The sequence below is a fragment of the Hemitrygon akajei genome, chromosome 15 (genome assembly GCF_048418815.1).
Source record: "Hemitrygon akajei chromosome 15, sHemAka1.3, whole genome shotgun sequence".
Taxonomy (NCBI): Eukaryota; Metazoa; Chordata; class Chondrichthyes; order Myliobatiformes; family Dasyatidae; genus Hemitrygon; species Hemitrygon akajei.
The window spans coordinates 89,902,313-89,974,401 of NC_133138.1; positions in this window are offsets into that span (position 1 = coordinate 89,902,313).

Consider the following 72,089-nt stretch of genomic DNA (forward strand, 5'->3'; position numbering starts at 1 on the left):
CTACAGGGATCTAGCAGGGATGTCGCAGTACTCTACAGGAATCTAGCAGTGATGTCGCAGTGGTCTACAGCGATGTCAAAGTGGTCTTCAATGATCTAGCAGGGATGTCACAGTGGTCTACAGGAATCTAGCATGGATGTCACAGAGGTCCACAGGAATCTAGCAGGGATGTCGCAGTGGTCTACAGGGATCTAGCAGGGATGTCGCAGTGGTCAACAGGGATCTAGCAGGGATGTAGCAGTAGTCTACAGGAATCTAGCAGAGATGTCGCAGTGGTCTACAGGGATCTAGCAGGGATGTCACAGTGGTCTACAGGAATCTAGCAGGGATGTCACAGAGGTCTACAAGAATCTGGCATGGATGTGTCAGTAGTCTACAGGGATCTAGCAGGTATCTCACAGTTGTCTACAGGGATCTAGCAGGGATGTCACAGTGGTTTACAGGGAAATAGCAGGGATGTCGCAGAGGTCTACAGAGATGTCACAGTGGTCTACAGCAATATAGCAGGGATGTCACAGTGGTCTACAGGGATCTAGCAGGGATGTCACAGTGGTCTACAGTGATCTAGCAGGGATGTCGCAGTGGTCTACAGGGATCTAGCAGGGATGTCGCAGACGTCTACAGGGATGTTGCAGTGGTCTACAGGGATCTAGCAGGGATGTCGCAGTGGTCTACAGGGATGTCACAGTGGTCTGCAGCGATCTAGCAGGGATGTCACAGTGGTCTGCAGGGATTTAGCAGGGTCTACAGGGATCTAGCAAGGATGTCGCAGTGGTTTACAGGGATCTAGCAGGGTCTACAGGGATCTAGCAGGGATGTCGCAGTGGTCTACTGGGATGTCAAAGTGGTCTTCAATGAACTAGCAGGGATGTCACAGTGGTCTACAGGAATCTAGCAGGGATGTCACAGAGGTCCACAGGAATCTAGCAGGGATGTCGCAGTGGTCTACAGGGATCTAGCAGGGATGTCGCAGTGGTCAACAGGGATCTAGCAGGGATGTAGCAGTAGTCTACAGGAATCTAGCAGAGATGTCGCAGTGGTCTACAGGGATCTAGCAGGGATGTCACAGTGGTCTACAGGAATCTAGCAGGGATGTCACAGAGGTCTACAGGAATCTGGCATGGATGTGTCAGTAGTCTACAGGGATCTAGCAGGGACCTCACAGTGGTCTACAGGGATCTAGAAGGGATGTCACAGTGGTTTACAGGGATCTAGCAGGGATGTCGCAGAGGTCTACAGAGATGTCACAGTGGTCTACAGCGATATAGCAATGATGTCACAGTGGTCTACAGGGATCTAGCAGGGATGTCACAGAGGTCTACAGCAATATAGCAGGGATGTCACAGTGGTCTACAGGGATCTAGCAGGGATGTCACAGTGGTCTACAGTGATCTAGCAGGGATGTCGCAGTGGTCTACAGGGATCTAGCAGGGATGTCGCAGTGGTCTACAGGGATCTAGCAGGGATGTCGCAGACGTCTACAGGGATGTTGCAGTGGTCTACAGGGATCTAGCAGGGATGTCGCAGTGGTCTACAGGGATGTCGCAGTGGTCTGCAGCGATCTAGCAGGGATGTCGCAGTGGTCTACAGGGATCTAGCAGGGATGTCACAGTGGTCTACAGGGATTTAGCAGGGTCTACAGGGATCTAGCAGGGATGTCGCAGTGGTTTACAGGGATCTAGCAGGGTCTACAGGGATCTAGCAGGGATGTCGCAGTACTCTACAGGAATCTAGCAGGGATGTCGCAGTGGTCTACAGGGATGTCAAAGTGGTCTTCAATGATCTAGCAGGGATGTCACAGTGGTCTACAGGAATCTAGCAGGGATGTCACAGTGGTTTACAGGGATCTAGCAGGGATGTCGCAGAGGTCTACAGAGATGTCACCGTGGTCTACAGCGATATAGCAGGGATGTCACAGTGGTATACAGGGATCTAGCAGAGATGTTGCTGTGGTCTACAGGGATCTAGCAGGGATGTCACAATGGTCTACAGGGATCCAGCAGGGATGTCGCAGACGTCTACAGGGATGTTGCAGTGGTCTACAGGGATCTAGCAGGGATGTCGCAGTGGTCTACAGGGATGTCGCAGGGATGTCACAGTGGTCTACAGGAATCTAGCAGGGATGTCACAGAGGTCTACAGGAATCTGGCATGGATGTGTCAGTAGTCTACAGGGATCTAGCAGGTATCTCACAGTGGTCTACAGGGATCTAGCAGGGATGTCGCAGACGTCTACAGGGATGTTGCAGTGGTCTACAGGGATCTAGCAGGGATGTCGCAGTGGTCTACAGGGATGTCGCAGTGGTCTGCAGCGAACTAGCAGGGATGTCGCAGTGGTCTACAGGGATCTAGCAGGGATGTCACAGTGGTTTACAGGGATATAGCAGGGATGTCGCAGAGGTCTACAGAGATGTCACAGTGGTCTACAGCAATATAGCAGGGATGTCACAGTGGTCTACAGGGATCTAGCAGGGATGTCACAGTGGTCTACAGTGATCTAGCAGGGATGTCGCAGTGGTCTACAGGGATCTAGCAGGGATGTCACAGTGGTCTACAGGGATCTAGCAGGGATGTCGCAGACGTCTACAGGGATGTTGCAGTGGTCTACAGGGATCTAGCAGGGATGTCGCAGTGGTCTACAGGGATGTCGCAGTGGTCTGCAGCGAACTAGCAGGGATGTCGCAGTGGTCTACAGGGATCTAGCAGGGATGTCACAGTGGTCTACAGGGATTTAGCAGGGTCTACAGGGATCTAGCAGGGATGTCGCAGTGGTTTACAGGGATCTAGCAGGGTCTACAGGGATCTAGCAGGGATGTCGCAGTACTCTACAGGAATCTAGCAGGGATGTCGCAGTGGCCTACAGGGATGTCAAAGTGGTCTTCAATGATCTAGCAGGGATGTCACAGTGGTCTACAGGAATCTAGCAGGGATGTCACAGTGGTTTACAGGGATCTAGCAGGGATGTCGCAGAGGTCTACAGAGATGTCACAGTGGTCTACAGCGATATAGCAGGGATGTCACAGTGGTCTACAGGGATCTAGCAGGGATGTCGCAGCGGTCTACAGGGATCTAGCAGGGATGTCGCAGACGTCTACAGGGATGTAGCAGTAGTCTACAGGAATCTAGCAGAGATGTCGCAGTGGTCTACAGGGATCTAGCAGGGATGTCACAGTGGTCTACAGGAATCTAGCAGGGATGTCACAGAGGTCTACAGGAATCTGGCATGGATGTGTCAGTAGTCTACAGGGATCTAGCAGGTATCTCACAGTGGTCTACAGGGATCTAGCAGGGATGTCACAGTGGTTTACAGGGATATAGCAGGGATGTTGCAGAGGTCTACAGAGATGTCACAGTGGTCTACAGCAATATAGCAGGGATGTCACAGTGGTCTACAGGGATCTAGCAGGGATGTCACAGTGGTCTACAGTGATCTAGCAGGGATGTCGCAGTGGTCAACAGGGATCTAGCAGGGATATCACAGTGGTCTACAGGGATCTAGCAGGGATGTCGCAGACGTCTACAGGGATGTTGCAGTGGTCTACAGGGATCTAGCAGCGATGTCGCAGTGGTCTACAGGGATGTCGCAGTGGTCTGCAGCGATCTAGCAGGGATGTCGCAGTGGTCTACAGGGATCTAGCAGGGATGTCACAGTGGTCTACAGGGATTTAGCAGGGATGTCGCAGTGGTTTACAGGGATCTAGCAGGGTCTACAGGGATCTAGCAGGGATGTCGCAGTACTCTACAGGAATCTAGCAGGGATGTCGCAGTGGTCTACAGGGATGTCAAAGTGGTCTTCAATGATCTAGCAGGGATGTCACAGTGGTCTACAGGAATCTAGCAGGGATGTCACAGTGGTTTACAGGGATCTAGCAGGGATGTCGCAGAGGTCTACAGAGATGTCACAGTGGTCTACAGCGATATAGCAGGGATGTCACAGTGGTCTACAGGGATCTAGCAGAGATGTTGCTGTGGTCTACAGGGATCTAGCAGGGATGTCGCAGAGGTCTACAGGGATCTAGCAGGGATGTCGCAATGGTCTACAGGGATCTAGCAGGGATGTCGCAGACGTCTACAGGGATGTTGCAGTGGTCTACAGGAATCTAGCATGGATGTGTCAGTAGTCTTCAGGGATCTAGCAGGGATCTCACAGTGGTCTACAGGGATCTAGCAGGGATGTCACAGTGGTTTACAGGGATCTAGCAGGGATGTTGCAGAGGTCTACAGAGATGTCACAGTGGTCTACAGCGATATAGCAGGGATGTCACAGTGGTCTTCAGGGATCTAGCAGAGATGTCGCAGTGGTCTACAGTGATCTAGCAGGGATGTCGCAGCGGTCTACAGGGATCTAGCAGGGATGTCGCAGTGGTCTACAGGGATCTAGCAGGGATGTCGCAGACGTCTACAGGGATGTTGCAGTGGTCTACAGGGATCTAGCAGGGATGTCGCAGTGGTCTACAGGGATGTCGCAGTGGTCTGCAGCGATCTAGCAGGGATGTCGCAGTGGTCTACAGGGATCTAGCAGGGATGTCACAGTGGTCTACAGGGATTTAGCAGGGTCTACAGGGATCTAGCAGGGATGTCGCAGTACTCAACAGGAATCTAGTAGGGATGTCGCAGTGGTCTACAGCGATGTCAAAGTGGTCTTCAATGATCTAGCAGGGATGTCACAGTAGTCTACAGGAATCTAGCAGGGATGTCACAGAGGTCCACAGGAATCTAGCAGGGATGTCGCAGTGGTCTACAGGGATCTAGCAGGGATGTCACAGTGGTCAACAGGGATCTAGCAGGGATGTAGCAGTAGTCTACAGGAATCTAGCAGAGATGTCGCAGTGGTCTACAGGGATCTAGCAGGGATGTCACAGTGGTCTACAGGAATCTAGCAGGGATGTCACAGAGGTCTACAGGAATCTGGCATGGATGTGTCAGTAGTCTACAGGGATCTAGCAGGTATCTCACAGTGGTCTACAGGGATATAGCAGGGATGTCGCAGAGGTCTACAGAGATGTCACAGTGGTCTACAGCAATATAGCAGGGATGTCACAGTGGTCTACAGGGATGTAGCAGGGATGTCACAGTGGTGTACAGTGATCTAGCAGGGATGTCGCAGTGGTCTACAGGGATCTAGCAGGGATGTTACAGTGGTCTACAGGGATCCAGCAGGGATGTCGCAGATGTCTACAGGGATGTTGCAGTGGTCTACAGGGATCTAGCAGGGATGTCGCAGTGGTCTACAGGGATGTCACAGTGGTCTGCAGCGATCTAGCAGGGATGTCGCAGTGGTCTACAGGGATCTAGCAGGGATGTCACAGTGGTCTACAGGGATATAGCAGGGTCTACAGGGATCTAGCAAGGATGTCGCAGTTATTTACAGGGATCTAGCAGGGTCTACAGGGATCTAGCAGGGATGCCGCAGTACTCTACAGGAATCTAGCAGGGATGTCGCAGTGGTCTACTGGGATGTCAAAGTGGGCTTCAATGATCTAGCAGGGATGTCACAGTGGTCTACAGGAATCTAGCAGGGATGTCACAGAGGTCCACAGGAATCTAGCAGGGATGTCGCAGTGGTCTACAGGGATCTATCAGGGATGTCGCAGTGGTCAACAGGGATCTAGCAGGGATGTAGCAGTAGTCTACAGGAATCTAGCAGAGATGTCGCAGTGGTCTACAGGGATCTAGCAGGGATGTCACAGTGGTCTACAGGAATCTAGCAGGGATGTCACAGAGGTATACAGGAATCTGGCATGGATGTGTCAGTAGTCTACAGGGATCTAGCAGGGACATCACAGTGGTCTACAGGGATCTAGAAGGGATGTCACAGTGGTTTACAGGGATCTAGCAGGGATGTCGCAGAGGTCTACAGAGATGTCACAGTGGTCTACCGCGATATAGCAATGATGTCACAGTGGTCTACAGGGATCTAGCAGGGATGTCACAGAGGTCTACAGGAATCTAGCAGGGATGTCACAGAGGTCTAAAGGAATCTGGCATGGATGTGTCAGTAGTCTACAGGGATCTAGCAGGGATCTCACAGTGGTCTACAGGGATCTAGCAGGGATGTCACAGTGGTTTACAGGGATCTAGCAGGGATGTTGCAGTGGTCTACAGAGATGTCACAGTGGTCTACAGCAATATAGCAGGGATTTCACAGTGGTCTACAGGGATCTAGCAGGGATGTCACAGTGGTCTACAGTGATCTAGCAGGGACGTCGCAGTGTTCTACAGGGATCTAGCAGGGATGTCGCAGTGGTCTACAGGGATCTAGCAGGGATGTCGCAGACGTCTACAGGGATGTTGCAGTGGTCTACAGGGATCTCGCAGGGATGTCGCAGTGGTCTACAGGGATGTCGCAGTGGTCTGCAGCGATCTAGCAGGGATGTCGCAGTGGTCTACAGGGATCTAGCAGGGATGTCACAGTGGTCTACAGGGATTTAGCAGGGTCTACAGGGATCTAGCAGGGATGTCGCAGTGGTTTACAGGGATCTAGCAGGGTCTACAGGGATCCAGCAGGGATGTCGCAGTACTCTACAGGTATCTAGCAGGGATGTCGCAGTGGTCTACAGGGATGTCAAAGTGGTCTTCAATGATCTAGCAGGGATGTCACAGTGGTCTACAGGAATCTAGCAGGGATGTCACAGTGGTTTACAGGGATCTAGCAGGGATGTCACAGTGGACTACAGCGATATAGCAGGGATGTCACAGTGGTCTACAGGGATCTAGCAGAGATGTTGCTGTGGTCAACAGGGATCTAGCAGGGATGTCGCAGCGGTCTACAGGGATCTAGCAGGGATGTCGCAGACGTCTACAGGGATGTTGCAGTGGTCTACAGGGATGTCGCAGTGGTCTGCAGCGATCTAGAAGGGATGTCGCAGTGGTCTACAGGGATCTAGCAGGGATGTCACAGAGGTCTACAGGGATTTAGCAGGGTCTACAGGGATCTAGCAGGGATGTCACAGTGCTCTACAGGAATCTAGCAGGGATGTCAGAGAGGTCTACAGGAATCTAGCATGTATGTGTCAGGAGTCTACAGGGATCTAGCAGGGATCTCACAGTGGTCTACAGGGATCTAGCAGGGATGTCACAGTTGTTTACAGGGATCTAGCAGGGATGTCGCACAGGTCTACAGAGATGTCACAGTGGTCTACAGCGATATAGCAGGGATGTCACAGTGGTCTACAGGGATCTAGCAGGGATGTTGCTGCGGTCTACAGGGATCTAGCAGGGATGTCACAGTGGTCTACAGTGATCTAGCAGGGATGTCGCAGTGGTCTACAGGGATCTAGTAGGGATGACGCAGTGGTCTACAGGGATCTAGCAGGGATGTTGCAGTAGTCTACAGGAATTTAGCAGAGATGTCGCAGTGGTCTACAGGGATCTAGCAGGAATGTCACAGTGGTCTACAGGAATCTAGCAGGAATGTCACAGTGGTCTACAGGAATCTAGCATGGATGTGTCAGTAGTCTTCAGGGATCTAGCAGGGATCTCACAGTGGTCTACAGGGATCTAGCAGGGATGTCATAGTGGTTTACAGGGATCTAGCAGGGATGTCACAGTGGTCTACAGGGATCTAGCAGAGATGTTGCTGTGGTCTACAGGGATCTAGCAGGGATGTCGCAGCGGTCTACAGGGATCTAGCAGGGATGTCGCAATGGTCTACAGGGATCTAGCAGGGATGTCGCAGACGTCTACAGGGATGTTGCAGTGGTCTACAGGAATCTAGCATGGATGTGTCAGTAGTCTTCAGGGATCTAGCAGGGATCTCACAGTGGTCTACAGGGATCTAGCAGGGATGTCACAGTGGTTTACAGGGATCTAGCAGGGATGTTGCAGAGGTCTACAGAGATGTCACAGTGGTCTACAGCGATATAGCAGGGATGTCACAGTGGTCTACAGGGATCTAGCAGAGATGTTGCTGTGGTCTACAGGGATCTAGCAGTGATGTCGCAGTGGTCTACAGTGATCTAGCAGGGATGTCGCAGCGGTCTACAGGGATCTAGCAGGGATGTCGCAGTGGTCTACAGGGATCTAGCAGGGATGTCGCAGACGTCTACAGGGATGTTGCAGTGGACTACAGGGATCTAGCAGGGATGTCGCAGTGGTCTACAGGGATGTCACAGTGGTCTGCAGCGATCTAGCAGGGATGTCGCAGTGGTCTACAGGGATCTAGCAGGGATGTCACAGTGGTCTACAGGGATTTAGCAGGGTCTACAGGGATCTAGCAGGGATGTCGCAGTACTCTACAGGAATCTAGCAGGGATGTCGCAGTGGTCTACAGCGATGTCAAAGTGGTCTTCAATGATCTAGCAGGGATGTCACAGTGGTCTACAGGAATCTAGCAGGGATGTCACAGAGGTCCACAGGAATCTAGCAGGGATGTCGCAGTGGTCTACAGGGATCTAGCAGGGATGTCGCAGTGGTCAACAGGGATCTAGCAGGGATGTAGCAGTAGTCTACAGGAATCTAGCAGAGAAGTTGCAGTGGTCTACAGGGATCTAGCAGGGATGTCACAGTGGTCTACAGGAATCTAGCAGGGATGTCACAGAGGTCTACAGGAATCTGGCATGGATGTGTCAGTAGTCTACAGGGATCTAGCAGGTATCTCACAGTGGTCTACAGGGATCTAGCAGGGATGTCACAGTGGTTTACATGGATATAGCAGGGATGTCGCAGAGGTCTACAGAGATGTCACAGTGGTCTACAGCAATATAGCAAGGATGTCACAGTGGTCTACAGGGATCTAGCAGGGATGTCACAGAGGTCTACAGTGATCTAGCAGGGATGTCGCAGTGGTCTACAGGGATCTAGCAGGGATGTCACAGTGGTCTACAGGGATCTAGCAGGGATGTCGCAGACGTCTACAGGGATGTTGCAGTGGTCTACAGGGATCTAGCAGGGATGTCGCAGTGGTCTACAGGGATGTCACAGTGGTCTGCAGCGATCTAGCAGGGATGTCACAGTGGTCTGCAGCGATCTAGCAGGGATGTCACAGTGGTCTACAGGGATTTAGCAGGGTCTACAGGGATCTAGCAAGGATGTCGCAGTGGTTTACAGGGATCTAGCAGGGTCTACAGGGATCTAGCAGGGATGTCGCAGTACTCTACAGGAATCTAGCAGGGATGTCGCAGTGGTCTACTGGGATGTCAAAGTGGTCTTCAATGATCTAGCAGGGATGTCACAGTGGTCTACAGGAATCTAGCAGGGATGTCACAGAGGTCCACAGGAATCTAGCAGGGATGTCGCAGTGGTCTACAGGGATCTAGCAGGGATGTCGCAGTGGTCAACAGGGATCTAGCAGGGATGTAGCAGTAGTCTACAGGAATCTAGCAGAGATGTCGCAGTGGTCTACAGGGATCTAGCAGGGATGTCACAGTGGTCTACAGGAATCTAGCAGGGATGTCACAGAGGTCTACAGGAATCTGGCATGGATGTGTCAGTAGTCTACAGGGATCTAGCAGGGACCTCACAGTGGTCTACAGGGATCTAGAAGGGATGTCACAGTGGTTTACAGGGATCTAGCAGGGATGTCGCAGAGGTCTACAGAGATGTCACAGTGGTCTACTGCGATATAGCAATGATGTCACAGTGGTCTACAGGGATCTAGCAGGGATGTCACAGAGGTCTACAGGAATCTAGCAGGGATGTCACAGAGGTCTAAAGGAATCTGGCATGGATGTGTCAGTAGTCTACAGGGATCTAGCAGGGATCTCACAGTGGTCTACAGGGATCTAGCAGGGATGTCACAGTGGTTTACAGGGATCTAGCAGGGATGTCGCAGTGGTCTACAGAGATGTCACAGTGGTCTACAGCAATATAGCAGGGATGTCACAGTGGTCTACAGGGATCTAGAAGGGATGTCACAGTGGTCTACAGTGATCTAGCAGGGATGTCGCAGTGGTCTACAGGGATCTAGCAGGGATGTCGCAGTGGTCTACAGGGATCTAGCAGGGATGTCGCAGACGTCTACAGGGATGTTGCAGTGGTCTACAGGGATCTAGCAGGGATGTCGCAGTGGTCTACAGGGATGTCGCAGTGGTCTGCAGCGATCTAGCAGGGATGTCGCAGTGGTCTACAGGGATCTAGCAGGGATGTCGCAGTACTCTACAGGAATCTAGCAGGGATGTCGCAGTGGTCTACATGGATGTCAAAGTGGTCTTCAATGATCTAGCAGGGATGTCACAGTGGTCTACAGGAATCTAGCAGGGATGTCACAGAGGTCTACAGGAATCTGGCATGGATGTGTCAGTAGTCTACAGGGATCTAGCAGGGTCTACAGGCATCTAGCAGGGATGTCACAGTGGTCTACAGGGATCTAGCAGGGATATCACAGTGGTCTACAGGGATCAAGCAGGGATGTCACAGTGGACTACAGGATTCCAGCAGGGATGTTGCAGTGGTCTACAGGGATCTAGTAGGGCTGTCGCAGTGGTCTACAGGGATCTAGCTGGGATGTCACAGTGGTCTACAGGGATCTAGCAGGGATGTCACAGTGGTCTACAGGGATCTAGCAGGGATGTCGCTGTGGTTTACAGGGATCTAGCAGGGTCTACAGGGATCTAGCAGGGATGTCGCAGTACTCTACAGGAATCTAGCAGGGATGTCGCAGTGGTCTACAGGGATGTCAAAGTGGTCTTCAATGATCTAGCAGGGATGTCACAGTGGTCTACAGGAATCTAGCATGGATGTCACAGTGGTTTACAGGGATCTAGAAGGGATGTCGCAGAGGTCTACAGAGATGTCACAGTGGTCTACAGCGATATAGCAGGGATGTCACAGTGGTCTACAGGGATCTAGCAGAGATGTTGCTGTGGTCTACAGGGATCTAGCAGGGATGTCGCAGCGGTCTACAGGGATCTAGCAGGGATGTCGCAATGGTCTACAGGGATCTAGCAGGGATGTCGCAGTACTCTACAGGAATCTAGCAGGGATGTCGCAGTGGTCTACTGGGATGTCAAAGTGGTCTTCAATGATCTAGCAGGGATGTCACAGTGGTCTACAGGAATCTAGCAGGGATGTCACAGAGGTCCACAGGAATCTAGCAGGGATGTCGCAGTGGTCTACAGGGATCTAGCAGGGATGTCGCAGTGGTCAACAGGGATCTAGCAGGGATGTAGCAGTAGTCTACAGGAATCTAGCAGAGATGTCGCAGTGGTCTACAGGGATCTAGCAGGGATGTCACAGTGGTCTACAGGAATCTAGCAGGGATGTCACAGAGGTCTACAGGAATCTGGCATGGATGTGTCAGTAGTCTACAGGGATCTAGCAGGGACCTCACAGTGGTCTACAGGGATCTAGAAGGGATGTCACAGTGGTTTACAGGGATCTAGCAGGGATGTCGCAGAGGTCTACAGAGATGTCACAGTGGTCTACTGCGATATAGCAATGATGTCACAGTGGTCTACAGGGATCTAGCAGGGATGTCACAGAGGTCTACAGGAATCTAGCAGGGATGTCACAGAGGTCTAAAGGAATCTGGCATGGATGTGTCAGTAGTCTACAGGGATCTAGCAGGGATCTCACAGTGGTCTACAGGGATCTAGCAGGGATGTCACAGTGGTTTACAGGGATCTAGCAGGGATGTCGCAGTGGTCTACAGAGATGTCACAGTGGTCTACAGCAATATAGCAGGGATGTCACAGTGGTCTACAGGGATCTAGAAGGGATGTCACAGTGGTCTACAGTGATCTAGCAGGGATGTCGCAGTGGTCTACAGGGATCTAGCAGGGATGTCGCAGTGGTCTACAGGGATCTAGCAGGGATGTCGCAGACGTCTACAGGGATGTTGCAGTGGTCTACAGGGATCTAGCAGGGATGTCGCAGTGGTCTACAGGGATGTCGCAGTGGTCTGCAGCGATCTAGCAGGGATGTCGCAGTGGTCTACAGGGATCTAGCAGGGATGTCGCAGTACTCTACAGGAATCTAGCAGGGATGTCGCAGTGGTCTACATGGATGTCAAAGTGGTCTTCAATGATCTAGCAGGGATGTCACAGTGGTCTACAGGAATCTAGCAGGGATGTCACAGAGGTCTACAGGAATCTGGCATGGATGTGTCAGTAGTCTACAGGGATCTAGCAGGGTCTACAGGCATCTAGCAGGGATGTCACAGTGGTCTACAGGGATCTAGCAGGGATATCACAGTGGTCTACAGGGATCAAGCAGGGATGTCACAGTGGACTACAGGATTCCAGCAGGGATGTTGCAGTGGTCTACAGGGATCTAGTAGGGCTGTCGCAGTGGTCTACAGGGATCTAGCTGGGATGTCACAGTGGTCTACAGGGATCTAGCAGGGATGTCACAGTGGTCTACAGGGATCTAGCAGGGATGTCGCTGTGGTTTACAGGGATCTAGCAGGGTCTACAGGGATCTAGCAGGGATGTCGCAGTACTCTACAGGAATCTAGCAGGGATGTCGCAGTGGTCTACAGGGATGTCAAAGTGGTCTTCAATGATCTAGCAGGGATGTCACAGTGGTCTACAGGAATCTAGCATGGATGTCACAGTGGTTTACAGGGATCTAGAAGGGATGTCGCAGAGGTCTACAGAGATGTCACAGTGGTCTACAGCGATATAGCAGGGATGTCACAGTGGTCTACAGGGATCTAGCAGAGATGTTGCTGTGGTCTACAGGGATCTAGCAGGGATGTCGCAGCGGTCTACAGGGATCTAGCAGGGATGTCGCAATGGTCTACAGGGATCTAGCAGGGATGTCGCAGACGTCTACAGGGATGTTGCAGTGGTCTATAGGAATCTAGCATGGATGTGTCAGTAGTCTTCAGGGATCTAGCAGGGATCTCACAGTGGTCTACAGGGATCTAGCAGGGATGTCACAGTGGTTTACAGGGATCTAGCAGGGATGTTGCAGAGGTCTACAGAGATGTCACAGTGGTCTACAGCAATATAGCAGGGATGTCACAGTGGTCTACAGGGATCTAGCAGAGATGTTGCTGTGGTCTACAGGGATCTAGCAGGGATCTCACAGTGGTCTACAGGGATCTAGCAGGGATGTCACAGTGGTTTACAGGGATCTAGCAGGGATGTTGCAGAGGTCTACAGAGATGTCACAGTGGTCTACAGCAATATAGCAGGGATGTCACAGTGGTCTACAGGGATCTAGCAGAGATGTTGCTGTGGTCTACAGGGATCTAGCAGGGATGTCGCAGTGGTCTACAGTGATCTAGCAGGGATGTCGCAGCGGTCTACAGGGATCTAGAAGGGATGTCGCAGTGGTCTACAGGGATCTAGCAGGGATGTCGCAGACGTCTACAGGGATGTTGCAGTGGTCTACAGGGATCTAGCAGGGATGTCGCAGTGGTCTACAGGGATGTCGCAGTGGTCTGCAGCGATCTAGCAGGGATGTCGCAGTGGTCTACAGGGATCTAGCAGGGATGTCACAGTGGTCTACAGCGATGTCAAAGTGGTCTTCAATGATCTAGCAGGGATGTCACAGTGGTCTACAGGAATCTAGCAGGGATGTCACAGAGGTCCACAGGAATCTAGCAGGGATGTCGCAGTGGTCTACAGGGATCTAGCAGGGATGTCGCAGTGGTCAAGAGGGATCTAGCAGGGATGTAGCAGTAGTCTACAGGAATCTAGCAGAGATGTCGCAGTGTTCTACAGGGATCTAGCAGGGATGTCACAGTGGTCTACAGGAATCTAGCAGGGATGTCACAGAGGTCTACAGGAATCTGGCATGGATGTGTCAGTAGTCTACAGGGATCTAGCAGGTATCTCACAGTGGTCTACAGGGATCTAGCAGGGATGTCACAGTGGTTTACAGGGATATAGCAGGGATGTCGCAGAGGTCTACAGAGATGTCACAGTGGTCTACAGCAATATAGCAGGGATGTCACAGTGGTCTACAGGGATCTAGCAGGGATGTCACAGTGGTCTACAGTGATCTAGCAGGGATGTCGCAGTGGTCTACAGGGATCTAGCAGGGATGTCACAGTGGTCTACAGGGATCTAGCAGGGATGTCGCAGACGTCTACAGGGATGTTGCAGTGGTCTACAGGGATCTAGCAGGGATGTCGCAGTGGTCTACAGGGATGTCACAGTGGTCTGCAGCGATCTAGCAGGGATGTCGCAGTGGTCTACAAGGATCTAGCAGGGATGTCACAGTGGTCTACAGGGATTTAGCAGGGTCTACAGGGATCTAGCAAGGATGTCGCAGTGGTTTACAGGGATCTAGCAGGGTCTACAGGGATCTAGCAGGGATGTCGCAGTACTCTACAGGAATCTAGCAGGGATGTCGCAGTGGTCTACTGGGATGTCAAAGTGGTCTTCAATGATCTAGCAGGGATGTCACAGTGGTCTACAGGAATCTAGCAGGGATGTCACAGAGGTCCACAGGAATCTAGCAGGGATGTCGCAGTGGTCTACAGGGATCTAGCAGGGTTGTCGCAGTGCTCAACAGGGATCTAGCAGGGATGTAGCAGTAGTCTACAGGAATCTAGCAGAGATGTCGCAGTGGTCTACAGGGATCTAGCAGGGATGTCACAGTGGTCTACAGGAATCTAGCAGGGATGTCACAGAGGTCTACAGAGATGTCACAGTGGTCTACAGCGATATAGCAGGGATGTCACAGTGGTCTACAGGGATCTAGCAGGGATGTCGCAGCGGTCTACAGGGATCTAGCAGGGATGTCGCAGACGTCTACAGGGATGTAGCAGTAGTCTACAGGAATCTAGCAGAGATGTCGCAGTGGTCTACAGGGATCTAGCAGGGATGTCACAGTGGTCTACAGGAATCTAGCAGGGATGTCACAGAGGTCTACAGGAATCTGGCATGGATGTGTCAGTAGTCTACAGGGATCTAGCAGGTATCTCACAGTGGTCTACAGGGATCTAGCAGGGATGTCACAGTGGTTTACAGGGATATAGCAGGGATGTTGCAGAGGTCTACAGAGATGTCACAGTGGTCTACAGCAATATAGCAGGGATGTCACAGTGGTCTACAGGGATCTAGCAGGGATGTCACAGTGGTCTACAGTGATCTAGCAGGGATGTCGCAGTGGTCAACAGGGATCTAGCAGGGATATCACAGTGGTCTACAGGGATCTAGCAGGGATGTCGCAGACGTCTACAGGGATGTTGCAGTGGTCTACAGGGATCTAGCAGCGATGTCGCAGTGGTCTACAGGGATGTCGCAGTGGTCTGCAGCGATCTAGCAGGGATGTCGCAGTGGTCTACAGGGATCTAGCAGGGATGTCACAGTGGTCTACAGGGATTTAGCAGGGATGTCGCAGTGGTTTACAGGGATCTAGCAGGGTCTACAGGGATCTAGCAGGGATGTCGCAGTACTCTACAGGAATCTAGCAGGGATGTCGCAGTGGTCTACAGGGATGTCAAAGTGGTCTTCAATGATCTAGCAGGGATGTCACAGTGGTCTACAGGAATCTAGCAGGGATGTCACAGTGGTTTACAGGGATCTAGCAGGGATGTCGCAGAGGTCTACAGAGATGTCACAGTGGTCTACAGCGATATAGCAGGGATGTCACAGTGGTCTACAGGGATCTAGCAGAGATGTTGCTGTGGTCTACAGGGATCTAGCAGGGATGTCGCAGAGGTCTACAGGGATCTAGCAGGGATGTCGCAATGGTCTACAGGGATCTAGCAGGGATGTCGCAGACGTCTACAGGGATGTTGCAGTGGTCTACAGGAATCTAGCATGGATGTGTCAGTAGTCTTCAGGGATCTAGCAGGGATCTCACAGTGGTCTACAGGGATCTAGCAGGGATGTCACAGTGGTTTACAGGGATCTAGCAGGGATGTTGCAGAGGTCTACAGAGATGTCACAGTGGTCTACAGCGATATAGCAGGGATGTCACAGTGGTCTTCAGGGATCTAGCAGAGATGTCGCAGTGGTCTACAGTGATCTAGCAGGGATGTCGCAGCGGTCTACAGGGATCTAGCAGGGATGTCGCAGTGGTCTACAGGGATCTAGCAGGGATGTCGCAGACGTCTACAGGGATGTTGCAGTGGTCTACAGGGATCTAGCAGGGATGTCGCAGTGGTCTACAGGGATGTCGCAGTGGTCTGCAGCGATCTAGCAGGGATGTCGCAGTGGTCTACAGGGATCTAGCAGGGATGTCACAGTGGTCTACAGGGATTTAGCAGGGTCTACAGGGATCTAGCAGGGATGTCGCAGTACTCAACAGGAATCTAGTAGGGATGTCGCAGTGGTCTACAGCGATGTCAAAGTGGTCTTCAATGATCTAGCAGGGATGTCACAGTAGTCTACAGGAATCTAGCAGGGATGTCACAGAGGTCCACAGGAATCTAGCAGGGATGTCGCAGTGGTCTACAGGGATCTAGCAGGGATGTCACAGTGGTCAACAGGGATCTAGCAGGGATGTAGCAGTAGTCTACAGGAATCTAGCAGAGATGTCGCAGTGGTCTACAGGGATCTAGCAGGGATGTCACAGTGGTCTACAGGAATCTAGCAGGGATGTCACAGAGGTCTACAGGAATCTGGCATGGATGTGTCAGTAGTCTACAGGGATCTAGCAGGTATCTCACAGTGGTCTACAGGGATATAGCAGGGATGTCGCAGAGGTCTACAGAGATGTCACAGTGGTCTACAGCAATATAGCAGGGATGTCACAGTGGTCTACAGGGATGTAGCAGGGATGTCACAGTGGTGTACAGTGATCTAGCAGGGATGTCGCAGTGGTCTACAGGGATCTAGCAGGGATGTTACAGTGGTCTACAGGGATCTAGCAGGGATGTCGCAGACGTCTACAGGGATGTTGCAGTGGTCTACAGGGATCTAGCAGGGATGTCGCAGTGGTCTACAGGGATGTCACAGTGGTCTGCAGCGATCTAGCAGGGATGTCGCAGTGGTCTACAGGGATCTAGCAGGGATGTCACAGTGGTCTACAGGGATTTAGCAGGGTCTACAGGGATCTAGCAAGGATGTCGCAGTTATTTACAGGGATCTAGCAGGGTCTACAGGGATCTAGCAGGGATGCCGCAGTACTCTACAGGAATCTAGCAGGGATGTCGCAGTGGTCTACTGGGATGTCAAAGTGGGCTTCAATGATCTAGCAGGGATGTCACAGTGGTCTACAGGAATCTAGCAGGGATGTCACAGAGGTCCACAGGAATCTAGCAGGGATGTCGCAGTGGTCTACAGGGATCTATCAGGGATGTCGCAGTGGTCAACAGGGATCTAGCAGGGATGTAGCAGTAGTCTACAGGAATCTAGCAGAGATGTCGCAGTGGTCTACAGGGATCTAGCAGGGATGTCACAGTGGTCTACAGGAATCTAGCAGGGATGTCACAGAGGTATACAGGAATCTGGCATGGATGTGTCAGTAGTCTACAGGGATCTAGCAGGGACCTCACAGTGGTCTACAGGGATCTAGAAGGGATGTCACAGTGGTTTACAGGGATCTAGCAGGGATGTCGCAGAGGTCTACAGAGATGTCACAGTGGTCTACCGCGATATAGCAATGATGTCACAGTGGTCTACAGGGATCTAGCAGGGATGTCACAGAGGTCTACAGGAATCTAGCAGGGATGTCACAGAGGTCTAAAGGAATCTGGCATGGATGTGTCAGTAGTCTACAGGGATCTAGCAGGGATCTCACAGTGGTCTACAGGGATCTAGCAGGGATGTCACAGTGGTTTACAGGGATCTAGCAGGGATGTTGCAGTGGTCTACAGAGATGTCACAGTGGTCTACAGCAATATAGCAGGGATTTCACAGTGGTCTACAGGGATCTAGCAGGGATGTCACAGTGGTCTACAGTGATCTAGCAGGGACGTCGCAGTGTTCTACAGGGATCTAGCAGGGATGTCGCAGTGGTCTACAGGGATCTAGCAGGGTTGTCGCAGTGCTCAACAGGGATCTAGCAGGGATGTAGCAGTAGTCTACAGGAATCTAGCAGAGATGTCGCAGTGGTCTACAGGGATCTAGCAGGGATGTCACAGTGGTCTACAGGAATCTAGCAGGGATGTCACAGAGGTCTACAGGAATCTGGCATGGATGTGTCAGTAGTCTACAGGGATCTAGCAGGGACCTCACAGTGGTCTACAGGGATCTAGAAGGGATGTCACAGTGGTTTACAGGGATCTAGCAGGGATGTCGCAGAGGTCTACAGAGATGTCACAGTGGTCTACAGCGATATAGCAATGATGTCACAGTGGTCTACAGGGATCTAGCAGGGATGTCACAGAGGTCTACAGGAATCTAGCAGGGATGTCACAGAGGTCTACAGGAATCTGGCATGGATGTGTCAGTAGTCTACAGGGATCTAGCAGGGATCTCACAGTGGTCTACAGGGATCTAGCAGGGATGTCACAGTGGTTTACAGGGATCTAGCAGGGATGTCGCAGTGGTCTACAAAGATGTCACAGTGGTCTACAGCAATATAGCAGGGATGTCACAGTGGTCTACAGGGATCTAGCAGGGCTGTCACAGTGGTCTACAGTGATCTAGCAGGGATGTCGCAGTGGTCTACAGGGATCTAGCAGGGATGTCGCAGTGGTCTACAGGGATCTAGCAGGGATGTCGCAGTGGTCTACAGGAATCTGGCAGGGATGTCACAGAGGTCCACAGGAATCTAGCAGGGATGTCGCAGTGGTCTACAGGGATCTAGCAGGGTTGTCGCAGTGGTCAACAGGGATCTAGCAGGGATGTAGCAGTAGTCTTCAGGAATCTAGCAGAGATGTCGCAGTGGTCTACAGGGATCTAGCAGGGATGTCACAGTGGTCTACAGGAATCTAGCAGGGATGTCACAGAGGTCTACAGGAATCTGGCATGGATGTGTCAGTAGTCTACAGGGATCTAGCAGGGACCTCACAGTGGTCCACAGGGATCTAGAAGGGATGTCACAGTGGTTTACAGGGATCTAGTAGGGATGTCGCAGAGGTCAAGAGGGATCTAGCAGGGATGTAGCAGTAGTCTACAGGAATCAAGCAGAGATGTCGCAGTGGTCTACAGGGATCTAGCAGGGATGTCACAGTGGTCTACAGGAATCTAGCAGGGACGTCACAGAGGTCTACAGGAATCTGGCATGGATGTGTCAGTAGTCTACAGGGATCTAGCAGGTATCTCACAGTGGTCTACAGGGATCTAGCAGGGATGTCACAGTGGTTTACAGGGATATAGCAGGGATGTCGCAGAGGTCTACAGAGATGTCACAGTGGTCTACAGCAATATAGCAGGGATGTCACAGTGGTCTACAGGGATCTAGCAGGGATGTCACAGTGGTCTACAGTGATCTAGCAGGGATGTCGCAGTGGTCTACAGGGATCTAGCAGGGATGTCACAGTGGTCTACAGGGATCTAGCAGGGATGTCGCAGACGTCTACAGGGATGTTGCAGTGGTCTACAGGGATCTAGCAGGGTTGTCGCAGTGGTCTACAGGGATGTCACAGTGGTCTGCAGCGATCTAGCAGGGATGTCGCAGTGGTCTACAGGGATCTAGCAGGGTCTACAGGGATCTAGCAAGGATGTCGCAGTGGTTTACAGGGATCTAGCAGGGTCTACAGGGATCTAGCAGGGATGTCGCAGTACTCTACAGGAATCTAGCAGGGATGTCGCAGTGGTCTACTGGGATGTCAAAGTGGTCTTCAATGATCTAGCAGGGATGTCACAGTGGTCTACAGGAATCTGGTAGGGATGTCACAGAGGTCCACAGGAATCTAGCAGGGTTGTCGCAGTGGTCAACAGGGATCTAGCAGGGATGTAGCAGTAGTCTACAGGAATCTAGCAGAGATGTCGCAGTGGTCTACAGGGATCTAGCAGGGATGTCACAGTGGTCTACAGGAATCTAGCAGGGATGTCACAGAGTTCTACAGGAATCTGGCATGGATGTGTCAGTAGTCTACAGGGATCTAGCAGGGACCTCACAGTGGTCTACAGGGATCTAGAAGGGATGTCACAGTGGTTTACAGGGATCTAGCAGGGATGTCGCAGAGGTCTACAGAGATGTCACAGTGGTCTACAGCGATATAGCAATGATGTCACAATGGTCTACAGGGATCTAGCAGGGATGTCACAGAGGTCTACAGGAATCTAGCAGGGATGTCACAGAGGTCTACAGGAATCTGGCATGGATGTGTCAGTAGTCTACAGGGATCTAGCAGGGATCTCACAGTGGTCTACAGGGATCTAGCAGGGATGTCACAGTGGTTTACAGGGATCTAGCAGGGATGTCGCAGTGGTCTACAGAGATGTCACAGTGGTCTACAGCAATATAGCAGGGATGTCACAGTGGTCTACAGGGATCTAGCAGGGATGTCACAGTGGTCTACAGTGATCTAGCAGGGATGTCGCAGTGGTCTACAGGGATCTAGCAGGGATGTCACAGTGGTCTACAGGGATCTAGCAGGGATGTCGCAGTGGTCTACAGAGATGTCGCAGTGGTCTGCAGCGATCTAGCAGGGATGTCGCAGTGGTATACAGGGATCTAGCAGGGTCTACAGGGATCTAGCAGGGATGTCGCAGTACTCTACAGGAATCTAGCAGGGATGTCGCAGTGGTCTACAGGGATGTCAAAGTGGTCTTCAATGATCTAGCAGGGATGTCACAGTGATCTACAGGAATCTAGCAGGGATGTCACAGTGGTTTACAGGGATCTAGCAGGGATGTCGCAGAGGTCTACAGAGATGTCACAGTGGTCTACAGCGATATAGCAGGGATGTCACAGTACTCTACAGGAATCTAGCAGGGATGTCGCAGTGGTTTACAGGGATGTCAAAGTGGTCTTCAATGATCTAGCAGGGATGTCGAAATGGTCTACAGGGATCTAGCAGGGATGTCGCAGACGTCTACAGGGATGTTGCAGTGGTCTACAGGAATCTAGCATGGATGTGTCAGTAGTCTTCAGGGATCTAGCAGGGATCTCACAGTGGTCTACAGGGATCTAGCAGGGATGTCACAGTGGTTTACAGGGATCTAGCAGGGATGTTGCAGAGGTCTACAGAGATGTCACAGTGGTCTACAGCGATATAGCAGGGATGTCACAGTGGTCTACAGGGATCTAGCAGAGATGTTGCTGTGGTCTACAGGGATCTAGCAGGGATGTCGCAGTGGTCTACAGTGATCTAGCAGGGATGTCGCAGCGGTCTACAGGGATCTAGCAGGGATGTCGCAGACGTCTACAGGGATGTTGCAGTGGTCTACAGGGATCTAGCAGGGATGTCGCAGTGGTCTACAGGGATGTCGCAGTGGTCTGCAGCGATCTAGCAGGGATGTCGCAGTGGTCTACAGGGATCTAGCAGGGATGTCGCAGTACTCTACAGGAATCTAGCAGGGATGTCGCAGTGGTCTACATGGATGTCAAAGTGGTCTTCAATGATCTAGCAGGGATGTCACAGTGGTCTACAGGAATCTAGCAGGGATGTCACAGAGGTCTACAGGAATCTGGCATGGATGTGTCAGTAGTCTACAGGGATCTAGCAGGGTCTACAGGCATCTAGCAGGGATGTCACAGTGGTCTACAGGGATCTAGCAGGGATATCACAGTGGTCTACAGGGATCAAGCAGGGATGTCACAGTGGACTACAGGATTCCAGCAGGGATGTTGCAGTGGTCTACAGGGATCTAGTAGGGCTGTCGCAGTGGTCTACAGGGATCTAGCTGGGATGTCACAGTGGTCTACAGGGATCTAGCAGGGATGTCACAGTGGTCTACAGGGATCTAGCAGGGATGTCGCTGTGGTTTACAGGGATCTAGCAGGGTCTACAGGGATCTAGCAGGGATGTCGCAGTACTCTACAGGAATCTAGCAGGGATGTCGCAGTGGTCTACAGGGATGTCAAAGTGGTCTTCAATGATCTAGCAGGGATGTCACAGTGGTTTACAGGGATCTAGCAGGGATGTCGCAGAGGTCTACAGAGATGTCACAGTGGTCTACAGCGATATAGCAGGGATGTCACAGTGGTCTACAGGGATCTAGCAGAGATGTTGCTGTGGTCTACAGGGATCTAGCAGGGATGTCGCAGCGGTCTACAGGGATCTAGCAGGGATGTCGCAATGGTCTACAGGGATCTAGCAGGGATGTCGCAGACGTCTACAGGGATGTTGCAGTGGTCTACAGGAATCTAGCATGGATGTGTCAGTAGTCTTCAGGGATCTAGCAGGGATCTCACAGTGGTCTACAGGGATCTAGCAGGGATGTCACAGTGGTTTACAGGGATCTAGCAGGGATGTTGCAGAGGTCTACAGAGATGTCACAGTGGTCTACAGCAATATAGCAGGGATGTCACAGTGGTCTACAGGGATCTAGCAGAGATGTTGCTGTGGTCTACAGGGATCTAGCAGGGATCTCACAGTGGTCTACAGGGATCTAGCAGGGATGTCACAGTGGTTTACAGGGATCTAGCAGGGATGTTGCAGAGGTCTACAGAGATGTCACAGTGGTCTACAGCAATATAGCAGGGATGTCACAGTGGTCTACAGGGATCTAGCAGAGATGTTGCTGTGGTCTACAGGGATCTAGCAGGGATGTCGCAGTGGTCTACAGTGATCTAGCAGGGATGTCGCAGCGGTCTACAGGGATCTAGAAGGGATGTCGCAGTGGTCTACAGGGATCTAGCAGGGATGTCGCAGACGTCTACAGGGATGTTGCAGTGGTCTACAGGGATCTAGCAGGGATGTCGCAGTGGTCTACAGGGATGTCGCAGTGGTCTGCAGCGATCTAGCAGGGATGTCGCAGTGGTCTACAGGGATCTAGCAGGGATGTCACAGTGGTCTACAGCGATGTCAAAGTGGTCTTCAATGATCTAGCAGGGATGTCACAGTGGTCTACAGGAATCTAGCAGGGATGTCACAGAGGTCCACAGGAATCTAGCAGGGATGTCGCAGTGGTCTACAGGGATCTAGCAGGGATGTCGCAGTGGTCAAGAGGGATCTAGCAGGGATGTAGCAGTAGTCTACAGGAATCTAGCAGAGATGTCGCAGTGTTCTACAGGGATCTAGCAGGGATGTCACAGTGGTCTACAGGAATCTAGCAGGGATGTCACAGAGGTCTACAGGAATCTGGCATGGATGTGTCAGTAGTCTACAGGGATCTAGCAGGTATCTCACAGTGGTCTACAGGGATCTAGCAGGGATGTCACAGTGGTTTACAGGGATATAGCAGGGATGTCGCAGAGGTCTACAGAGATGTCACAGTGGTCTACAGCAATATAGCAGGGATGTCACAGTGGTCTACAGGGATCTAGCAGGGATGTCACAGTGGTCTACAGTGATCTAGCAGGGATGTCGCAGTGGTCTACAGGGATCTAGCAGGGATGTCACAGTGGTCTACAGGGATCTAGCAGGGATGTCGCAGACGTCTACAGGGATGTTGCAGTGGTCTACAGGGATCTAGCAGGGATGTCGCAGTGGTCTACAGGGATGTCACAGTGGTCTGCAGCGATCTAGCAGGGATGTCGCAGTGGTCTACAAGGATCTAGCAGGGATGTCACAGTGGTCTACAGGGATTTAGCAGGGTCTACAGGGATCTAGCAAGGATGTCGCAGTGGTTTACAGGGATCTAGCAGGGTCTACAGGGATCTAGCAGGGATGTCGCAGTACTCTACAGGAATCTAGCAGGGATGTCGCAGTGGTCTACTGGGATGTCAAAGTGGTCTTCAATGATCTAGCAGGGATGTCACAGTGGTCTACAGGAATCTAGCAGGGATGTCACAGAGGTCCACAGGAATCTAGCAGGGATGTCGCAGTGGTCTACAGGGATCTAGCAGGGTTGTCGCAGTGCTCAACAGGGATCTAGCAGGGATGTAGCAGTAGTCTACAGGAATCTAGCAGAGATGTCGCAGTGGTCTACAGGGATCTAGCAGGGATGTCACAGTGGTCTACAGGAATCTAGCAGGGATGTCACAGAGGTCTACAGGAATCTGGCATGGATGTGTCAGTAGTCTACAGGGATCTAGCAGGGACCTCACAGTGGTCTACAGGGATCTAGAAGGGATGTCACAGTGGTTTACAGGGATCTAGCAGGGATGTCGCAGAGGTCTACAGAGATGTCACAGTGGTCTACAGCGATATAGCAATGATGTCACAGTGGTCTACAGGGATCTAGCAGGGATGTCACAGAGGTCTACAGGAATCTAGCAGGGATGTCACAGAGGTCTACAGGAATCTGGCATGGATGTGTCAGTAGTCTACAGGGATCTAGCAGGGATCTCACAGTGGTCTACAGGGATCTAGCAGGGATGTCACAGTGGTTTACAGGGATCTAGCAGGGATGTCGCAGTGGTCTACAAAGATGTCACAGTGGTCTACAGCAATATAGCAGGGATGTCACAGTGGTCTACAGGGATCTAGCAGGGCTGTCACAGTGGTCTACAGTGATCTAGCAGGGATGTCGCAGTGGTCTACAGGGATCTAGCAGGGATGTCGCAGTGGTCTACAGGGATCTAGCAGGGATGTCGCAGTGGTCTACAGGAATCTGGCAGGGATGTCACAGAGGTCCACAGGAATCTAGCAGGGATGTCGCAGTGGTCTACAGGGATCTAGCAGGGTTGTCGCAGTGGTCAACAGGGATCTAGCAGGGATGTAGCAGTAGTCTTCAGGAATCTAGCAGAGATGTCGCAGTGGTCTACAGGGATCTAGCAGGGATGTCACAGTGGTCTACAGGAATCTAGCAGGGATGTCACAGAGGTCTACAGGAATCTGGCATGGATGTGTCAGTAGTCTACAGGGATCTAGCAGGGACCTCACAGTGGTCCACAGGGATCTAGAAGGGATGTCACAGTGGTTTACAGGGATCTAGTAGGGATGTCGCAGAGGTCAAGAGGGATCTAGCAGGGATGTAGCAGTAGTCTACAGGAATCAAGCAGAGATGTCGCAGTGGTCTACAGGGATCTAGCAGGGATGTCACAGTGGTCTACAGGAATCTAGCAGGGACGTCACAGAGGTCTACAGGAATCTGGCATGGATGTGTCAGTAGTCTACAGGGATCTAGCAGGTATCTCACAGTGGTCTACAGGGATCTAGCAGGGATGTCACAGTGGTTTACAGGGATATAGCAGGGATGTCGCAGAGGTCTACAGAGATGTCACAGTGGTCTACAGCAATATAGCAGGGATGTCACAGTGGTCTACAGGGATCTAGCAGGGATGTCACAGTGGTCTACAGTGATCTAGCAGGGATGTCGCAGTGGTCTACAGGGATCTAGCAGGGATGTCACAGTGGTCTACAGGGATCTAGCAGGGATGTCGCAGACGTCTACAGGGATGTTGCAGTGGTCTACAGGGATCTAGCAGGGTTGTCGCAGTGGTCTACAGGGATGTCACAGTGGTCTGCAGCGATCTAGCAGGGATGTCGCAGTGGTCTACAGGGATCTAGCAGGGTCTACAGGGATCTAGCAAGGATGTCGCAGTGGTTTACAGGGATCTAGCAGGGTCTACAGGGATCTAGCAGGGATGTCGCAGTACTCTACAGGAATCTAGCAGGGATGTCGCAGTGGTCTACTGGGATGTCAAAGTGGTCTTCAATGATCTAGCAGGGATGTCACAGTGGTCTACAGGAATCTGGTAGGGATGTCACAGAGGTCCACAGGAATCTAGCAGGGTTGTCGCAGTGGTCAACAGGGATCTAGCAGGGATGTAGCAGTAGTCTACAGGAATCTAGCAGAGATGTCGCAGTGGTCTACAGGGATCTAGCAGGGATGTCACAGTGGTCTACAGGAATCTAGCAGGGATGTCACAGAGTTCTACAGGAATCTGGCATGGATGTGTCAGTAGTCTACAGGGATCTAGCAGGGACCTCACAGTGGTCTACAGGGATCTAGAAGGGATGTCACAGTGGTTTACAGGGATCTAGCAGGGATGTCGCAGAGGTCTACAGAGATGTCACAGTGGTCTACAGCGATATAGCAATGATGTCACAATGGTCTACAGGGATCTAGCAGGGATGTCACAGAGGTCTACAGGAATCTAGCAGGGATGTCACAGAGGTCTACAGGAATCTGGCATGGATGTGTCAGTAGTCTACAGGGATCTAGCAGGGATCTCACAGTGGTCTACAGGGATCTAGCAGGGATGTCACAGTGGTTTACAGGGATCTAGCAGGGATGTCGCAGTGGTCTACAGAGATGTCACAGTGGTCTACAGCAATATAGCAGGGATGTCACAGTGGTCTACAGGGATCTAGCAGGGATGTCACAGTGGTCTACAGTGATCTAGCAGGGATGTCGCAGTGGTCTACAGGGATCTAGCAGGGATGTCACAGTGGTCTACAGGGATCTAGCAGGGATGTCGCAGTGGTCTACAGAGATGTCGCAGTGGTCTGCAGCGATCTAGCAGGGATGTCGCAGTGGTATACAGGGATCTAGCAGGGTCTACAGGGATCTAGCAGGGATGTCGCAGTACTCTACAGGAATCTAGCAGGGATGTCGCAGTGGTCTACAGGGATGTCAAAGTGGTCTTCAATGATCTAGCAGGGATGTCACAGTGATCTACAGGAATCTAGCAGGGATGTCACAGTGGTTTACAGGGATCTAGCAGGGATGTCGCAGAGGTCTACAGAGATGTCACAGTGGTCTACAGCGATATAGCAGGGATGTCACAGTACTCTACAGGAATCTAGCAGGGATGTCGCAGTGGTTTACAGGGATGTCAAAGTGGTCTTCAATGATCTAGCAGGGATGTCGAAATGGTCTACAGGGATCTAGCAGGGATGTCGCAGACGTCTACAGGGATGTTGCAGTGGTCTACAGGAATCTAGCATGGATGTGTCAGTAGTCTTCAGGGATCTAGCAGGGATCTCACAGTGGTCTACAGGGATCTAGCAGGGATGTCACAGTGGTTTACAGGGATCTAGCAGGGATGTTGCAGAGGTCTACAGAGATGTCACAGTGGTCTACAGCGATATAGCAGGGATGTCACAGTGGTCTACAGGGATCTAGCAGAGATGTTGCTGTGGTCTACAGGGATCTAGCAGGGATGTCGCAGTGGTCTACAGTGATCTAGCAGGGATGTCGCAGCGGTCTACAGGGATCTAGCAGGGATGTCGCAGTGGTCTACAGGGATCTAGCAGTGATGTCGCAGACGTCTACAGGGATGTTGCAGTGGTCTACAGGGATCTAGCAGGGATGTCGCAGTGGTCTACAGGGATGTCGCAGTGGTCTGCAGCGATCTAGCAGGGATGTCGCAGTGGTCTACAGGGATCTAGCAGGGATGTCACAGTGGTCTACAGGGATTTAGCAGGGTATACAGGGATCCAGCAGGGATGTCGCAGTACTCTACAGGAATCTAGCAGGGATGTCGCAGTGGTCTACAGCGATGTCAAAGTGGTCTTCAATGATCTAGCAGGGATGTCACAGTGGTCTACAGGAATCTAGCTGGGATGTCACAGAGGTCCACAGGAATCTAGCAGGGATGTCGCAGTGGTCTACAGGGATCTAGCAGGGATGTCGCAGTGGTCAACAGGGATCTAGCAGGGATGTAGCAGTAGTCTACAGGAATCTAGCAGAGATGTCGCAGAGGTCTACAGGGATCTAGCAGGGATGTCACAGTGGTCTACAGGAATCTAGCAGGGATGTCACAGAGGTCTACAGGAATCTGGCATGGATGTGTCAGTAGTCTACAGGGATCTAGCAGGTATCTCACAGTGGTCTACAGGGAACTAGCAGGGATGTCACAGTGGTTTACAGGGATATAGCAGGGATGTCGCAGAGGTCTACAGAGATGTCACAGTGGTCTACAGCAATATAGCAGGGATGTCACAGTGGTCTACAGGGATCTAGCAGGGATGTCACAGTGGTCTACAGAGATCTAGCAGGGATGTCGCAGTGGTCTACAGGGATCTAGCAGGGATGTCACAGTGGTCTACAGGGATCTAGCAGGGATGTCGCAGACGTCTACAGGGATGTTGCAGTGGTCTACAGGGATCTAGCCGGGATGTCGCAGTGGTCTACAGGGATGTCACAGTGGTCTGCAGCGATCTAGCAGGGATGTCGCAGTGGTCTACAGGGATCTAGCAGGGATGTCACAGTGGTCTACAGGGATTTAGCAGGGTCTACAGGGATCTAGCAAGGATGTCGCAGTGGTTTACAGGGATCTAGCAGGGTCTACAGGGATCTAGCAGGGATGTCGCAGTACTCTACAGGAATCTAGCAGGGATGTCGCAGTGGTCTACTGGGATGTCAAAGTGGTCTTCAATGATCTAGCAGGGATGTCACAGTGGTCTACAGGAATCTAGCAGGGATGTCACAGAGGTCCACAGGAAACTAGCAGGGATGTCGCAGTGGTCTACAGGGATCTAGCAGGGATGTCGCAGTGGTCAACAGGGACCTAGCAGGGATGTAGCAGTAGTCTACAGGAATCTCGCAGAGATGTCGCAGTGGTCTACAGGGATCTAGCAGGGATGTCACAGTGGTCTACAGGAATCTAGCAGGGATGTCACAGAGGTCTACAGGAATCTGGCATGGATGTGTCAGTAGTCTACAGGGATCTAGCAGGGACCTCACAGTGGTCTACAGGGATCTAGAAGGGATGTCACAGTGGTTTACAGGGATCTAGCAGGGATGTCGCAGAGGTCTACAGAGATGTCACAGTGGTCTACAGCGATATAGCAATGATGTCACAGTGGTCTACAGGGATCTAGCAGGGATGTCACAGAGGTCTACAGGAATCTAGCAGGGATGTCACAGTGGTCTACAGGGATCTAGCAGGGATGTCACAGTGGTTTACAGGGATCTAGCAGGGATGTCGCAGTGGTCTACAGAGATGTCACAGTGGTCTACAGCAATATAGCAGGGATGTCACAGTGGTCTACAGGGATCTAGCAGGGATGTCACAGAGGTCTACAGTGATCTAGCAGGGATGTCGCAGTGGTCTACAGGGATCTAGCAGGGATGTCGCAGTGGTCTACAGGGATCTAGCAGGGATGTCGCAGACGTCTACAGGGATGTTGCAGTGGTCTACAGGGATCTAGCAGGGATGTCGCAGTGGTCTACAGGGATGTCGCAGTGGTCTGCAGCGATCTAGCAGGGATGTCGCAGTGGTCTACAGGGATCTAGCAGGGATGTCACAGTGGTCTACAGGGATTTAGCAGGGATGTCGCAGTGGTTTACAAGGATCTAGCAGGGCCTACAGGGATCTAGCAGGGATGTCGCAGTACTCTACAGGAATCTAGCAGGGATGTCGCAGTGGTTTACAGGGATGTCAAAGTGGTCTTCAATGATCTAACAGGGATGTCACAGTGGTCTACAGGAATCTAGCAGGGATGTCACTGGTTTACAGGGATCTAGCAGGGATGTCGCAGAGGTCTACAGAGATGTCACAGTGGTCTACAGCGATATAGCAGGGATGTCACAGTGGTCTACAGGGATCTAGCAGAGATGTTGCTGTGGTCTACAGGGATCTAGCAGGGATGTCGCAGCGGTCTACAGGGATCTAGCAGGGATGTCGCAATGGTCTACAGGGATCTAGCAGGGATGTCGCAGACGTCTACAGGGATGTTGCAGTGGTCTACAGGGATCTAGCAGGGATGTCGCAGTGGTCTATAGGGATGTCGCAGTGGTCTGCAGCGATCTAGAAGGGATGTCGCAGTGGTCTACAGGGATCTAGCAGGGATGTCACAGAGGTCTACAGGGATTTAGCAGGGTCTACAGGGATCTAGCAGGGATGTCACAGTGGTCTACAGGGATCTAGCAGGGATGTCACAGTGGTCTACAGGAATCTAGCAGGGATGTCACAGAGGTCTACAGGAATCTGGCATGGATGTGTCAGTAGTCTACAGGGATCTAGCAGGTATCTCACAGTGGTCTACAGGGAACTAGCAGGGATGTCACAGTGGTTTACAGGGATATAGCAGGGATGTCGCAGAGGTCTACAGAGATGTCACAGTGGTCTACAGCAATATAGCAGGGATGTCACAGTGGTCTACAGGGATCTAGCAGGGATGTCACAGTGGTCTACAGAGATCTAGCAGGGATGTCGCAGTGGTCTACAGGGATCTAGCAGGGATGTCACAGTGGTCTACAGGGATCTAGCAGGGATGTCGCAGACGTCTACAGGGATGTTGCAGTGGTCTACAGGGATCTAGCCGGGATGTCGCAGTGGTCTACAGGGATGTCACAGTGGTCTGCAGCGATCTAGCAGGGATGTCGCAGTGGTCTACAGGGATCTAGCAGGGATGTCACAGTGGTCTACAGGGATTTAGCAGGGTCTACAGGGATCTAGCAAGGATGTCGCAGTGGTTTACAGGGATCTAGCAGGGTCTACAGGGATCTAGCAGGGATGTCGCAGTACTCTACAGGAATCTAGCAGGGATGTCGCAGTGGTCTACTGGGATGTCAAAGTGGTCTTCAATGATCTAGCAGGGATGTCACAGTGGTCTACAGGAATCTAGCAGGGATGTCACAGAGGTCCACAGGAAACTAGCAGGGATGTCGCAGTGGTCTACAGGGATCTAGCAGGGATGTCGCAGTGGTCAACAGGGACCTAGCAGGGATGTAGCAGTAGTCTACAGGAATCTCGCAGAGATGTCGCAGTGGTCTACAGGGATCTAGCAGGGATGTCACAGTGGTCTACAGGAATCTAGCAGGGATGTCACAGAGGTCTACAGGAATCTGGCATGGATGTGTCAGTAGTCTACAGGGATCTAGCAGGGACCTCACAGTGGTCTACAGGGATCTAGAAGGGATGTCACAGTGGTTTACAGGGATCTAGCAGGGATGTCGCAGAGGTCTACAGAGATGTCACAGTGGTCTACAGCGATATAGCAATGATGTCACAGTGGTCTACAGGGATCTAGCAGGGATGTCACAGAGGTCTACAGGAATCTAGCAGGGATGTCACAGTGGTCTACAGGGATCTAGCAGGGATGTCACAGTGGTTTACAGGGATCTAGCAGGGATGTCGCAGTGGTCTACAGAGATGTCACAGTGGTCTACAGCAATATAGCAGGGATGTCACAGTGGTCTACAGGGATCTAGCAGGGATGTCACAGAGGTCTACAGTGATCTAGCAGGGATGTCGCAGTGGTCTACAGGGATCTAGCAGGGATGTCGCAGTGGTCTACAGGGATCTAGCAGGGATGTCGCAGACGTCTACAGGGATGTTGCAGTGGTCTACAGGGATCTAGCAGGGATGTCGCAGTGGTCTACAGGGATGTCGCAGTGGTCTGCAGCGATCTAGCAGGGATGTCGCAGTGGTCTACAGGGATCTAGCAGGGATGTCACAGTGGTCTACAGGGATTTAGCAGGGATGTCGCAGTGGTTTACAAGGATCTAGCAGGGCCTACAGGGATCTAGCAGGGATGTCGCAGTACTCTACAGGAATCTAGCAGGGATGTCGCAGTGGTTTACAGGGATGTCAAAGTGGTCTTCAATGATCTAACAGGGATGTCACAGTGGTCTACAGGAATCTAGCAGGGATGTCACTGGTTTACAGGGATCTAGCAGGGATGTCGCAGAGGTCTACAGAGATGTCACAGTGGTCTACAGCGATATAGCAGGGATGTCACAGTGGTCTACAGGGATCTAGCAGAGATGTTGCTGTGGTCTACAGGGATCTAGCAGGGATGTCGCAGCGGTCTACAGGGATCTAGCAGGGATGTCGCAATGGTCTACAGGGATCTAGCAGGGATGTCGCAGACGTCTACAGGGATGTTGCAGTGGTCTACAGGGATCTAGCAGGGATGTCGCAGTGGTCTATAGGGATGTCGCAGTGGTCTGCAGCGATCTAGAAGGGATGTCGCAGTGGTCTACAGGGATCTAGCAGGGATGTCACAGAGGTCTACAGGGATTTAGCAGGGTCTACAGGGATCTAGCAGGGATGTCACAGTGGTCTACAGGAATCTAGCAGGGATGTCACAGAGGTCTACAGGAATCTAGCATGTATGTGTCAGTAGTCTACAGGGATCTAGCAGGGATCTCACAGTGGTCTACAGGGATCTAGCAGGGATGTCACAGTGGTTTACAGGGATCTAGCAGGGATGTCGCAGAGGTCTACAGAGATGTCACAGTGGTCTACAGCGATATAGCAGGGATGTCACAGTGGTCTACAGGGATCTAGCAGGGATGTAGCAGTAGTCTACAGGAATCTAGCAGAGATGTCGCAGTGGTCTACAGGGATCTAGCAGGGATGTCACAGTGGTCTACAGGAATCTAGCAGGGATGTCACAGAGGTCTACAGGAATCTGGCATGGATGTGTCAGTAGTCTACAGGGATCTAGCAGGTATCTCACAGTGGTCTACAGGGATCTAGCAGGGATGTCACAGTGGTTTACAGGGATATAGCAGGGTCTACAGGGATCTAGCAGGGATGTCACAGTGGCCTACAGGGATTTAGCAGGGTCTACAGGGATCTAGCAGGGATGTCGCAGTGGTTTACAGGGATCTAGCAGGGTCTACAGGGATCTAGCAGGGATGTCGCAGTACTCTACAGGAATCTAGCAGGGATGTCGCAGTGGTCTACAGGGATGTCAAAGTGGTCTTCAATGATCTAGCAGGGATGTCACAGTGGTCTACAGGAATCTAGCAGGGATGTCACAGTGGTCTACAGGGATCTAGCAGGTATCTCACAGTGGTCTACAGGGATCTAGCAGGGATGTCACAGTGGTTTACAGGGATATAGCAGGGATGTCGCAGAGGTCTACAGAGATGTCACAGTGGTCTACAGCAATATAGCAGGGATGTCACAGTGGTCTACAGGGATCTAGCAGGGATGTCACAGTGGTCTACAGTGATCTAGCAGGGATGTCGCAGTGGTCTACAGGGATCTAGCAGGGATGTCACAGTGGTCTACAGGGATCTAGCAGGGATGTCGCAGACGTCTACAGGGATGTTGCAGTGGTCTACAGGGATCTAGCAGGGTTGTCGCAGTGGTCTACAGGGATGTCACAGTGGTCTGCAGCGATCTAGCAGGGATGTCGCAGTGGTCTACAGGGATCTAGCAGGGTCTACAGGGATCTAGCAAGGATGTCGCAGTGGTTTACAGGGATCTAGCAGGGTCTACAGGGATCTAGCAGGGATGTCGCAGTACTCTACAGGAATCTAGCAGGGATGTCGCAGTGGTCTACTGGGATGTCAAAGTGGTCTTCAATGATCTAGCAGGGATGTCACAGTGGTCTACAGGAATCTGGTAGGGATGTCACAGAGGTCCACAGGAATCTAGCAGGGTTGTCGCAGTGGTCAACAGGGATCTAGCAGGGATGTAGCAGTAGTCTACAGGAATCTAGCAGAGATGTCGCAGTGGTCTACAGGGATCTAGCAGGGATGTCACAGTGGTCTACAGGAATCTAGCAGGGATGTCACAGAGTTCTACAGGAATCTGGCATGGATGTGTCAGTAGTCTACAGGGATCTAGCAGGGACCTCACAGTGGTCTACAGGGATCTAGAAGGGATGTCACAGTGGTTTACAGGGATCTAGCAGGGATGTCGCAGAGGTCTACAGAGATGTCACAGTGGTCTACAGCGATATAGCAATGATGTCACAGTGGTCTACAGGGATCTAGCAGGGATGTCACAGAGGTCTACAGGAATCTAGCAGGGATGTCACAGAGGTCTACAGGAATCTGGCATGGATGTGTCAGTAGTCTACAGGGATCTAGCAGGGATCTCACAGTGGTCTACAGGGATCTAGCAGGGATGTCACAGTGGTTTACAGGGATCTAGCAGGGATGTCGCAGTGGTCTACAGAGATGTCACAGTGGTCTACAGCAATATAGCAGGGATGTCACAGTGGTCTACAGGGATCTAGCAGGGATGTCACAGTGGTCTACAGTGATCTAGCAGGGATGTCGCAGTGGTCTACAGGGATCTAGCAGGGATGTTGCAGTGGTCTACAGGGATCTAGCAGGGATGTCGCAGTGGTCTACAGGGATGTCGCAGTGGTCTGCAGCGATCTAGCAGGGATGTCGCAGTGGTATACAGGGATCTAGCAGGGTCTACAGGGATCTAGCAGGGATGTCGCAGTACTCTACAGGAATCTAGCAGGGATGTCGCAGTGGTCTACAGGGATGTCAAAGTGGTCTTCAATGATCTAGCAGTGATGTCACAGTGATCTACAGGAATCTAGCAGGGATGTCACAGTGGTTTACAGGGATCTAGCAGGGATGTCGCAGAGGTCTACAGAGATGTCACAGTGGTCTACAGCGATATAGCAGGGATGTCACAGTACTCTACAGGAATCTAGCAGGGATGTCGCAGTGGTTTACAGGGATGTCAAAGTGGTCTTCAATGATCTAGCAGGGATGTCGAAATGGTCTACAGGGATCTAGCAGGGATGTCGCAGACGTCTACAGGGATGTTGCAGTGGTCTACAGGAATCTAGCATGGATGTGTCAGTAGTCTTCAGGGATCTAGCAGGGATCTCACAGTGGTCTACAGGGATCTAGCAGGGATGTCACAGTGGTTTACAGGGATCTAGCAGGGATGTTGCAGAGGTCTACAGAGATGTCACAGTGGTCTACAGCGATATAGCAGGGATGTCACAGTGGTCTACAGGGATCTAGCAGAGATGTTGCTGTGGTCTACAGGGATCTAGCAGGGATGTCGCAGTGGTCTACAGTGATCTAGCAGGGATGTCGCAGCGGTCTACAGGGATCTAGCAGGGATGTCGCAGTGGTCTACAGGGATCTAGCAGTGATGTCGCAGACGTCTACAGGGATGTTGCAGTGGTCTACAGGGATCTAGCAGGGATGTCGCAGTGGTCTACAGGGATGTCGCAGTGGTCTGCAGCGATCTAGCAGGGATGTCGCAGTGGTCTACAGGGATCTAGCAGGGATGTCACAGTGGTCTACAGGGATTTAGCAGGGTATACAGGGATCCAGCAGGGATGTCGCAGTACTCTACAGGAATCTAGCAGGGATGTCGCAGTGGTCTACAGCGATGTCAAAGTGGTCTTCAATGATCTAGCAGGGATGTCACAGTGGTCTACAGGAATCTAGCAGGGATGTCACAGAGGTCCACAGGAATCTAGCAGGGATGTCGCAGTGGTCTACAGGGATCTAGCAGGGATGTCGCAGTGGTCAACAGGGATCTAGCAGGGATGTAGCAGTAGTCTACAGGAATCTAGCAGAGATGTCGCAGAGGTCTACAGGGATCTAGCAGGGATGTCACAGTGGTCTACAGGAATCTAGCAGGGATGTCACAGAGGTCTACAGGAATCTGGCATGGATGTGTCAGTAGTCTACAGGGATCTAGCAGGTATCTCACAGTGGTCTACAGGGAACTAGCAGGGATGTCACAGTGGTTTACAGGGATATAGCAGGGATGTCGCAGAGGTCTACAGAGATGTCACAGTGGTCTACAGCAATATAGCAGGGATGTCACAGTGGTCTACAGGAATCTAGCAGGGATGTCACAGTGGTCTACAGAGATCTAGCAGGGATGTCGCAGTGGTCTACAGGGATCTAGCAGGGATGTCACAGTGGTCTACAGGGATCTAGCAGGGATGTCGCAGACGTCTACAGGGATGTTGCAGTGGTCTACAGGGATCTAGCCGGGATGTCGCAGTGGTCTACAGGGATGTCACAGTGGTCTGCAGCGATCTAGCAGGGATGTCGCAGTGGTCTACAGGGATCTAGCAGGGATGTCACAGTGGTCTACAGGGATTTAGCAGGGTCTACAGGGATCTAGCAAGGATGTCGCAGTGGTTTACAGGGATCTAGCAGGGTCTACAGGGATCTAGCAGGGATGTCGCAGTACTCTACAGGAATCTAGCAGGGATGTCGCAGTGGTCTACTGGGATGTCAAAGTGGTCTTCAATGATCTAGCAGGGATGTCACAGTGGTCTACAGGAATCTAGCAGGGATGTCACAGAGGTCCACAGGAAACTAGCAGGGATGTCGCAGTGGTCTACAGGGATCTAGCAGGGATGTCGCAGTGGTCAACAGGGACCTAGCAGGGATGTAGCAGTAGTCTACAGGAATCTCGCAGAGATGTCGCAGTGGTCTACAGGGATCTAGCAGGGATGTCACAGTGGTCTACAGGAATCTAGCAGGGATGTCACAGAGGTCTACAGGAATCTGGCATGGATGTGTCAGTAGTCTACAGGGATCTAGCAGGGACCTCACAGTGGTCTACAGGGATCTAGAAGGGATGTCACAGTGGTTTACAGGGATCTAGCAGGGATGTCGCAGAGGTCTACAGAGATGTCACAGTGGTCTACAGCGATATAGCAATGATGTCACAGTGGTCTACAGGGATCTAGCAGGGATGTCACAGAGGTCTACAGGAATCTAGCAGGGATGTCACAGAGGTCTAAAGGAATCTGGCATGGATGTGTCAGTAGTCTACAGGGATCTAGCAGGGATCTCACAGTGGTCTACAGGGATCTAGCAGGGATGTCACAGTGGTTTACAGGGATCTAGCAGGGATGTCGCAGTGGTCTACAGAGATGTCACAGTGGTCTACAGCAATATAGCAGGGATGTCACAGTGGTCTACAGGGATCTAGCAGGGATGTCACAGAGGTCTACAGTGATCTAGCAGGGATGTCGCAGTGGTCTACAGGGATCTAGCAGGGATGTCGCAGTGGTCTACAGGGATCTAGCAGGGATGTCGCAGACGTCTACAGGGATGTTGCAGTGGTCTACAGGGATCTAGCAGGGATGTCGCAGTGGTCTACAGGGATGTCGCAGTGGTCTGCAGCGATCTAGCAGGGATGTCGCAGTGGTCTACAGGGATCTAGCAGGGATGTCACAGTGGTCTACAGGGATTTAGCAGGGATGTCGCAGTGGTTTACAAGGATCTAGCAGGGCCTACAGGGATCTAGCAGGGATGTCGCAGTGGTTTACAGGGATGTCAAAGTGGTCTTCAATGATCTAACAGGGATGTCACAGTGGTCTACAGGAATCTAGCAGGGATGTCACTGGTTTACAGGGATCTAGCAGGGATGTCGCAGAGGTCTACAGAGATGTCACAGTGGTCTACAGCGATATAGCAGGAATGTCACAGTGGTCTACAGGGATCTAGCAGAGATGTTGCTGTGGTCTACAGGGATCTAGCAGGGATGTCGCAGCGGTCTACAGGGATCTAGCAGGGATGTCGCAATGGTCTACAGGGATCTAGCAGGGATGTCGCAGACGTCTACAGGGATGTTGCAGTGGTCTACAGGGATCTAGCAGGGATGTCGCAGTGGTCTATAGGGATGTCGCAGTGGTCTGCAGCGATCTAGAAGGGATGTCGCAGTGGTCTACAGGGATCTAGCAGGGATGTCACAGAGGTCTACAGGGATTTAGCAGGGTCTACAGGGATCTAGCAGGGATGTCACAGTGGTCTACAGGAATCTAGCAGGGATGTCACAGAGGTCTACAGGAATCTAGCATGTATGTGTCAGTAGTCTACAGGGATCTAGCAGGGATCTCACAGTGGTCTACAGGGATCTAGCAGGGATGTCACAGTGGTTTACAGGGATCTAGCAGGGATGTCGCAGAGGTCTACAGAGATGTCACAGTGGTCTACAGCGATATAGCAGGGATGTCACAGTGGTCTACAGGGATCTAGCAGGGATGTAGCAGTAGTCTACAGGAATCTAGCAGAGATGTCGCAGTGGTCTACAGGGATCTAGCAGGGATGTCACAGTGGTCTACAGGAATCTAGCAGGGATGTCACAGAGGTCTACAGGAATCTGGCATGGATGTGTCAGTAGTCTACAGGGATCTAGCAGGTATCTCACAGTGGTCTACAGGGATCTAGCAGGGATGTCACAGTGGTTTACAGGGATATAGCAGGGTCTACAGGGATCTAGCAGGGATGTCACAGTGGCCTACAGGGATTTAGCAGGGTCTACAGGGATCTAGCAGGGATGTCGCAGTGGTTTACAGGGATCTAGCAGGGTCTACAGGGATCTAGCAGGGATGTCGCAGTACTCTACAGGAATCTAGCAGGGATGTCGCAGTGGTCTACTGGGATGTCAAAGTGGTCTTCAATGATCTAGCAGGGATGTCACAGTGGCCTACAGGAATCTAGCAGGGATGTCACAGAGGTTCACAGGAATCTAGCAGGGATGTCGCAGTGGTCTACAGGGATCTAGCAGGGATGTCGCAGTGGACAACAGGGATCTAGCAGGGATGTAGCAGTAGTCTACAGGAATCTAGCAGAGATGTCGCAGTGGTCTACAGGGATCTAGCAGGGATGTCACAGTGGTCTACAGGAATCTAGCAGGGATGTCACAGAGGTCTACAGGAATCTGGCATGGATGTGTCAGTAGTCTACAGGGATCTAGCAGGGACCTCACAGTGGTCTACAGGGATCTAGAAGGGATGTCACAGTGGTCTACAGGGATCTAGCAGGGATGTCACAGTGGTCTACAGAGATCTAGCAGGGATGTCGCAGTGGTCTACAGGGATCTAGCAGGGATGTCACAGTGGTCTACAGGGATCTAGCAGGGATGTCGCAGACGTCTACAGGGATGTTGCAGTGGTCTACAGGGATCTAGCCGGGATGTCGCAGTGGTCTACAGGGATGTCACAGTGGTCTGCAGCGATCTAGCAGGGATGTCGCAGTGTTCTACAGGGATCTAGCAGGGATGTCACAGTGGTCTACAGGGATTTAGCAGGGTCTACAGGGATCTAGCAAGGATGTCGCAGTGGTTTACAGGGATCTAGCAGGGTCTACAGGGATCTAGCAGGGATGTCGCAGTACTCTACAGGAATCTAGCAGGGATGTCGCAGTGGTCTACTGGGATGTCAAAGTGGTCTTCAATGATCTAGCAGGGATGTCACAGTGGTCTACAGGAATCTAGCAGGGATGTCACAGAGGTCCACAGGAAACTAGCAGGGATGTCGCAGTGGTCTACAGGGATCTAGCAGGGATGTCGCAGTGGTCAACAGGGACCTAGCAGGGATGTAGCAGTAGTCTACAGGAATCTCGCAGAGATGTCGCAGTGGTCTACAGGGATCTAGCAGGGATGTCACAGTGGTCTACAGGAATCTAGCAGGGATGTCACAGAGGTCTACAGGAATCTGGCATGGATGTGTCAGTAGTCTACAGGGATCTAGCAGGGACCTCACAGTGGTCTACAGGGATCTAGAAGGGATGTCACAGTGGTTTACAGGGATCTAGCAGGGATGTCGCAGAGGTCTACAGAGATGTCACAGTGGTCTACAGCGATATAGCAATGATGTCACAGTGGTCTACAGGGATCTAGCAGGGATGTCACAGAGGTCTACAGGAATCTAGCAGGGATGTCACAGAGGTCTAAAGGAATCTGGCATGGATGTGTCAGTAGTCTACAGGGATCTAGCAGGGATCTCACAGTGGTCTACAGGGATCTAGCAGGGATGTCACAGTGGTTTACAGGGATCTAGCAGGGATGTCGCAGTGGTCTACAGAGATGTCACAGTGGTCTACAGCAATATAGCAGGGATGTCACAGTGGTCTACAGGGATCTAGCAGGGATGTCACAGAGGTCTACAGTGATCTAGCAGGGATGTCGCAGTGGTCTACAGGGATCTAGCAGGGATGTCGCAGTGGTCTACAGGGATCTAGCAGGGATGTCGCAGACGTCTACAGGGATGTTGCAGTGGTCTACAGGGATCTAGCAGGGATGTCGCAGTGGTCTACAGGGATGTCGCAGTGGTCTGCAGCGATCTAGCAGGGATGTCGCAGTGGTCTACAGGGATCTAGCAGGGATGTCACAGTGGTCTACAGGGATTTAGCAGGGATGTCGCAGTGGTTTACAAGGATCTAGCAGGGCCTACAGGGATCTAGCAGGGATGTCGCAGTACTCTACAGGGATCTAGCAGGGATGTCGCAGAGGTCTACAGAGATGTCACAGTGGTCTACAGCGATATAGCAGGAATGTCACAGTGGTCTACAGGGATCTAGCAGAGATGTTGCTGTGGTCTACAGGGATCTAGCAGGGATGTCGCAGCGGTCTACAGGGATCTAGCAGGGATGTCGCAATGGTCTACAGGGATCTAGCAGGGATGTCGCAGACGTCTACAGGGATGTTGCAGTGGTCTACAGGGATCTAGCAGGGATGTCGCAGTGGTCTATAGGGATGTCGCAGTGGTCTGCAGCGATCTAGAAGGGATGTCGCAGTGGTCTACAGGGATCTAGCAGGGATGTCACAGAGGTCTACAGGGATTTAGCAGGGTCTACAGGGATCTAGCAGGGATGTCACAGTGGTCTACAGGAATCTAGCAGGGATGTCACAGAGGTCTACAGGAATCTAGCATGTATGTGTCAGTAGTCTACAGGGATCTAGCAGGGATCTCACAGTGGTCTACAGGGATCTAGCAGGGATGTCACAGTGGTTTACAGGGATCTAGCAGGGATGTCGCAGAGGTCTACAGAGATGTCACAGTGGTCTACAGCGATATAGCAGGGATGTCACAGTGGTCTACAGGGATCTAGCAGGGATGTAGCAGTAGTCTACAGGAATCTAGCAGAGATGTCGCAGTGGTCTACAGGGATCTAGCAGGGATGTCACAGTGGTCTACAGGAATCTAGCAGGGATGTCACAGAGGTCTACAGGAATCTGGCATGGATGTGTCAGTAGTCTACAGGGATCTAGCAGGTATCTCACAGTGGTCTACAGGGATCTAGCAGGGATGTCACAGTGGTTTACAGGGATATAGCAGGGTCTACAGGGATCTAGCAGGGATGTCACAGTGGCCTACAGGGATTTAGCAGGGTCTACAGGGATCTAGCAGGGATGTCGCAGTGGTTTACAGGGATCTAGCAGGGTCTACAGGGATCTAGCAGGGATGTCGCAGTACTCTACAGGAATCTAGCAGGGATGTCGCAGTGGTCTACTGGGATGTCAAAGTGGTCTTCAATGATCTAGCAGGGATGTCACAGTGGCCTACAGGAATCTAGCAGGGATGTCACAGAGGTTCACAGGAATCTAGCAGGGATGTCGCAGTGGTCTACAGGGATCTAGCAGGGATGTCGCAGTGGACAACAGGGATCTAGCAGGGATGTAGCAGTAGTCTACAGGAATCTAGCAGAGATGTCGCAGTGGTCTACAGGGATCTAGCAGGGATGTCACAGTGGTCTACAGGAATCTAGCAGGGATGTCACAGAGGTCTACAGGAATCTGGCATGGATGTGTCAGTAGTCTACAGGGATCTAGCAGGGACCTCACAGTGGTCTACAGGGATCTAGAAGGGATGTCACAGTGGTTTACAGGGATCTAGCAGGGATGTCGCAGAGTTCTACAGAGATGTCACAGTGGTCTACAGCGATATAGCAATGATGTCACAGTGGTCTACAGGGATCTAGCAGGGATGTCACAGAGGTCTACAGGAATCTAGCAGGGATGTCACAGAGGTCTAAAGGAATCTGGCATGGATGTGTCAGTAGTCTACAGGGATATAGCAGGGATCTCACAGTGGACTACAGGGATCTAGCAGGGATGTCACAGTGGTTTACAGGGATCTAGCAGGGATGTCGCAGTGGTCTACAGAGATGTCACAGTGGTCTACAGCAATATAGCAGGGATGTCACAGTGGTCTACAGGGATCTAGCAGGGATGTCACAGTGGTCTACAGTGATCTAGCAGGGATGTCGCAGTGGTCTACAGGGATCTAGCAGGGATGTCGCAGTGGTCTACAGGGATCTAGCAGGGTTGTCACAGACGTCTACAGGGATGTTGCAGTGGACTACAGGGATCTAGCAGGGATGTCGCAGTGGTCTACAGGGATGTCGCATTGGTCTGCAGCGATCTAGCAGGGATGTCGCAGTGGTCTACAGGGATCTAGCAGGGATGTCACAGTGGTCTACAGGGATTTAGCAGGGTCTACAGGGATGTAGCAGGGATGTCGCAGTACTCTACAGGAATCTAGCAGGGATGTCGCAGTGGTTTACAGGGATGTCAAAGTGGTCTTCAATGATCTAGCAGGGATGTCACAATGGTCTACAGGAATCTAGCAGGGATGTCACAGTGGTTTACAGGGATCTAGCAGGGATGTCGCAGATGTCTACAGAGATGTCACAGTGGTCTACAGCGATATAGCAGGGATGTCACAGTGGTCTACAGGGATCTAGCAGAGATGTTGCTGTGGTCTACAGGGATCTAGCAGGGATGTCGCAGCGGTCTACAGGGATCTAGCAGGGATGTCGCAATGGTCTACAGGGATCTAGCAGGGATGTCGCAGACGTCTACAGGGATGTTGCAGTGGTCTACAGGGATCTAGCAGGGATGTCGCAGTGGTCTACAGGGATGTCGCAGTGGTCTGCAGCGATCTAGAAGGGATGTCGCAGTGGTCTACAGGGATCTAGCAGGGATGTCACAGAGGTCTACAGGGATTTAGCAGGGTCTACAGGGATCTAGCAGGGATGTCACAGTGGTCTACAGGAATCTAGCAGGCATGTCACAGAGGTCTACAGGAATCTAGCATGTATGTGTCAGTAGTCTACAGGAATCTAGCAGGGATCTCACAGTGGTCTACAGGGATGTCACAGTGGTCTGCAGCGATCTAGCAGGGATGTCGCAGAGGTCTACAGAGATGTCACAGTGGTCTACAGCGATATAGCAGGGATGTCACAGTGGTCTACAGGGATTTAGCAGGGATGTAGCAGTAGTCTACAGGAATCTAGCAGAGATGTCGCAGTGGTCTACAGGAATCTAGCAGGGATGTCGCAGTGGTCTACTGGGATGTCAAAGTGGTCTTCAATGATCTAGCAGGGATGTCACAGTGGTCTACAGGAATCTAGCAGGGATGTCACAGAGGTTCACAGGAATCTAGCAGGGATGTCGCAGTGGTCTACAGGGATCTAGCAGGGATGTCGCAGTGGTCAACAGGGATCTAGCAGGGATGTAGCAGTAGTCTACAGGAATCTAGCAGAGATGTCGCAGTGGTCTACAGGGATCTAGCAGGGATGTCACAGTGGTCTACAGGAATCTAGCAGGGATGTCACAGAGGTCTACAGGAATCTGGCATGGATGTGTCAGTAGTCTACAGGGATCTAGCAGGGACCTCACAGTGGTCTACAGGGATCTAGAAGGGATGTCACAGTGGTTTACAGGGATCTAGCAGGGATGTCGCAGAGGTCTACAGAGATGTCACAGTGGTCTACAGCGATATAGCAGGGATGTCACAGTGGTCTGCAGGGATCTAGCAGGGATGTCACAGAGGTCTACAGGAATCTAGCAGGGATGTCACAGAGGTCTAAAGGAATCTGGCATGGATGTGTCAGTAGTCTACAGGGATCTAGCAGGGATCTCACAGTGGTCTACAGGGATCTAGCAGGGATGTCACAGTGGTTTACAGAGATCTAGCAGGGATGTCGCAGTGGTCTACAGAGATGTCACAGTGGTCTACAGCAATATAGCAGGGATGTCACAGTGGTCTACAGGGATCTAGCAGGGATGTCACAGTGGTCTACAGTGATCTAGCAGGGATGTCGCAGTGGTCTACAGTGATCTAGCAGGGATGTCGCAGTGGTCTACAGGGATCTAGCAGGGATGTCGCAGTGGTCTACAGGAATCTAGCAGGCATGTCACAGAGGTCTACAGGAATCTAGCATGTATGTGTCAGTAGTCTACAGGAATCTAGCAGGGATCTCACAGTGGTCTACAGGGATGTCACAGTGGTCTGCAGCGATCTAGCAGGGATGTCGCAGAGGTCTACAGAGATGTCACAGTGGTCTACAGCGATATAGCAGGGATGTCACAGTGGTCAACAGGGATTTAGCAGGGATGTAGCAGTAGTCTACAGGAATCTAGCAGAGATGTCGCAGTGGTCTACAGGAATCTAGCAGGGATGTCGCAGTGGTCTACTGGGATGTCAAAGTGGTCTTCAATGATCTAGCAGGGATGTCACAGTGGTCTACAGGAATCTAGCAGGGATGTCACAGAGGTTCACAGGAATCTAGCAGGGATGTCGCAGGGGTCTACAGGGATCTAGCAGGGATGTCGCAGTGGTCAACAGGGATCTAGCAGGGATGTAGCAGTAGTCTACAGGAATCTAGCAGAGATGTCGCAGTGGTCTACAGGGATCTAGCAGGGATGTCACAGTGGTCTACAGGAATCTAGCAGGGATGTCACAGAGGTCTACAGGAATCTGGCATGGATGTGTCAGTAGTCTACAGGGATCTAGCAGGGACCTCACAGTGGTCTACAGGGATCTAGAAGGGATGTCACAGTGGTTTACAGGGATCTAGCAGGGATGTCGCAGAGGTCTACAGAGATGTCACAGTGGTCGACAGCGATATAGCAGGGATGTCACAGTGGTCTACAGGGATCTAGCAGGGATGTCACAGAGGTCTACAGGAATCTAGCAGGGATGTCACAGAGGTCTAAAGGAATCTGGCATGGATGTGTCAGTAGTCTACAGGGATCTAGCAGGGATCTCACAGTGGTCTACAGGGATCTAGCAGGGATGTCACAGTGGTTTACAGAGATCTAGCAGGGATGTCGCAGTGGTCTACAGAGATGTCACAGTGGTCTACAGCAATATAGCAGGGATGTCACAGTGGTCTACAGGGATCTAGCAGGGATGTCACAGTGGTCTACAGTGATCTAGCAAGGATGTCGCAGTGGTCTACAGTGATCTAGCAGGGATGTCGCAGTGGTCTACAGGGATCTAGCAGGGATGTCGCAGACGTCTACAGGGATGTTGCAGTGGTCTACAGGGATCTAGCAGGGATGTCGCAGTGGTCTACAGGGATGTCGCAGTGGTCTGCAGCGATCTAGCAGGGATGTCGCAGTGGTCTGCAGCGATCTAGCAGGGATGTCACAGTGGTCGACAGGGATTTAGCAGGGTCTACAGGGTTCTAGCAGGGATGTCGCAGTGGTTTACAAGGATCTAGCAGGGATGTCGCAGTGGTTTACAGGGATGTCAAAGTGGTCTTCAATGATCTAGCAGGGATGTCACAGTGGTCTACAGGAATCTAGCAGGGATGTCACAGTGGTTTACAGGGATCTAGCAGGGATGTCGCAGACGTCTACAGGGATGTTGCAGTGGTCTACAGCAATCTAGCATGGATGTGTCAGTAGTCTTCAGGGATCTAGCAGGGATCTCACAGTGGTCTACAGGGATCTAGCAGGGATGTCACAGTGGTTTACAGGGATCTAGCAGGGATGTTGCAGAGGTCTACAGAGATGTCACAGTGGTCTACAGCGATATAGCAGGGATGTCACAGTGGTCTACAGGGATCTAGCAGAGATGTTGCTGTGGTCTACAGGGATCTAGCAGGGATGTTGCAGTGGTCTACAGGGATGTCACAGTGGTCTGCAGCGATCTAGCAGGGATGTCTCAGTGGTCTACAGGGATCTAGCAGGGATATCGCAGTGGTCAACAGGGATCTAGCATGGATGTAGCAGTAGTCTACAGGAAAGTAGCAGAGATGTCGCAGTGGTCTACAGGGATCTAGCAGGGATGTCACAGTGGTCTACAGGAATCTAGCAGGGATGTCACAGAGGTCTACAGGAATCTGGCATGGATGTGTCAGTAGTCTACAGGGATCTAGCAGGGACCTCACAGTGGTCTACAGGGATCTAGAAGGGATGTCACAGTGGTTTACAGGGATCTAGCAGGGATGTCGCAGAGGTCTACAGAGATGTCACAGTGGTCTACAGCGATATAGCAATGATGTCACAGTGGTCTTCAGGGATCTAGCAGGGATGTCACAGAGGTCTACAGGAATCTAGCAGGGATGTCACAGAGGTCTAAAGGAATCTGGCATGGATGTGTCAGTAGTCTACAGGGATCTAGCAGGGATCTCACAGTGGTCTACAGGGATCTAGCAGGGATGTCGCAGTGGTCTACAGGGATCTAGCAGGGTTGTCGCAGACGTCTACAGGGATGTTGCAGTGGACTACAGGGATCTAGCAGGGATGTCGCATTGGTCTGCAGCGATCTAGCAGGGATGTTGCAGTGGTCTACAGGGATTTAGCAGGGTCTACAGGGATCTAGCAGGGATGTCACAGTGGTCTACAGGGATTTAGCAGGGTCTACAGGGATCTAGCAGGGATGTCGCAGTACTCTACAGGAATCTAGCAGGGATGTCGCAGTGGTTTACAGGGATGTCAAAGTGGTCTTCAATGATCTAGCAGGGATGTCACAATGGTCTACAGGAATCTAGCAGGGATGTCGCAGAGGTCTACAGAGATGTCACAGTGGTCTACAGCGATATAGCAGGGATGTCACAGTGGTCTACAGGGATCTAGCAGAGATGTTGCTGTGTTCTACAGGGATCTAGCAGGGATGTCGCAGCGGTCTACAGGGATATAGCAGGGATGTCGCAGAGGTCTACAGAGATGTCACAGTGGTCTACAGCGATATAGCAGGGATGTCACAGTGGTCTACAGGGATCTAGCAGAGATGTTGCTGTGGTCTACAGGGATCTAGCAGGGATGTCGCAGCGGTCTACAGGGATCTAGCAGGGATGTCGCAATGGTCTACAGGGATCTAGCAGGGATGTCGCAGACGTCTACAGGGATGTTGCAGTGGTCTACAGAGATCTAGCAGGGATGTCGCAGTGGTCTACAGGGATCTGGCAGGGATGTCACAGTGGTCTACAGGAATGTAGCAGAGATGTCGCAGTGGTCTACAGGGATCTAGCAGGGATGTCGCAGTGGTTTACAAGGATTTAGCAGGGTCTACAGGGATCTAGCAGGGATGTCGCAGTACTCTACAGGAATCTAGCAGGGATGTCGCAGTGGTTTACAGGGATGTCAAAGTGGTCTTCAATGATCTAGCAGGGATGTCACAATGGTCTACAGGAATCTAGCAGGGATGTCGCAGAGGTCTACAGAGATGTCACAGTGGTCTACAGCGATATAGCAGGGATGTCACAGTGGTCTACAGGGATCTAGCAGAGATGTTGCTGTGTTCTACAGGGATCTAGCAGGGATGTCGCAGCGGTCTACAGGGATATAGCAGGGATGTCGCAGAGGTCTACAGAGATGTCACAGTGGTCTACAGCGATATAGCAGGGATGTCACAGTGGTCTACAGGGATCTAGCAGAGATGTTGCTGTGGTCTACAGGGATCTAGCAGGGATGTCGCAGCGGTCTACAGGGATCTAGCAGGGATGTCGCAATGGTCTACAGGGATCTAGCAGGGATGTCGCAGACGTCTACAGGGATGTTGCAGTGGTCTACAGAGATCTAGCAGGGATGTCGCAGTGGTCTACAGAGATGTCACAGTGGTCTACAGCAATATAGCAGGGATGTCACAGTGGTCTACAGGGATCTAGCAGGGATGTCGCAGTGGTCTACAGGGATCTAGCAGGGATGTCACAGTGGTCTACAGGAATCTAGCAGGGATGTCACAGAGGTCTACAGGAATCTGGCATGGATGTGTCAGTAGTCTACAGGGATCTAGCAGGGACCTCACAGTGGTCTACAGGGATCTAGAAGGGATGTCACAGTGGTCTACAGGGATTTAGCAGGGTCTACAGGGATCTAGCAGGGATGTCGCAGTACTCTACAGGAATCTAGCAGGGATGTCGCAGTGGTTTACAGGGATGTCAAAGTGGTCTTCAATGATCTAGCAGGGATGTCACAATGGTCTACAGGAATCTAGCAGGGATGTCGCAGAGGTCTACAGAGATGTCACAGTGGTCTACAGCGATATAGCAGGGATGTCACAGTGGTCTACAGGGATCTAGCAGAGATGTTGCTGTGTTCTACAGGGATCTAGCAGGGATGTCGCAGCGGTCTACAGGGATATAGCAGGGATGTCGCAGAGGTCTACAGAGATGTCACAGTGGTCTACAGCGATATAGCAGGGATGTCACAGTGGTCTACAGGGATCTAGCAGAGATGTTGCTGTGGTCTACAGGGATCTAGCAGGGATGTCGCAGCGGTCTACAGGGATCTAGCAGGGATGTCGCAATGGTCTACAGGGATCTAGCAGGGATGTCGCAGACGTCTACAGGGATGTTGCAGTGGTCTACAGAGATCTAGCAGGGATGTCGCAGTGGTCTACAGGGATCTGGCAGGGATGTCACAGTGGTCTACAGGAATGTAGCAGAGATGTCGCAGTGGTCTACAGGGATCTAGCAGGGATGTCACAGTGGTCTACAGGAATCTAGCAGGGATGTCACAGAGGTCTACAGGAATCTGGCATGGATGTGTCAGTAGTCTACAGGGATCTAGCAGGGACCTCACAGTGGTCTACAGGGATCTAGAAGGGATGTCACAGTGGTTTACAGGGATCTAGCAGGGATGTCGCAGAGGTCTACAGAGATGTCACAGTGGTCTACAGCGATATAGCAATGATGACACAGTGGTCTACAGGGATCTAGCAGGGATGTCACAGAGGTCTACAGGAATCTAGCAGGGATGTCACAGAGGTCTAAAGGAATCTGGCATGGATGTGTCAGTAGTCTACAGGGATCTAGCAGGGATCTCACAGTGGTCTACAGGGATCTAGCAGGGATGTCACAGTGGTTTACAGGGATCTAGCAGGGATGTCACAGTGGTCTACAGTGATCTAGCAGGGATGTCGCAGTGGTCTACAGGGATCTAGCAGGGATGTCGCAGTGGTCTACAGGGATGTCGCAGTGGTCTGCAGCGATCTAGCAGGGATGTCGCAGTGGTTTACAAGGATCTAGCAGGGTCTACAGGGATCTAGCAGGGATGTCGCAGTGGTTTACAAGGATTTAGCAGGGTCTACAGGGATCTAGCAGGGATGTCGCAGTACTCTACAGGAATCTAGCAGGGATGTCGCAGTGGTTTACAGGGATGTCAAAGTGGTCTTCAATGATCTAGCAGGGATGTCACAATGGTCTACAGGAATCTAGCAGGGATGTCGCAGAGGTCTACAGAGATGTCACAGTGGTCTACAGCGATATAGCAGGGATGTCACAGTGGTCTACAGGGATCTAGCAGAGATGTTGCTGTGTTCTACAGGGATCTAGCAGGGATGTCGCAGCGGTCTACAGGGATATAGCAGGGATGTCGCAGAGGTCTACAGAGATGTCACAGTGGTCTACAGCGATATAGCAGGGATGTCACAGTGGTCTACAGGGATCTAGCAGAGATGTTGCTGTGGTCTACAGGGATCTAGCAGGGATGTCGCAGCGGTCTACAGGGATCTAGCAGGGATGTCGCAATGGTCTACAGGGATCTAGCAGGGATGTCGCAGACGTCTACAGGGATGTTGCAGTGGTCTACAGAGATCTAGCAGGGATGTCGCAGTGGTCTACAGGGATCTGGCAGGGATGTCACAGTGGTCTACAGGAATGTAGCAGAGATGTCGCAGTGGTCTACAGGGATCTAGCAGGGATGTCACAGTGGTCTACAGGAATCTAGCAGGGATGTCACAGAGGTCTACAGGAATCTGGCATGGATGTGTCAGTAGTCTACAGGGATCTAGCAGGGACCTCACAGTGGTCTACAGGGATCTAGAAGGGATGTCACAGTGGTTTACAGGGATCTAGCAGGGATGTCGCAGAGGTCTACAGAGATGTCACAGTGGTCTACAGCGATATAGCAATGATGACACAGTGGTCTACAGGGATCTAGCAGGGATGTCACAGAGGTCTACAGGAATCTAGCAGGGATGTCACAGAGGTCTAAAGGAATCTGGCATGGATGTGTCAGTAGTCTACAGGGATCTAGCAGGGATCTCACAGTGGTCTACAGGGATCTAGCAGGGATGTCACAGTGGTTTACAGGGATCTAGCAGGGATGTCACAGTGGTCTACAGTGATCTAGCAGGGATGTCGCAGTGGTCTACAGGGATCTAGCAGGGATGTCGCAGTGGTCTACAGGGATGTCGCAGTGGTCTGCAGCGATCTAGCAGGGATGTCGCAGTGGTTTACAAGGATCTAGCAGGGTCTACAGGGATCTAGCAGGGATGTCGCAGTGGTTTACAAGGATCTAGCAGGGTCTACAGGGATCTAGCAGGGATGTCGCAGTACTCTACAGGAATCTAGCAGGGATGTCGCAGTGGTTTACAGGGATGTCAAAGTGGTCTTCAATGATCTAGCAGGGATGTCACAGTGGTCTACAGGAATCTAGCAGGGATGTCACAGTGGTTTACAGGGATCTAGCAGGGATGTCGCAGACGTCTACAGGGATGTTGCAGTGGTCTACAGCAATCTAGCATGGATGTGTCAGTAGTCTTCAGGGATCTAGCAGGGATCTCACAGTGGTCTACAGGGATCTAGCAGGGATGTCACAGTGGTTTACAGGGATCTAGCAGGGATGTTGCAGAGGTCTACAGAGATGTCACAGTGGTCTACAGCGATATAGCAGGGATGTCACAGTGGTCTACAGGGATCTAGCAGAGATGTTGCTGTGGTCTACAGGGATCTAGCAGGGATGTTGCAGTGGTCTACAGGGATGTCACAGTGGTCTGCAGCGATCTAGCAGGGATGTCGCAGTGGTCTACAGGGATCTAGCAGGGATGTCGCAGTGGTCAACAGGGATCTAGCAGGGATGTCGCAGTAGTCTACAGGAATGTAGCAGAGATGTCGCAGTGGTCTACAGGGATCTAGCAGAGATGTCGCAGTGGTCTACAGGGATCTAGCAGGGATGTCACAGTGGTCTACAGGAATCTAGCAGGGATGTCACAGAGGTCTACAGGAATCTGGCATGGATGTGTCAGTAGTCTACAGGGATCTAGCAGGGACCTCACAGTGGTCTACAGGGATCTAGAAGGGATGTCACAGTGGTTTACAGGGATCTAGCAGGGATGTCGCAGAGGTCTACAGAGATGTCACAGTGGTCTACAGCGATATAGCAATGATGACACAGTGGTCTACAGGGATCTAGCAGGGATGTCACAGAGGTCTACAGGAATCTAGCAGGGATGTCACAGAGGTCTAAAGGAATCTGGCATGGATGTGTCAGTAGTCTACAGGGATCTAGCAGGGATGTCACAGTGGTGAACAGGGATCTAGCAGGGATGTCGCAGTGGTCTACAGAGATGTCACAGTGGTCTACAGCAATATAGCAGGGATGTCACAGTGGTCTACAGGGATCTAGCAGGGATGTCACAGGGGTCTACAGTGATCTAGCAGGGATGTCGCAGTGGTCTACAGGGATCTAGCAGGGATGTCGCAGACGTCTACAGGGATGTTGCAGTGGACTACAGGGATCTAGCAGGAATGTCGCAGTGGTCTACAGGGATGTCGCAGTGGTCTGCAGCGATCTAGCAGGGATGTCGCAGTGGTCCACAGGGATCTAGCAGGGATGTCACAGTGGTCTACAGGGATTTAGCAGGGTCTACAGGGATCTAGCAGGGATGTCGCAGTGGTCTACAGGGATCTAGCAGGGATGTTGCTGCGGTCTACAGGGATCTAGCAGGGATGTCACAGTGGTCTACAGTGATCTAGCAGGGATGTCGCAGTGGTCTACAGGGATCTAGCAGGGATGACGCTGTGGTCTACAGGGATCTAGCAGGGATGTTGCAGTAGTCTACAGGAATTTAGCAGAGATGTCGCAGTGGTCTACAGGGATCTAGCAGGAATGTCACAGTGGTCGACAGGAATCTAGCATGGATGTGTCAGTAGTCTTCAGGGATCTAGCAGGGATGTCACAGTGGTTTACAGGGATGTCGCAGAGATGTCGCAGTGGTCTACAGGGATCTAGCAGAGATGTCGCAGTGGTCTACAGGGATCTAGCAGGGATGTCACAGTGGTCTACAGGGATTTAGCAGGGTCTACAGGGATCTAGCAAGGATGTCGCAGTGGTTTACAGGGATCTAGCAGGGTCTACAGGGATCTAGCAGGGATGTCACAGTGGTCTACAGGAATCTAGCAGGGATGTCACAGAGGTCTACAGGAATCTGGCATGGATGTGTCAGTAGTCTACAGGGATCTAGCAGGGACCTCACAGTGGTCTACAGGGATCTAGAAGGGATGTCACAGTGGTTTACAGGGATCTAGCAGGGATGTCGCAGAGGTCTACAGAGATGTCACAGTGATCTACAGCGATATAGCAATGATGTCACAGTGGTCTACAGGGATCTAGCAGGGATGTCACAGAGGTCTACAGGAATCTAGCAGGGATGTCACAGAGGTCTAAAGGAATCTGGCATGGATGTGTCAGTAGTCTACAGGGATCTAGCAGGGATCTCACAGTGGTCTACAGGGATCTAGCAGGATGTCACAGTGGTTTACAGGGATATAGCAGGGATGTCGCAGTGGTCTACAGAGATGTCACAGTGGTCTACAGCAATATAGCAGGGATGTCACAGTGGTCTACAGGGATCTAGCAGGGATGTCACAGTGGTCTACAGTGATCTAGCAGGGATGTCGCAGTGGTCTACAGGGATCTAGCAGAGATGTCGCAGTGGTCTACAGGGATCTAGCAGGGATGTCACAGTGGTCTACAGGGATTTAGCAGGGTCTACAGGGATCTAGCAAGGATGTCGCAGTGGTTTACAGGGATCTAGCAGGGTCTACAGGGATCTAGCAGGGATGTCACAGTGGTCTACAGGAATCTAGCAGGGATGTCACAGAGGTCTACAGGAATCTGGCATGGATGTGTCAGTAGTCTACAGGGATCTAGCAGGGACCTCACAGTGGTCTACAGGGATCTAGAAGGGATGTCACAGTGGTTTACAGGGATCTAGCAGGGATGTCGCAGAGGTCTACAGAGATGTCACAGTGGTCTACAGCGATATAGCAATGATGACACAGTGGTCTACAGGGATCTAGCAGGGATGTCACAGAGGTCTACAGGAATCTAGCAGGGATGTCACAGAGGTCTAAAGGAATCTGGCATGGATGTGTCAGTAGTCTACAGGGATCTAGCAGGGATGTCACAGTGGTGAACAGGGATCTAGCAGGGATGTCGCAGTGGTCTACAGAGATGTCACAGTGGTCTACAGCAATATAGCAGGGATGTCACAGTGGTCTACAGGGATCTAGCAGGGATGTCGCAGTGGTCTACAGGGATCTAGCAGGGATGTCACAGTGGTCTACAGGAATCTAGCAGGGATGTCACAGAGGTCTACAGGAATCTGGCATGGATGTGTCAGTAGTCTACAGGGATCTAGCAGGGACCTCACAGTGGTCTACAGGGATCTAGAAGGGATGTCACAGTGGTTTACAGGGATCTAGCAGGGATGTCGTAGAGGTCTACAGAGATGTCACAGTGGTCTACAGCGATATAGCAATGATGACACAGTGGTCTACAGGGATCTAGCAGGGATGTCACAGAGGTCTACAGGAATCTAGCAGGGATGTCACAGAGGTCTAAAGGAATCTGGCATGGATGTGTCAGTAGTCTACAGGGATCTAGCAGGGATGTCACAGTGGTGAACAGGGATCTAGCAGGGATGTCGCAGTGGTCTACAGAGATGTCACAGTGGTCTACAGCAATATAGCAGGGATGTCACAGTGGTCTACAGGGATCTAGCAGGGATGTCACAGGGGTCTACAGTGATCTAGCAGGGATGTCGCAGTGGTCTACAGGGATCTAGCAGGGATGTCGCAGACGTCTACAGGGATGTTGCAGTGGACTACAGGGATCTAGCAGGAATGTCGCAGTGGTCTACAGGGATGTCGCAGTGGTCTGCAGCGATCTAGCAGGGATGTCGCAGTGGTCCACAGGGATCTAGCAGGGATGTCACAGTGGTCTACAGGGATTTAGCAGGGTCTACAGGGATCTAGCAGGGATGTCGCAGTGGTCTACAGGGATCTAGCAGGGATGTCACAGTGGTCTACAGGGATCTAGCAGGGATGTCACAGTGGTCTACAGGGATTTAGCAGGGTCTACAGGGATCTAGCAAGGATGTCGCAGTGGTTTACAGGGATCTAGCAGGGTCTACAGGGATCTAGCAGGGATGTCACAGTGGTCTACAGGAATCTAGCAGGGATGTCACAGAGGTCTACAGGAATCTGGCATGGATGTGTCAGTAGTCTACAGGGATCTAGCAGGGACCTCACAGTGGTCTACAGGGATCTAGAAGGGATGTCACAGTGGTTTACAGGGATCTAGCAGGGATGTCGCAGAGGTCTACAGAGATGTCACAGTGGTCTACAGCGATATAGCAATGATGACACAGTGGTCTACAGGGATCTAGCAGGGATGTCACAGAGGTCTACAGGAATCTAGCAGGGATGTCACAGAGGTCTAAAGGAATCTGGCATGGATGTGTCAGTGGTCTACAGGGATTTAGCAGGGTCTACAGGGATCTAGCAAGGATGTCGCAGTGGTTTACAGGGATCTAGCAGGGTCTACAGGGATCTAGCAGGGATGTCACAGTGGTCTACAGGAATCTAGCAGGGATGTCACAGAGGTCTACAGGAATCTGGCATGGATGTGTCAGTAGTCTACAGGGATCTAGCAGGGACCTCACAGTGGTCTACAGGGATCTAGAAGGGATGTCACAGTGGTTTACAGGGATCTAGCAGGGATGTCGCAGAGGTCTACAGAGATGTCACAGTGGTCTACAGCGATATAGCAATGATGACACAGTGGTCTACAGGGATCTAGCAGGGATGTCACAGAGGTCTACAGGAATCTAGCAGGGATGTCACAGAGGTCTAAAGGAATCTGGCATGGATGTGTCAGTAGTCTACAGGGATCTAGCAGGGATGTCACAGTGGTGAACAGGGATCTAGCAGGGATGTCGCAGTGGTCTACAGAGATGTCACAGTGGTCTACAGCAATATAGCAGGGATGTCACAGTGGTCTACAGGGATCTAGCAGGGATGTCGCAGTGGTCTACAGGGATCTAGCAGGGATGTCACAGTGGTCTACAGGAATCTAGCAGGGATGTCACAGAGGTCTACAGGAATCGGGCATGGATGTGTCAGTAGTCTACAGGGATCTAGCAGGGACCTCACAGTGGTCTACAGGGATCTAGAAGGGATGTCACAGTGGTTTACAGGGATCTAGCAGGGATGTCGCAGAGGTCTACAGAGATGTCACAGTGGTCTACAGCGATATAGCAATGATGACACAGTGGTCTACAGGGATCTAGCAGGGATGTCACAGAGGTCTACAGGAATCTAGCAGGGATGTCACAGAGGTCTAAAGGAATCTGGCATGGATGTGTCAGTAGTCTACAGGGATCTAGCAGGGATGTCACAGTGGTGAACAGGGATCTAGCAGGGATGTCGCAGTGGTCTACAGAGATGTCACAGTGGTCTACAGCAATATAGCAGGGATGTCACAGTGGTCTACAGGGATCTAGCAGGGATGTCACAGGGGTCTACAGTGATCTAGCAGGGATGTCGCAGTGGTCTACAGGGATCTAGCAGGGATGTCGCAGACGTCTACAGGGATGTTGCAGTGGACTACAGGGATCTAGCAGGAATGTCGCAGTGGTCTACAGGGATGTCGCAGTGGTCTGCAGCGATCTAGCAGGGATGTCGCAGTGGTCCACAGGGATCTAGCAGGGATGTCACAGTGGTCTACAGGGATTTAGCAGGGTCTACAGGGATCTAGCAGGGATGTCGCAGTGGTCTACAGGGATCTAGCAGGGATGTTGCTGCGGTCTACAGGGATCTAGCAGGGATGTCACAGTGGTCTACAGTGATCTAGCAGGGATGTCGCAGTGGTCTACAGGGATCTAGCAGGGATGACGCTGTGGTCTACAGGGATCTAGCAGGGATGTTGCAGTAGTCTACAGGAATTTAGCAGAGATGTCGCAGTGGTCTACAGGGATCTAGCAGGAATGTCACAGTGGTCGACAGGAATCTAGCATGGATGTGTCAGTAGTCTTCAGGGATCTAGCAGGGATGTCACAGTGGTTTACAGGGATGTCGCAGAGATGTCGCAGTGGTCTACAGGGATCTAGCAGAGATGTCGCAGTGGTCTACAGGGATCTAGCAGGGATGTCACAGTGGTCTACAGGGATTTAGCAGGGTCTACAGGGATCTAGCAAGGATGTCGCAGTGGTTTACAGGGATCTAGCAGGGTCTACAGGGATCTAGCAGGGATGTCACAGTGGTCTACAGGAATCTAGCAGGGATGTCACAGAGGTCTACAGGAATCTGGCATGGATGTGTCAGTAGTCTACAGGGATCTAGCAGGGACCTCACAGTGGTCTACAGGGATCTAGAAGGGATGTCACAGTGGTTTACAGGGATCTAGCAGGGATGTCGCAGAGGTCTACAGAGATGTCACAGTGATCTACAGCGATATAGCAATGATGTCACAGTGGTCTACAGGGATCTAGCAGGGATGTCACAGAGGTCTACAGGAATCTAGCAGGGATGTCACAGAGGTCTAAAGGAATCTGGCATGGATGTGTCAGTAGTCTACAGGGATCTAGCAGGGATCTCACAGTGGTCTACAGGGATCTAGCAGGATGTCACAGTGGTTTACAGGGATATAGCAGGGATGTCGCAGTGGTCTACAGAGATGTCACAGTGGTCTACAGCAATATAGCAGGGATGTCACAGTGGTCTACAGGGATCTAGCAGGGTTGTCACAGTGGTCTACAGTGATCTAGCAGGGATGTCGCAGTGGTCTACAGGGATCTAGCAGAGATGTCGCAGTGGTCTACAGGGATCTAGCAGGGATGTCACAGTGGTCTACAGGGATTTAGCAGGGTCTACAGGGATCTAGCAAGGATGTCGCAGTGGTTTACAGGGATCTAGCAGGGTCTACAGGGATCTAGCAGGGATGTCACAGTGGTCTACAGGAATCTAGCAGGGATGTCACAGAGGTCTACAGGAATCTGGCATGGATGTGTCAGTAGTCTACAGGGATCTAGCAGGGACCTCACAGTGGTCTACAGGGATCTAGAAGGGATGTCACAGTGGTTTACAGGGATCTAGCAGGGATGTCGCAGAGGTCTACAGAGATGTCACAGTGGTCTACAGCGATATAGCAATGATGACACAGTGGTCTACAGGGATCTAGCAGGGATGTCACAGAGGTCTACAGGAATCTAGCAGGGATGTCACAGAGGTCTAAAGGAATCTGGCATGGATGTGTCAGTAGTCTACAGGGATCTAGCAGGGATGTCACAGTGGTGAACAGGGATCTAGCAGGGATGTCGCAGTGGTCTACAGAGATGTCACAGTGGTCTACAGCAATATAGCAGGGATGTCACAGTGGTCTACATGGATCTAGCAGGGATGTCACAGGGGTCTACAGTGATCTAGCAGGGATGTCGCAGTGGTCTACAGGGATCTAGCAGGGATGTCGCAGACGTCTACAGGGATGTTGCAGTGGACTACAGGGATCTAGCAGGAATGTCGCAGTGGTCTACAGGGATGTCGCAGTGGTCTGCAGCGATCTAGCAGGGATGTCGCAGTGGTCCACAGGGATCTAGCAGGGATGTCACAGTGGTCTACAGGGATTTAGCAGGGTCTACAGGGATCTAGCAGGGATGTCGCAGTGGTCTACAGGGATCTAGCAGGGATGTTGCTGCGGTCTACAGGGATCTAGCAGGGATGTCACAGTGGTCTACAGTGATCTAGCAGGGATGTCGCAGTGGTCTACAGGGATCTAGCAGGGATGACGCTGTGGTCTACAGGGATCTAGCAGGGATGTTGCAGTAGTCTACAGGAATTTAGCAGAGATGTCGCAGTGGTCTACAGGGATCTAGCAGGAATGTCACAGTGGTCGACAGGAATCTAGCATGGATGTGTCAGTAGTCTTCAGGGATCTAGCAGGGATGTCACAGTGGTTTACAGGGATGTCGCAGAGATGTCGCAGTGGTCTACAGGGATCTAGCAGAGATGTCGCAGTGGTCTACAGGGATCTAGCAGGGATGTCACAGTGGTCTACAGGGATTTAGCAGGGTCTACAGGGATCTAGCAAGGATGTCGCAGTGGTTTACAGGGATCTAGCAGGGTCTACAGGGATCTAGCAGGGATGTCACAGTGGTCTACAGGAATCTAGCAGGGATGTCACAGAGGTCTACAGGAATCTGGCATGGATGTGTCATTAGTCTACAGGGATCTAGCAGGGACCTCACAGTGGTCTACAGGGATCTAGAAGGGATGTCACAGTGGTTTACAGGGATCTAGCAGGGATGTCGCAGAGGTCTACAGAGATGTCACAGTGATCTACAGCGATATAGCAATGATGTCACAGTGGTCTACAGGGATCTAGCAGGGATGTCACAGAGGTCTACAGGAATCTAGCAGGGATGTCACAGAGGTCTAAAGGAATCTGGCATGGATGTGTCAGTAGTCTACAGGGATCTAGCAGGGATCTCACAGTGGTCTACAGGGATCTAGCAGGATGTCACAGTGGTTTACAGGGATATAGCAGGGATGTCGCAGTGGTCTACAGAGATGTCACAGTGGTCTACAGCAATATAGCAGGGATGTCACAGTGGTCTACAGGGATCTAGCAGGGATGTCACAGTGGTCTACAGTGATCTAGCAGGGATGTCGCAGTGGTCTACAGGGATCTAGCAGGGATGTCGCAGTGGTCTACAGGGATCTAGCAGGGATGTCGCAAACGTCTACAGGGATGTTGCAGTGGTCTACAGGGATCTAGCAGGGATGTCGCAGTGGTCTACAGGGATGTCGCAGTGGTCTACAGGGATGTCGCAGTGGTCTGCAGCGATCTAGCAGGGATGTCGCAGTGGTCTACAGGGATCTAGCAGGGATTTCACAGTGGTCTACAGGGATTTAGCAGGGTCTACAGGGATCTAGCAGGGATGTCGCAGTGGTTTACAAGGATCTAGCAGGGTCTACAGGGATCTAGCAGGGATGTCGCAGTACTCTACAGGAATCTAGCAGGGATGTCGCAGTGGTTTACAGGGATGTCAAAGTGGTCTTCAATGATCTAGCAGGGATGTCACAGTGGTCTACAGGAATCTAGCAGGGATGTCACAGTGGTTTACAGGGATCTAGCAGGGATGTCACAGAGGTCTACAGAGATGTCACAGTGGTCTACAGCGATATAGCAGGGATGTCACAGTGGTCTACAGGGATCTAGCAGAGATGTTGCTGTGGTCTACAGGGATCTAGCAGGGATGTCGCAGCGGTCTACAGGGATCTAGCAGGGATGTCGCAGACGTCTACAGGAATCTAGCATGTATGTGTCAGTAGTCTACAGGGATCTAGCAGGGTCTACAGGGATCTAGCAGGGATGTCGCAGTACTCTACAGGAATCTAGCAGGGATGTCGCAGTGGTCTACTGGGATGTCAAAGTGGTCTTCAATGATCTAGCAGGGATGTCACAGTGGTCTACAGGGATCTAGCAGGGATGTCACAGTGGTTTACAGGGATCTAGCAGGGATGTCGCAGTGGTCTACAGAGATGTCACAGTGGTCTACAGCAATATAGCAGGGATGTCACAGTGGTCTACAGGGATCTAGCAGGGATGTCACAGTGGTCTACAGTGATCTAGCAGGGATGTCGCAGTGGTCTACAGGGATCTAGCAGGGATGTCGCAGTGGTCTACAGGGATCTAGCAGGGATGTCGCAGACGTCTACAGGGATGTTGCAGTGGACTACAGGGATCTAGCAGGGATGTCACAGTGGTCTACAGGGATGTCGCAGTGGTCTGCAGCGATCTAGCAGGGATGTCGCAGTGGTCTACAGGGATCTAGCAGGGATGTCACAGTGGTCTACAGGGATTTAGCAGGGTCTACAGGGATCTAGCAGAGATGTCGCAGTGGTCTACAGGGATCTAGCAGGGATGTTGCTGTGGTCTACAGGGATCTAGCAGGGATGTCACAGTGGTCTACAGTGATCTAGCAGGGATGTCGCAGTGGTCTACAGGGATCTAGCATGGATGTGTCAGTAGTCTTCAGGGATCTAGCAGGGATCTCACAGTGGTCTACAGGGATCTAGCAGGGATGTCACAGTGGTATACAGGGATCTAGCAGGGATGTTGCTGCGGTCTACAGGGATCTAGCAGGGATGTCACAGTGGTCTACAGTGATCTAGCAGGGATGTCGCAGTGGTCTACAGGGATCTAGCAGGGATGACGCAGTGGTCTACAGGGATCTAGCAGGAATGTCACAGTGGTCTACAGGAATCTAGCATGGATGTGTCAGTAGTCTTCAGGGATCTAGCAGGGATCTCACAGTGGTCTACAGGGATCTAGCAGGGATGTCACAATGGTTTACAGGGATCTAGCAGGGATGTCGCAGTGGTCTACAGAGATATCACAGTGGTCTACAGCGATATAGCAGGGATGTCACAGTGGTCTACAGGGATCTAGCAGAGATGTTGCTGTGGTCTACAGGGATCTAGCAGGGATGTCGCAGCGGTCTACAGGGATCTAGCAGGGATGTCGCAATGGTCTACAGGGATCTAGCAGGGATGTCGCAGACGTCTACAGGGATGTTGCAGTGGTCTACAGCAATCTAGCATGGATGTGTCAGTAGTCTTCAGGGATCTAGCAGGGATCTCACAGTGGTCTACAGGGATCTAGCAGGGATGTCACAGTGGTTTACAGGGATCTAGCAGGGATGTTGCAGAGGTCTACAGAGATGTCACAGTGGTCTACAGCGATATAGCAGGGATGTCACAGTGGTCTACAGGGATCTAGCAGGGATGTCACAGTGGTCTACAGTGATCTAGCAGGGATGTCGCAGTGGTCTACAGGGATCTAGCAGGGATGTCGCAGTGGTCTACAGAGATCTAGCAGGGATGTAGCAGACGTCTCCAGGGATGTTGCAGTGGACTACAGGGATCTAGCAGGGATGTCGCAGTGGTCTACAGGGATGTTGCAGTGGTCTACAGCAATCTAGCATGGATGTGTCAGTAGTCTTCAGGGATCTAGCAGGGATCTCACAGTGGTCTACAGGGATCTAGCAGGGATGTCACAGTGGTTTACAGGGATCTAGCAGGGATGTTGCAGAGGTCTACAGAGATGTCACAGTGGTCTACAGCGATATAGCAGGGATGTCACAGTGGTCTACAGGGATCTAGCAGAGATGTTGCTATGGTCTACAGGGATCTAGAAGGGATGTCGCAGTGGTCTACAGGGATGTCACAGTGGTCTGCAGCGATCTAGCAGGTATGTCGCAGTGGTCTACAGGGATCTAGCAGGGATGTCACAGTGGTCTACAGGGATTTAGCAGGGTCTACAGGGATCTAGCAAGGATGTCGCAGTGGTTTAAAGGGATCTAGCAGGGTCTACAGGGATCTAGCAGGGATGTCGCAGTACTCTACAGGAATCTAGCAGGGATGTCGCAGTGGTCTACTGGGATGTCAAAGTGGTCTTCAATGATCTAGCAGGGATGTCACAGTGGTCTACAGGAATCTAGCAGGGATGTCACAGAGGTCCACAGGAATCTAGCAGGGATGTCGCAGTGGTCTACAGGGATCTAGCAGGGATGTAGCAGTAGTCTACAGGAATCTAGCAGAGATGTCGCAGTGGTCTACAGGGATCTAGCAGGGATGTAGCAGTAGTCTACAGGAATCTAGCAGAGATGTCGCAGTGGTCTACAGGGATCTAGCAGGGATGTCACAGTGGTCTACAGGAATCTAGCAGGGATGTCACAGAGGTCTACAGGAATCTGGCATGGATGTGTCAGTAGTCTACAGGGATCTAGCAGTGACCTCACAGTGGTCTACAGGGATCTAGAAGGGATGTCACATTGGTTTACAGGGATCTAGCAGGGATGTCGCAGAGGTCTACAGAGATGTCACAGTGGTCTACAGCGATATAGCAATGATGTCACAGTGGTCTACAGGGATCTAGCAGGGATGTCACAGTGGTTCACAGGGATCTAGCAGGGATGTCGCAGTGGTCTACAGAGATGTCACTTTGGTCTACAGCAATATAGCAGGGATGTCACAGTGGTCTACAGTGATCTAGCAGGGATGTCGCAGTGGTCTACAGGGATCTAGCAGGGATGTCGCAGTGGTCTACAGGGATCTAGCAGGGATGTCGCAGACGTCTACAGGGATGTTGCAGTGGTCTACAGGGATCTAGCAGGGATGTCGCAGTGGTCTACAGGGATGTCGCAGTGGTCTGCAGCGATCTAGCAGGGATGTCGCAGTGGTCTACAGGGATCTAGCAGGGATGTCACAGTGGTCTACAGGGATTTAGCAGGGTCTACAGGGATCTAGCTGGGATGTCGCAGTGGTTTACAAGGATCTAGCAGGGTCTACAGGGATCTAGCAGGGATGTCGCAGTACTCTACAGGAATCTAGCAGGGATGTCGCAGTGGTTTACAGGGATGTCAAAGTGGTCTTCAATGATCTAGCAGTGATGTCACAGTGGTCTACAGGAATCTAGCAGGGATGTCACAGTGGTTTACAGGGATCTAGCAGGGATGTCACAGAGGTCTACAGAGATGTCACAGTGGTCTACAGCGATATAGCAGCGATGTCACAGTGGTCTACAGGGATCTAGCAGAGATGTTGCTGTGGTCTACAGGGATCTAGCAGGGATGTCGCAGCGGTCTACAGGGATCTAGCAGGGATGTCGCAATGGTCTACAGGGATCTAGCAGGGATGTCGCAGACGTCTACAGGGATGTTGCAGTGGTCTACAGGGATCTAGCAGGGATGTCGCAGTGGTCTACAGGGATGTCGCAGTGGTCTGCAGCGATCTAGAAGGGATGTCGCAGTGGTCTACAGGGATCTAGCAGGGATGTCACAGAGGTCTACAGGAATCTAGCATGTATGTGTCAGTAGTCTACAGGGATCTAGCAGGTATCTCACATTGGTCTACAGGGATCTAGCAGGGATGTCGCAGAGGTCTACAGAGATGTCACAGTGGTCTACAGCGATATAGCAGGGATGTCACAGTGGTCTACAGGGATCTAGCAGGGATGTAGCAGTAGTCTACAGGAATCTAGCAGAGATGTCGCAGTGGTCTACAGGGATCTAGCAGGGATGTCACAGTGGTTTACAGGGATATAGCAGGGATGTCGCAGAGGTCTACAGAGATGTCACAGTGGTCTACAGCAATATAGCAGGGATGTCACAGTGGTCTACAGGGATCTAGCAGGGATGTCACAGTGGTCTACAGTGATCTAGCAGGGATGTCGCAGTGGTCTACAGGGATCTAGCAGGGATGTCACAGTCGTCTACAGGGATCTAGCAGGGATGTCGCAGACGTCTACAGGGATGTTGCAGTGGTCTACAGGGATCTAGCAGGGATGTCGCAGTGGTCTACAGGGATGTCACAGTGGTCTGCAGCGATCTAGCAGGGATGTCGCAGTGGTCTACAGGGATCTAGCAGGGATGTCACAGTGGTCTGCAGGGATTTAGCAGGGTCTACAGGGATCTAGCAAGGATGTCGCAGTGGTTTACAGGGATCTAGCAGGGTCTACAGGGATCTAGCAGGGATGTCGCAGTACTCTACAAGAATCTAGCAGGGATGTCGCAGTGGTCTACTGGGATGTCAAAGTGGTCTTCAATGATCTAGCAGGGATGTCACAGTGGTCTACAGGAATCTAGCCGGGATGTCACAGAGGTTCACAGGAATCTAGCAGGGATGTCGCAGTGGTCTACAGGGATCTAGCAGGGATGTCGCAGTGGTCAACAGGGATCTAGCAGGGATGTAGCAGTAGTCTACAGGAATCTAGCAGAGATGTCGCAGTGGTCTACAGGGATCTAGCAGGGATGTCACAGTGGTCTACAGGAATCTAGCAGGGATGTCACAGAGGTCTACAGGAATCTGGCATGGATGTGTCAGTAGTCTACAGGGATCTAGCAGGGACCTCACAGTGGTCAACAGGGATCTAGCAGGGATGTCACAGAGGTCTACAGGAATCTAGCAGGGATGTCACAGAGGTCTACAGCAAATCTGGCATGGATGTGTCAGTAGTCTACAGGCATCTAGCAGGGATCTCACAGTGGTCTACAGGGATCTAGCAGGGATGTCACAGTGGTTTACAGGGATCTAGCAGGGATGTCGCAGTGGTCTACAGAGATGTCACAGTGGTCTACAGCAATATAGCAGGGATGTCACAGTGGTCTACAGGGATCTAGCAGGGATGTCACAGTGGTCTACAGTGATCTAGCAGGGATGTCGCAGTGGTCTACAGGGATCTAGCAGGGATGTCGCAGTGGTCTACAGGGATCTAGCAGGGATGTCGCAGACGTCTACAGGGATGTTGCAGTGGACTACAGGGATCTAGCAGGGATGTCGCAGTGGTCTACAGGGATGTCGCAGTGGTCTGCAGCGATCTAGCAGGGATGTCGCAGTGGTCTACAGGGATCTAGCAGGGATGTCACAGTGGTCTACAGGGATTTAGCAGGGTCTACAGGGATCTAGCAGAGATGTCGCAGTGGTCTACAGGGATCTAGCAGGGATGTTGCTGTGGTCTACAGGGATCTAGCATGGATGTGTCAGTAGTCTTCAGGGATCCAACAGGGATCTCACAGTGGTCTACAGGGATCTAGCAGGGATGTCACAGTGGTCTACAGGGATCTAGCAGGGATGTTGCTGCGGTCTACAGGGATCTAGCAGGGATGTCACAGTGGTCTACAGTGATCTAGCAGGGATGTCGCAGTGGTCTACAGGGATCTAGCAGGGATGACGCAGTGGTCTACAGGGATCTAGCAGGAATGTCACAGTGGTCTACAGGAATCTAGCATGGATGTGTCAGTAGTCTTCAGGGATCTAGCAGGGATCTCACAGTGGTCTACAGGGATCTAGCAGGGATGTCACAATGGTTTACAGGGATCTAGCAGGGATGTCGCAGTGGTCTACAGAGATATCACAGTGGTCTACAGCGATATAGCAGGGATGTCACAGTGGTCTACAGGGATCTAGCAGAGATGTTGCTGTGGTCTACAGGGATCTAGCAGGGATGTCGCAGCGGTCTACAGGGATCTAGCAGGGATGTCGCAATGGTCTACAGGGATCTAGCAGGGATGTCGCAGACGTCTACAGGGATGTTGCAGTGGTCTACAGCAATCTAGCATGGATGTGTCAGTAGTCTTCAGGGATCTAGCAGGGATCTCACAGTGGTCTACAGGGATCTAGCAGGGATGTCACAGTGGTTTACAGGGATCTAGCAGGGATGTTGCAGAGGTCTACAGAGATGTCACAGTGGTCTACAGCGATATAGCAGGGATGTCACAGTGGTCTACAGGGATCTAGCAGGGATGTCACAGTGGTCTACAGTGATCTAGCAGGGATGTCGCAGTGGTCTACAGGGATCTAGCAGGGATGTCGCAGTGGTCTACAGAGATCTAGCAGGGATGTAGCAGACGTCTCCAGGGATGTTGCAGTGGACTACAGGGATCTAGCAGGGATGTCGCAGTGGTCTACAGGGATGTCGCAGTGGTCTGCAGCGATCTAGCAGGGATGTCGCAGTGGTCTACAGGGATCTAGCAGGGATGTCACAGTGGTCTACAGGGATTTAGCAGGGTCTACAGGGATCTAGCAGGGATGTCGCAGTGGTCTACAGGGATCTAGCAGGGATGTTGCTGCGGTCTACAGGGATCTAGCAGGGATGTCACAGTGGTCTACAGTGATCTAGCAGGGATGTCGCAGTGGTCTACAGGGATCTAGCAGGGATGACGCTGTGGTCTACAGGGATCTAGCAGGGATGTTGCAGTAGTCTACAGGAATTTAGCAGAGATGTCGCAGTGGTCTACAGGGATCTAGCAGGAATGTCACAGTGGTCGACAGGAATCTAGCATGGATGTGTCAGTAGTCTTCAGGGATCTAGCAGGTATCTCACAGTGGTCTACAGGGATCTAGAAGGGATGTCACAGTGGTTTACAGGGATCTAGCAGGGATGTCGGAGAGGTCTACAGAGATGTCACAGTGGTCTACAGCGATATAGCAGGGATGTCACAGTGGTCTACAGGGATCTAGCAGAGATGTTGCTGTGGTCTACAGGGATCTAACAGGGATGTCGCAGCGGTCTACAGGGATCTAGCAGGGATGTCGCAATGGTCTACAGGGATCTAGCAGGGATGTCGCAGACGTCTACAGGGATGTTGCAGTGGTCTACAGCAATCTAGCATGGATGTGTCAGTAGGTTTCAGGGATCTAGCAGGGATCTCACAGTGGTCTACAGGGATCTAGCAGGGATGTCACAGTGGTTTACAGGGATCTAGCAGGGATGTTGCAGAGGTCTACAGAGATGTCACAGTGGTCTACAGCGATATAGCAGGGATGTCACAGTGGTCTACAGGGATCTAGCAGAGATGTTGCTGTGGTCTACAGGGATCTAGAAGGGATGTCGCAGTGGTCTACAGGGATGTAACAGTGGTCTGCAGCGATCTAGCAGGTATGTCGCAGTGGTCTACAGGGATCTAGCAGGGATGTCACAGTGGTCTACAGGGATTTAGCAGGGTCTACAGGGATCTAGCAAGGATGTCGCAGTGGTTTAAAGGGATCTAGCAGGGTCTACAGGGATCTAGCAGGGATGTCGCAGTACTCTACAGGAATCTAGCAGGGATGTCACAGATGTCCACAGGAATCTAGCAGGGATGTCGCAGTGGTCTACAGGGATCTAGCAGGGATGTAGCAGTAGTCTACAGGAATCTTGTAGAGATGTCGCAGTGGTCTACAGGGATCTAGCAGGGATGTAGCAGTAGTCTACAGGAATCTAGCAGAGATGTCGCAGTGGTCTACAGGGATCTAGCAGGGATGTCACAGTGGTCTACAGGAATCTAGCAGGGATGTCACAGAGGTCTACAGGAATCTGGCATGGATGTGTCAGTAGTCTACAGGGATCTAGCAGGGACCTCACAGTGGTCTACAGGGATCTAGAAGGGATGTCACAGTGGTTTACAGGGATCTAGCAGGGATGTCGCAGAGGTCTACAGAGATGTCACAGTGGTCTACAGCGATATAGCAATGATGTCACAGTGGTCTACAGGGATCTAGCAGGGATGTCACAGTGGTTTACAGGGATCTAGCAGGGATGTCGCAGTGGTCTACAGAGATGTCACTTTGGTCTACAGCAATATAGCAGGGATGTCACAGTGGTCTACAGGGATCTAGCAGGGATGTCACAGTGGTCTACAGTGATCTAGCAGGGATGTCGCAGTGGTCTACAGGGATCTAGCAGGGATGTCGCAGTGGTCTACAGGGATCTAGCAGGGATGTCGCAGACGTCTACAGGGATGTTGCAGTGGACTACAGCGATCTAGCAGGGATGTCGCAGTGGTCTACAGGGATCTAGCAGGGATGTCACAGTGGTCTACAGGGATTTAGCAGGGTCTACAGGGATCTAGCAGGGATGTCGCAGTGGTTTACAAGGATCTAGCAGGGTCTACAGGGATCTAGCAGGGATGTCGCAGTACTCTACAGGAATCTAGCAGGGATGTCGCAGTGGTTTACAGGGATGTCAAAGTGGTCTTCAATGATCTAGCAGGGATGTCACAGTGGTCTACAGGAATCTAGCAGGGATGTCACAGTGGTTTACAGGGATCTAGCAGGGATGTCACAGAGGTCTACAGAGATGTCACAGTGGTCTACAGCGATATAGCAGGGATGTCACAGTGGTCTACAGGCATCTAGCAGAGATGTTGCTGTGGTCTACAGGGATCTAGCAGGGATGTCGCAGCGGTCTACAGGGATCTAGCAGGGATGTCGCAATGGTCTACAGGGATCTAGCAGGGATGTCGCAGACGTCTACAGGGATGTTGCAGTGGTCTACAGGGATCTAGCAGGGATGTCGCAGTGGTCTACAGGGATGTCGCAGTGGTCTGCAGCGATCTAGAAGGGATGTCGCAGTGGTCTACAGGGATCTAGCAGGAATGTCACAGTGGTCGACAGGAATCTAGCATGGATGTGTCAGTAGTCTTCAGGGATCTAGCAGGTATCTCACAGTGGTCTACAGGGATCTAGAAGGGATGTCACAGTGGTTTACAGGGATCTAGCAGGGATGTCGCAGAGGTCTACAGAGATGTCACAGTGGTCTACAGCGATATAGCAGGGATGTCACAGTGGTCTACAGGGATCTAGCAGAGATGTTGCTGTGGTCTACAGGGATCTAACAGGGATGTCGCAGCGGTCTACAGGGATCTAGCAGGGATGTCGCAATGGTCTACAGGGATCTAGCAGGGATGTCGCAGACGTCTACAGGGATGTTGCAGTGGTCTACAGCAATCTAGCATGGATGTGTCAGTAGTCTTCAGGGATCTAGCAGGGATCTCACAGTGGTCTACAGGGATCTAGCAGGGATGTCACAGTGGTTTACAGGGATCTAGCAGGGATGTTGCAGAGGTCTACAGAGATGTCACAGTGGTCTACAGCGATATAGCAGGGATGTCACAGTGGTCTACAGGGATCTAGCAGAGATGTTGCTGTGGTCTACAGGGATCTAGAAGGGATGTCGCAGTGGTCTACAGGGATGTCACAGTGGTCTGCAGCGATATAGCAGGTATGTCGCAGTGGTCTACAGGGATCTAGCAGGGATGTCACAGTGGTCTACAGGGATTTAGCAGGGTCTACAGGGATCTAGCAAGGATGTCGCAGTGGTTTAAAGGGATCTAGCAGGGTCTACAGGGATCTAGCAGGGATGTCGCAGTACTCTACAGGAATCTAGCAGGGATGTCGCAGTGGTCTACTGGGATGTCAAAGTGGTCTTCAATGATCTAGCAGGGATGTCACAGTGGTCTACAAGAATCTAGCAGGGATGTCACAGAGGTCTACAGGAATCTGGCATGGATGTGTCAGTAGTCTACAGGGATCTAGCAGGGACCTCACACTGGTCTACAGGGATCTAGAAGGGATGTCACAGTGGTTTACAGGGATCTAGCAGGGATGTCGCAGAGGTCTACAGAGATGTCACAGTGGTCTACAGCGATATAGCAATGATGTCACAGTGGTCTACAGGGATCTAGCAGGGATGTCACAGTGGTTTACAGGGATCTAGCAGGGATGTCGCAGTGGTCTACAGAGATGTCACTTTGGTCTACAGCAATATAGCAGGGATGTCACAGTGGTCTACAGGGATCTAGCAGGGATGTCACAGTGGTCTACAGTGATCTAGCAGGGATGTCGCAGTGGTCTACAGGGATCTAGCAGGGATGTCGCAGTGGTCTACAGGGATCTAGCAGGGATGTCGCAGACGTCTACAGGGATGTTGCAGTGGTCTACAGGGATCTAGCAGGGATGTCGCAGTGGTCTACAGGGATGTCGCAGTGGTCTGCAGCGATCTAGCAGGGATGTCGCAGTGGTCTACAGGGATCTAGCAGGGATGTCACAGTGGTCTACAGGAATCTAGCAGGGATGTCACAGTGGTTTACAGGGATCTAGCAGGGATGTCACAGAGGTCTACAGAGATGTCACAGTGGTCTACAGCGATATAGCAGAGATGTTGCTGTGGTCTACAGGGATCTAGCAGGGATGTCGCAGCGGTCTACAGGGATCTAGCAGGGATGTCGCAATGGTCTACAGGGATCTAGCAGGGATGTCGCAGACGTCTACAGGGATGTTGCAGTGGTCTACAGGGATCTAGCAGGGATGTCGCAGTGGTCTACAGGGATGTCGCAGTGGTCTGCAGCGATCTAGAAGGGATGTCGCAGTGGTCTACAGGGATCTAGCAGGGATGTCACAGAGGTCTACAGGAATCTAGCATGTATGTGTCAGTAGTCTACAGGGATCTAGCAGGTATCTCACATTGGTCTACAGGGATCTAGCAGGGATGTCGCAGAGGTCTACAGAGATGTCACAGTGGTCTACAGCGATATAGCAGGGATGTCACAGTGGTCTACAGGGATCTAGCAGGGATGTAGCAGTAGTCTACAGGAATCTAGCAGAGATGTCGCAGTGGTCTACAGGGATCTAGCAGGGATGTCACAGTGGTTTACAGGGATATAGCAGGGATGTCGCAGAGGTCTACAGAGATGTCACAGTGGTCTACAGCAATATAGCAGGGATGTCACAGTGGTCTACAGGGATCTAGCAGGGATGTCACAGTGGTCTACAGTGATCTAGCAGGGATGTCGCAGTGGTCTACAGGGATCTAGCAGGGATGTCACAGTCGTCTACAGGGATCTAGCAGGGATGTCGCAGACGTCTACAGGGATGTTGCAGTGGTCTACAGGGATCTAGCAGGGATGTCGCACTGGTCTACAGGGATGTCACAGTGGTCTGCAGCGATCTAGCAGGGATGTCGCAGTGGTCTACAGGGATCTAGCAGGGATGTCACAGTGGTCTGCAGGGATTTAGCAGGGTCTACAGGGATCTAGCAAGGATGTCGCAGTGGTTTACAGGGATCTAGCAGGGTCTACAGGGATGTAGCAGGGATGTCGCAGTACTCTACAGGAATCTAGCAGGGATGTCGCAGTGGTCTACTGGGATGTCAAAGTGGTCTTCAATGATCTAGCAGGGATGTCACAGTGGTCTACAGGAATCTAGCAGGGATGTCACAGAGGTTCACAGGAATCTAGCAGGGATGTCGCAGTGGTCTACAGGGATCTAGCAGGGATGTCGCAGTGGTCAACAGGGATCTAGCAGGGATGTAGCAGTAGTCTACAGGAATCTAGCAGAGATGTCGCAGTGGTCTACAGGGATCTAGCAGGGATGTCACAGTGGTCTACAGGAATCTAGCAGGGATGTCACAGAGGTCTACAGGAATCTGGCATGGATGTGTCAGTAGTCTACAGGGATCTAGCAGGGACCTCACAGTGGTCTACAGGGATCTAGCAGGGATGTCACAGTGGTTTACGGGGATCTAGCAGGGATGTCGCAGAGGTCTACAGAGATGTCACAGTGGTCTACAGCGATATAGCAATGATGTCACAGTGGTCTACAGGGATCTAGCAGGGATGTCACAGAGGTCTACAGGAATCTAGCAGGGATGTCACAGAGGTCTAAAGGAATCTGGCATGGATGTGTCAGTAGTCTACAGGGATCTAGCAGGGATCTCACAGTGGTCTACAGGGATCTAGCAGGGATGTCACAGTGGTTTACAGGGATCTAGCAGGGATGTCGCAGTGGTCTACAGAGATGTCACAGTGGTCTACAGCAATATAGCAGGGATGTCACAGTGGTCTACAGGGATCTAGCAGGGATGTCACAGTGGTCTACAGTGATCTAGCAGGGTTGTCGCAGTGGTCTACAGGGATCTAGCAGGGATGTCGCAGTGGTCTACAGGGATCTAGCAGGGATGTCGCAGACGTCTACAGGGATGTTGCAGTGGACTACAGGGATCTAGCAGGGATGTCGCAGTGGTCTACAGGGATGTCGCAGTGGTCTGCAGCGATCTAGCAGGGATGTCGCAGTGGTCTACAGGGATCTAGCAGGGATGTCACAGTGGTCTACAGGGATTTAGCAGGGTCTACAGGGATCTAGCAGGGATGTCGCAGTGGTCTACAGGGATCTAGCAGGGATGTTGCTGCGGTCTACAGGGATCTAGCAGGGATGTCACAGTGGTCTACAGTGATCTAGCAGTGGTCTACAGGGATCTAGCAGGGATTACGCAGTGGTCTACAGGGATCTAGAAGGAATGTCACAGTGGTCTACAGGAATCTAGCATGGATGTGTCAGCAGTCTTCAGGGATCTAGCAGGGATCTCACAGTGGTCTACAGGGATCTAGCAGGGAAGTCACAGTGGTCTACAGGGATCTAGCAGGGATGTTGCTGCGGTCTACAGGGATCTAGCAGGGATGTCACAGTGGTCTACAGTGATCTAGCAGGGATGTCGCAGTGGTCTACAGGGATCTAGCAGGGATGACGCAGTGGTCTACAGGGATCTAGCAGGAATGTCACAGTGGTCTACAGGAATCTAGCATGGATGTGTCAGTAGTCTTCAGGGATCAAGCAGGGATCTCACAGTGGTCTACAGGGATCTAGCAGGGATGTCACAGTGGTTTACAGGGATCTAGCAGGGATGTCGCAGAGGTCTACAGAGATGACACAGTGGTCTACAGCGATATAGCAGGGATGTCACAGTGTTCTACAGGGATCTAGCAGAGATGTTGCTGTGGTCTACAGGGATCTAGCAGGGATGTCGCAGCGGTCTACAGGGATCTAGCAGGGATGTCGCAGACGTCTACACGGATGTTGCAGTGGTCTACAGCAATCTAGCATGGATGTGTCAGTAGTCTTCAGGGATCTAGCAGGGATCTCACAGTGGTCTACAGGGATCTAGCAGGGATGTCACAGTGGTTTACAGGGATCTAGCAGGGATGTCGCAGTGGTCTACAGGGATCTAGCAGGGATGTCGCAGACGTCTACAGGGATGTTGCAGTGGTCTACAGCAATCTAGCATGGATGTGTCAGTAGTCTTCAGGGATCTAGCAGGGATCTCACAGTGGTCTACAGGGATCTAGCAGGGATGTCACAGTGGTTTACAGGGATCTAGCAGGGATGCTGCAGAGGTCTACAGAGATGTCACAGTGGTCTACAGCGATATAGCAGGGATGTCACAGTGCTCTACAGGGATCTAGCAGAGATGTTGCTGTGGTCTACAGGGATCTAGCAGGGATGTCGCAGTGGTCTACAGGGATGTCACAGTGGTCTGCAGCGA